The 72,089-nt window shown below is 34.8% G+C and overlaps 4 protein-coding genes across 6 annotated transcripts in view; 1 reads left to right on the forward strand and 3 right to left on the reverse strand.

The window, feature by feature from the left end:
• The first annotated feature begins 3,901 nt into the window (after positions 1 to 3,901).
• Positions 3,902 to 37,131, forward strand: LOC110094028 (dynamin-2A-like). Of its 2 annotated transcripts, XM_020819131.2 has the most exons (22): positions 3,904 to 4,357; positions 4,518 to 4,568; positions 4,645 to 4,765; positions 4,905 to 4,997; positions 6,940 to 7,001; positions 7,272 to 7,389; positions 7,475 to 7,817; positions 17,844 to 17,991; positions 24,277 to 24,378; positions 24,472 to 24,591; positions 24,829 to 24,912; positions 25,010 to 25,137; positions 28,883 to 28,967; positions 29,160 to 29,301; positions 31,015 to 31,091; positions 31,222 to 31,278; positions 34,046 to 34,190; positions 34,290 to 34,447; positions 34,917 to 35,030; positions 35,112 to 35,179; positions 35,873 to 36,045; positions 36,585 to 37,131. In XM_020819131.2, the coding sequence occupies exons 1-22, from the start codon at positions 4,217 to 4,219 to the stop codon at positions 36,830 to 36,832; spliced, it is 2,778 nt and encodes a 925-aa protein (XP_020674790.1). In that variant the 5' UTR covers positions 3,904 to 4,216; the 3' UTR covers positions 36,833 to 37,131. The 2 variants fall into 2 exon arrangements, 1 of the variants encoding a protein (XP_020674790.1); XR_003699525.1 differs by lacking the exons at positions 35,873 to 36,045; positions 36,585 to 37,131 and having other exon boundaries at positions 3,902 to 4,357; positions 34,290 to 34,391.
• Positions 37,132 to 41,157: 4,026 nt separating this feature from the next.
• Positions 41,158 to 42,095, reverse strand: LOC110094013 (ATP synthase subunit b', chloroplastic). The gene has a single exon (XM_020819106.2). The coding sequence runs from the start codon at positions 42,001 to 42,003 to the stop codon at positions 41,338 to 41,340; it is 666 nt and encodes a 221-aa protein (XP_020674765.1). The 5' UTR covers positions 42,004 to 42,095; the 3' UTR covers positions 41,158 to 41,337.
• A 4,346-nt stretch (positions 42,096 to 46,441) lies between these two features.
• LOC110094044 (EH domain-containing protein 1) lies at positions 46,442 to 57,540 on the reverse strand. The gene is made up of 16 exons (XM_020819177.2): positions 57,367 to 57,540; positions 57,186 to 57,265; positions 56,714 to 56,782; positions 56,549 to 56,606; positions 56,386 to 56,438; positions 56,264 to 56,306; positions 56,121 to 56,182; positions 50,493 to 50,606; positions 50,213 to 50,315; positions 50,052 to 50,101; positions 48,710 to 48,838; positions 48,382 to 48,633; positions 48,161 to 48,240; positions 47,751 to 47,877; positions 47,526 to 47,669; positions 46,442 to 46,853 (listed from the first exon to the last, which is right to left on the reverse strand). Exons 1-16 carry the CDS (start codon positions 57,449 to 57,451, stop codon positions 46,668 to 46,670), a joined length of 1,635 nt encoding a protein of 544 aa, XP_020674836.1. The 5' UTR covers positions 57,452 to 57,540; the 3' UTR covers positions 46,442 to 46,667.
• Positions 57,541 to 69,971: 12,431 nt separating this feature from the next.
• Positions 69,972 to 72,089, reverse strand: part of LOC110094045 (protein COFACTOR ASSEMBLY OF COMPLEX C SUBUNIT B CCB4, chloroplastic) — a 5,400-nt gene continuing 3,282 nt past the window's right edge. The window contains exons 6-7 of one of the 2 annotated variants that reach the window (XM_020819180.2): positions 71,798 to 71,881; positions 69,972 to 70,183 (exon numbers count right to left, since the gene is read on the reverse strand). In XM_020819180.2, the coding sequence (XP_020674839.1) occupies positions 70,130 to 70,183; positions 71,798 to 71,881 (138 nt within the window). In that variant the 3' untranslated portion in view covers positions 69,972 to 70,129. The remainder of the gene's footprint in view (positions 70,184 to 71,797; positions 71,882 to 72,089) is intronic. The other variant, XM_020819178.2, reaches the window with a different exon arrangement.

The following is a 72,089-nucleotide window of genomic DNA, read 5'->3' on the forward strand; positions in this document are numbered from 1 at the left end:
ATGCTTTATATGATGTATATTTGTTATATTGAGCCAACGTGTTCCTCTAAGAAGGGGCACTACAGGAAAAACGTCAATTTCCGACGCCTATTTTTTTCTAGAAAATGGTCGAAATCCGTCGGAAATTAGCATTTCCTGCGAAAATATTTAAGCCGGTAAAACACGCGTCGGAAATGTGCTATCGTCATAAAACTTTCGGCCGGAAAAATTTCCGGCGAATATAAATTACGACGGAAATAAAAAAAATGAAAAAAAAAACATTACCGCTGAAGGCTCTCGATCCGACTATTGTTGCCTGTTAACTACAGTCCTTTTAACTACCATTGTATGACTACGGTCCTTCCGATCACAGTCGTCCGAATACGATCCTTCTGACTAATGTTACCTGTCAACTACGATCCCTCCTACTACCGTTGCCCGATTATGATCCTTCTAACCTTCATCGCATGCTGACTACAGTTCGTCTAACCATTATCATCCAAGTATAGATCTGTCAACCAAACAAACATAACAACATTCTATTGAGAACAACTATTATGTCATTCTCCAACTATATAACATGCTTTATATGATGTATATTTGTTATATTGAGCCAACGTGTTCCTCTAAGAAGGGGCACTATAGGAAAAACGTCAATTTCCGGCGCCTATTTTTTGCCGGAAAATGGTCAAAATCCGCCGGAAATTAGCATTTCCGGCAAAAATATTTAAGCCAGTAAAACACGCATCAGAAATGTGCTATCAGCATAAAACTTTCCGCCGGAAAAATTTCCGGTGAATATAAATTACGATGGAAATAAAAAAAATGAAAAAAAAACATTACCGCTGAAGCCTCTTGATCCCCTAATCCCTCCCCCGCCCGGTCTAGCAAGCGGGGCTCACACACGAATCCCCCCAAGACAGGAACAATTATTACGTCCTCTGACCTGACGTAGAGGTACGTTCGGCCGTCAATAACATGTTGCCACTGTTGACCTCATTTTTAGCCTGATTTGCTCTTTAGCATATTTGATCGATTCGATCGGACCTCGTTGGGCTCGATTTAAGTCGAATCGGCATGGATTTGAGTTCGATTTATTTTTATCCTATTTTATTGAATTAATTTTTGGTCGAGTCGAGGCGAGCTCGAGTTGACCCGAATCGAACCGGACTTGACTCAATTTTGCACCTGATTTCAGTCCCTTGAGTCCAGCTAGGTCTTAATCAAAATTTGATTGAATTTTCAAACCGGTTTGAATCCCACCGTTGGATCAAGGAACTTGATCCGACGGCCCGATCTCCCTGCCCTCCTTCTAATGCCCTAACTAAGGCCGTTTGCTCAGGATTTGCTCGGTATTGCTAAGGATTTGCTCGGTATTGCTAGGTATTTGCTCGGTATTGCTAGGTACAACTCGGTACAACTCAGTATTTGCTTGGTATTGCTAAGGATTTGCTCGATATTGCTAGGTATTTGCTCGGTATTGCTAGAAAAAACTAGGAACAACTTAGTATTTTCTCAGGATTTGCTCGGTATTGCTAGAAAAAACTAGGTACAACTCGGTATTTGCTAGGTATTTGAAATATATCCAAAAGGTGATGGTATGTTGTTCAAATACCTAGCAAATTTGTCGGAATATTTCCGACGAATTTGATGGTATGCGTGCAAATTCGTTTTTTAAAACTTTCGTAAGAAATTCCGTCGGAAATAAATCCGCCAGAAAGCCAAACAAAAATTCCGTCGGAAATCCGCCGGAAAATTCGTCGGAATATTTCCGTCGGTAAACCGTCGGAAAAGCCGCCGGAATTTGTGACAAATTTATTTTCGCGTGAAATTCTGCCAGAAATGAGCTGTTTTCCTGTAGTGGGGTATCATTTGTAATCAATTACAAATACTAGTATATTTATTCAAATCAGGCCATACCCCTTGGTTTTTTCCTCCTTTTTAGGGGTGTCCATGTAAAATTTATGGTGTTTCTTCTAAACGATGCACCTCTCTCTTATATATGCTTGTGTGTTGGATCTTCATACAAAATTAGGGCGTTAAATTTATCTCTCTTCTGCCATAAATCTTTCAGGACACAACAATATCTAAAGTAAAATTAAGACATCTTGGAAGTTTCAAATGTAATAGATGGAGTTGTCATAATATCCTTATTAGTGAAACCTAAGCATGATTGTTTAAAGAAAAATAGGTCTTAAAGCCAGAGAATTATGTAATTTAACATTGGTGTAGCCTTCGTGGAGTGCGAGTGCATAATTAATTTACTTTGTAAGGCCAAATACCCATCACATTCATAACAATTTTTATTTTACTCTTTTGTTATTATGAGAATATTGTAAATGTTTATATCAATTGTAATTCTTGAAATAATATTAATGATTATTTGTGCAATGATGCACTACTTGATATGATGATGAGTTATAGTTATTAATTTATATTTTATTGTAGCTATAAGTTATTTTGTTATATATGTTGTGATTGTACTTTTCAATATTAACTTCGTAGTTTGCTCAACATATTGGAATGCACTATTTTGTATCAATCCTGACCGAATCATATTCGAAACCTTTAGTCAAACCTTGTTCTAACCTTATCCAACCCTTATTTAACCCTATCAAAATTTGTACGACAATATTCAAATAAACCCCGAAAGCTTCATATAAGGTTTAATTTTTTCTCGTAGGTAGTTTTAACTATGATCGAAACATGTCCAAAGGTCCTGATAGTTTTTAAATAAATACTCTATGATTAAAAGTATTCTGATTTCAAATAACTTTGGGGCATATTTTTCCAACAAATAAATGATTGACATATTTGTCAAATTTATACTATTATGTGACATATAAAGTCAAATTTCTCTATAATTTATAATACATAATCAATTCAATAACTCTAAAACTCATTTGAAAAATCTTTACCTATTTTTTTCGCTTTTCTCTCCTCACATTCTCCTCAAGAAGCTAATTTTGCAAAATATTAGAACAGCGCGTCAGACACTTTAACCAGCAACACCTTCTCATATAGTTTAGTTTAACAATAATAATATTAAATTACATAAATATCCTTAAAATTTTTTTTTTTTTCGTTCCAAATTACTATGATGATTCGTGCAAATGAGTTATTGCTTATTACTTTATTAGATCTACCTGCAATTTTTTTATAATAAAAATTTATAAAAGAAAGCAAAAAAATAGCAGTCAAATATAAATATATAATTGTAAATGCTGCATGCAAGGCTTTTAAAATCGGACCGGACCGGCCGGTTCAACCGGTTGAACCGCGAACCGGCTGGCCAGCCGGTTACGATTCGCCTCAGAACCGTTTTCGCATCGAACCGGTCTCGGACCTTTCGAACCGGCGGTTCGACCGTTGAACCGGAAAACCGGCTCCGATTTCTCAAAACCGTTTTCGCGTGGGCTTCTTGATCGACGGCGGCTGTGCAGCTTCTTGATCGCGTGACTTTATTAATAATGATCGCGTGACTTTATTAATAATTTTTAATTAAGTAAATTTATGAGTCATTAATTATCTATTAAATCAAAATAGTTTTATTGTATAATTATGTGAACAGTTCTGAGCTAAAATAACTTCATCAAAGTAATAGCCGTATGCTCACAATTACCGGCCAGCGCATACAACTCATTTATTAACACTGTCAAAATGTCTTATTATTATATAAAGCAAAAAATTTTAGACTTTCACGGTGTGGGACTAAAAAGATTTTTTTTTTCTTAAGAGCAGAAGACTTAGGCGGGAAGGGTTTAGTTAATTTTTTTTTTTAAGGCTTAGTCACTTCCAGTTCATTGACCGATCCCATTTTAAAAGCCTTGGCTGCATGTAAAACAAAAGTTGCCTGAACGGGCTTAAGCTTCTCGTTAAGAAAGTATCGATAGAACAAAAGAAAATAAAAACGGAAAAGTTAAAAAAAAAAATTAAAGAAAGAAATCTCCGCCTCTTCGAACTCTCACATTTTCGTTCAAACGTATTAATCGACGCAGGCCTTTCCCCTCTCGTCTTCCTTGGACTGGAAGAGCAGCGACCTCTAATTTCCCCTCTTCCTCTTGTCCTGCTTTGTCTCGAATTCAAATAGAATAGCCTTAGATCTGAGGGCTTGTGGGAGGTACGGCAGTCTTGGCGTCTTGTCCAGCGGGTTCGATCGGGCTCTATCGTCTTTTTTGGGGGCTGTAAGATCCAGATCTTTGCAGTAGGTTCTGCCGGCCGGTCGTCGGTGAGCGCTATGGAGGCCATGGATGAGTTGATCCAGCTGTCCGAGTCCATGATGCAGGCCTCTGCTCTCCTCGCGGACGAGGAAATCGACGAAAAGTCTCCTTCCCGCCGTACTTCCACCTTTCTTAATGTCGTCGCGCTTGGAAATGTCGTAAGTTCATCTTTCTGGATCACGGAAGATCGATCCACCTGCAAAAGAGCGTGTTTTTTAATCTTCGTTGGGTTTATTTTAATCCGGATCTGCATGATTGCCGTGTTTCATCTATTTGGGATTAGAGTTTTCATTGATTTTGGTATTATTCTCTAATTAGGGTGCTGGGAAGTCTGCAGTTTTGAATAGCTTGATCGGACATCCGATTCTGGTATGTTGCATCTGGTGTAGTTCTCTAAAATATGTTATTTACCTGGTTTTGTTCACTGGCCTCGTTAATTACGCAGCCAACTGGAGAGAACGGAGCCACTAGGGCGCCCATCAGCATAGACCTTCAGAGAGATAACTCGCTAAACAGTAAATCCATAATTCTGCAGATTGACAGCAAATCCCAGCAGGTTTCTGCAAGTGAGATATCATGCCCCTCTTCAGATATTTCCATTTATTTGCAGTATCAGTGTTTGCAATAACATCTTTAGTCGCATTGCCTGTATTAGCTTATCGTGTATTGCTCATTTGCTTTATATGTTTTTTCTGCGTTGAGTAGGTGCTCTTAGACATTCTCTTCAAGATAGACTCAGCAAGGGCTCTGGAAAAAGTCACGGAGACGAGATCTATCTGAAGCTACGAACTAGCACAGGTTACATTTTCCTTCTGTCGCTCCTTTACAAGTCAAATGTTATATTTATCCAATAAATTATGTTAGCTCTTAGCTAGGCATTGAGGGATCGTTTTGCAAACTTATTAAGAGTTTTATCCTGCTATTCCCGTAAGAATTATAGTTAATAATTGAAGCTAACTTCATTTGTTTTTGCTTTTTATCCGTATAAGTGCTTTATGTGCTTAGTTTAAGGCTTCGTTTGGGACGGCTTTCTTACTGCTTCATGAAGCAGCGTTTTGGTACAAAAATAAAAACTTTTTTACTAAAAACTGCTTTAAGAAGTAGTAAGAAAGCTGTCTCAAACGAAGCCTAAATGTGATGCACCATTAGTTGAGTTTTACGCCAAATCACTAGCCTAGTTGAGTTGTTGATGCATTGTTCTTTAAAGTATCAATAGTTGTTATTTGAGGTTCACAATTTCACTTTTTTATATATTATTACCTGTATTTTGTATGCCCACAACAGTGTGATTAAATGTTTAAGCCAGTCAATAAGATATTTTGGTTTTATAAAATTATTTTCTCTCTCCTCAAAACGAGCTGATTTGCTTATATCCTAAGCCTGATCGGCCCGGCCGATCGCCACATCGTCCTGGCCGATATGACCAATTTTTAATCGTCCAGGACGATTTTCCAGGACGATGCAGGACGATAATTAATTTGACAAAAACCCTTGCTCTCGGAATTTTGCCATCGTCCCAGGACGATCCAAAATCGGCCTGGACGATCCAGTCCAGAAATCATTTCCGAAAACACTCCAGAAATCAGCCGTTTTCAATGCACTGATCGGCCTGGACGATCTCAATATCGTCCCGGCCGATCCTGGGAGGAAAATCCAATTCAGAGAGGAACAGTAAGGAAACGAGATCTCACATTTAGTCACTTAGATGTATGCTCTTTAGGATAATTTCTGTCTGCAAGTGCATTAAAATGATAACATTCCTCGCAGGTCGATGGGAATAGGTATTGACTCCAATCTCACTGCATTGATTTTCTTCTTTAAAACATAGCATCCTACAAATGGGAGCCTTTGGGATCTAAGTTTTTTTTCAAATATAAGTGAATTTCATAACAGTTTATGCTGTAAAGAGAGGAGGATTTATAAGCAAAATAAATAAGTATCCAGCTTAAAGAGGAAATAAGAAAAAGTCCAACGTGCTACATATTTTTCTTATGCATATGAGATTGTTATATTAACCAGTTAAGTCGAGATGGGCATTCTTTTATAGCATCAACACACAACCTAGTTTAGGAGTTGCAACATCAAATGACATGGAAATTAATCATAACTAAATGGATTTAGAAGAAGTATGTTATGATAAAGAATTCAAATTCACTTGAAAATTAGAAATATTTTCCTTTTAGAATTGTCAAAATTCCCTTAACATATGTAAATATTGGTACAAAGTGAGATGGTTGAAATCCAAAATGGATTTCAGTGGATGCATTTTTTCTGGTTTCCTACTTAGGCGATATGGATCAGATAGCTGACCATGGAAAAGGAGAGGCGTTTTATGCTTTTGGGTTAAAAAAATTCTAATGCTTTGGAATGATTTTGGAAGGAGAAGCTCGACGCAATGAAACTTTCTGTTGCAATGAGTTTCAGAATCACATCATTGAAGAATTTAAAGGGTGTTCTTTGCAGAATTTAAAAGAAGTCTTTTAATTACTATTTTAGCTCATTGATATTTTCACTATATTTCCTTTATGGGTGACTTGCAAATGGATAATCTGGGAATATTAAGTTTTTTAAACTGTTCTCCATTTCCTTGCTGATTGCCCCTGCTAGTTTTCTCACGTGAGCCTGTGCTATTTTCTTAACATAATATTTTTTTAGAAAATATATTATTTTTCTTGCATTTTATTACTTTTCTGAATGCTGATTAACTTCTATTAAAAAAAGCAATTTTTTTTTTCTTCAGCTCCTCCATTAAAATTAATTGATCTTCCTGGATTAGATCAGCGAGCAATGGATGAGTCTGTGGTGGGTAGCTATCATCTTCCTTCTTCTATATTTTAATTTATTAGAATGATTATTTATCTTGGATTCTGTGACTCATACATGTAGTTGTCCAGAAACTTTAGGCTGTCTTATAAATTTGCCTCTTTCCAGAATATTTGATGCTATAGAGTGCTTTACGAGCAGTACCTTATTAAGTTTTGATATATTCAGTTATTATACTTGTTGATGGAATTAATCTGATTTTTGTTGTTTTCATTGCGTGTTTTGGTATTTGGTTGTATCTGGTACTAGACGACTGATTATGCCGCACGCAATGATGCAATTTTGCTAGTAGTAGTTCCTGCTGCCCAGGCCCCTGAAATTTCTTCCTTGCGAGCTCTCAGACTGGCTAAGGAATTTGATGCTGAAGGTTTTATATTTTTATTCGAGCCTTTACTCACGTGGAGTAATGACTTCATGTTCCTTGTTTGACCACTTTTACCTGCTTATGACAGCAACCAGAACAGTTGGGGTTATTAGTAAGATTGATCAAGCTGCTGGAGACCAAAAAGCTATTGCCGCTGTTCAGGCCCTTCTACTTAACCAGGGTCCTCCAAGAGCATCTGATATTCCATGGGTTGCTCTAATTGGCCAGTCTGTTTCTATCGCTTCAGCACAAGCTGGATCAGTTGGCTTGGAGAACTCTCTTGAAACAGCGTGGCGAGCTGAGGCTGAAAGTCTAAGATCTATACTGAATGGAGCTCCACAAAGCAAACTTGGTAGAGTAGCTTTGGTTGACACCCTTGCCAAACAGATACGTGGCCGGATGAAGCTGAGGCTTCCCAATCTGCTATCTGGGTATATTTTACTTCCTGTCTTGACAGCTCCTTTTTTCATTCTCTTAGTTTTTTATATGGAATTGCTGTATTAATTTTTATTTGATGAGAATTTTTCTTGAGATCTTTTTTGTTATTTCTGTATCTAATTGATATGTTCTCTAATAATTATTTAGGAATAACATGAACCCCAAGGGATGATGACCATTGAAATTCCAAGTTCCAACTGTCTGGCCATTTGTCTTCTAGTTCTCCTTAATATGAATCCTTTGAACTTTATATACCAAAATCATCATTGTGATTCCTAGATAATCAAAGCATAAAAAAACAGTCCATTTGAAATCGATAATGATTGGTACTGGAGATAAGACGATTGCATTATACCTTGACATCTGTTCTTATCAAGACATATAGCATGTGTGATGCAAGCAAAACTAGAGTAAAGAGACAAATTGGAGAACACCAAGACAAGACTTAAACCAAACTTGATTCATATGTAGCTTGCAAACATCCAAACAAACTTAGGAGAAACAAAAGCTAAATCGAACAAAACAAAATAAAAATATAAAAACACTATCCTTAATAAAACCGTCTAGCGGTCTCCTCACATGCAACGAAAGTAGGAAATTTAAGAAAATTGTGCTTAGGCTTGTACACCAAGGGTCCACCACTGCAAAAGAGTCCAACGTCCTTTCCAAACTCCTCCGGCAAATGTCTTCAAATTTCAGCCAACATACACTTCCAAAGCTCAAGAAGAAGGATACAAGTGGAGTGAAACTTGCGTAGAGAAGAAGTGATTAGAAGCCAAGACGAAATAGAGAGGAGGAAAGGGGGGATGGAATAAGCTCTCAAGCTTTTCCAAGAATAAACCCTTAGGTTTTTGTAGAGACTTTGCTCACAATTTTCAACAACCTTTTCCATGCCAAAACATCTTATTTTTATAGGCAAAAGAAGGTAGACAAATAGCCATAGCACCTCCAACCAAATCCAACAAGAATTGAGGAAATGAAAGGCCAAAATCACCAAGAAGAATGCCAAAAGACAGCAAAAATTGCAGCAGAAATTCTACATAGAAAAACAGAGAAAACTCACGGAATTCCCCCCCCCCCCCCCAAACCCCCCCCCCCCCCCAAATAGCCACTGGAAACCAGCCAGCAAGGGACCCGAAAAGCCAGCACAGGAGGCAAAGCATCAGGTCATGGGAAACCAGCCAGCAAGGTGCCCGAAAAAGCCAGCACAGGAGACAAAGGGGCAGATCATAGGAAACCAACCAGCAAGGGGAAACCGAGAAGACAAAGAAAGATGAAAATGCACAAGTCCACTCCATTGAGCTCCTCCATAATGAGCTTGAAACAAAAGCATACCTTTTTGATTTAATGAGCTAGGAAGTGCATTTAATCTCCAATCATTGAGCTAAACTTCAGCTCAACTCCCCCCCCCCTTGATTAGGAACCTTCATAAATAATTTCTATTAATTAAGAACTTTTATAAACAACTCCCTCTTGACTATGAACCTTCCTAAACAGCTCACCTTAATTAACAAAAACTTTTACTATATATTTTTATGTTGCATTCTTCTCTTTGGTAGAGGTTGAAGGACTTTTGCTACTATTTTGAATGTTTGTATTAGTAATCTGATAAGCAATTAAATTGGCTGCTTTAATCTAATTCTTCAATATTGTGATACTCCTTGGAAGTAAAAATAGCAAATAAAAGAGAAGAATAGCATAGGAACAAAGATATGGCTGATTTTCTTATTTCTTCTTCAATAATAAAGCAAGATACAATTGATTTACTATTTGAGAGATAGATCAGCTCTCCCACAAACCCTAGATGCTGTTAGGAACTCACAATAAATACTAGGAAAATAAACTCAGCAATATCCTCCCTAAACCACTGAAAAAATCCCCCTTAAATATTGTTGACCCATGCAACTACAAAAAATTCATGAATTTGATAAGGATGATTCAGCTCAAATGTGAAGGGCATTGTGATCTTTGTTTGCTATGCAGTAATTGAGAAAGTGACAAATGAAGAGCATCAAATTCTTGATAATGGAACGGATTTGTGCAGAAAATATTTCTCTTCTATCTGTGGTGGAGGACGGCAGCATGGCAAAGAACTCTCTCGCAACATATTTATGTAGATAAAATGACGAAGGAATTTAACCTTGAAATGTGAGTTGGTGTTGCCAACAACTATGAAAAAAAAAAAAATCATCGCAGATATTTTGGAATCTCTTAAGAAGGAGAGGCTTCATATGGAGACATTTGAGGCATTTCAAGATAGTTTTCGGATTGAGATAATGTCCAAAAAGGTTCTTACTTGTGCTGGATGACATTTGGTAGAATGATAAAAATAGGATAAAAGTAAACGGGAGAAGGTACTCGTCCCTTTGGCTTATGGAAGTTTGGGAAGGAAAATTTTGGTAACAACCCGAAGGGACTCAGTTGCACAAATATTTGCAAAGGTAATTAAAAGGGAGGAGAAAATAATTAAATTAGCGGGCCTAGAAGAGGATGAGTATTTGCTACTTCTCAACTCTCATGCATTTGCTGGTGTAAAGAACAACTCTCCGATGAAAAAAAAAAAAAAATTATTTAATTAAGATCCATTATTGGAAAAATAGTTCAAAAAATATTTTAGGATCTCCATTGGAAACTAAAGGCATTGGTGGTGTTATGGAGACTATTGGACGGAGGTATTTTGATGTCTTAGTCAAGAAACCTTTTTCTGACAAGATTCGATTTCAACACAACATGTTATAAAATGCATGATTTACCGCACAAGGTGGTATGGTTTGTTTTGCACAAGAATGCTTTGGAGTCTTTGGTAGTGAAGAGTTTATTTTTTTTTATTCTTGAAACGATTCGACACTTGTCCGTTGATGTTAGCAATTTAAGGTGCTCAAAGGATTGGGAAATTTATAAAAAAATTTGGTACAGGCACTTGCTCAAATTTTCGAAGTCTCAGAAAGTATTCGTTTGCTATAAACCTTTGTTCCCTACCTTAAAATGATGCCCGAGACAATTGGATATATGTCGCATCTTTGATACTTGAAGATTCTTCAAACTTTACAGTCAAAATCTCTAAGCAATCTATATCATTTGCAACTCATAATCCATGAATATGGGCAGTTTATTCATCCAAATTTCTTATCGAGAGACATGAATAACTCTACAAAAAAAATGTATGCATTACATGCAATTGCTATGGGATGATCTCTCTGGAATGCATGGAATTGGAAAGCTAAATTCTCTTCAAAAACTATATGGATTTTATGTTAAAAGTGAGAATGGCTAGAGCATATGAATGAGCTTCACCATTTAAGAATCAGATTTTCTTTAAAATGTGAAGGATGCCGAGGAGGCTTGCAATGCCAAATTATGTGCCGAGAGACGAAGCTTATTAATTCAGGGAAAATTTTGATTTCGTCAAGAATGTGCTCGACGAACTTCAACTACCAAAATGTCAAGGGAACTTAAGTAAAAAGAAATACATGGGTGCAAGCTCTAAGATATGGATGAACAATTTGATGGGTTGTCCACACATTAAAATCTCTTCCTTCGGCTGATGAAATAAACAAGACTTGCAGCACTAAGATATCAGACAACGGTTCTTGGTAGATATTGAGAAGTAGAAATTACTAATAATTCCCATTTTTATGCTCAGCATGCTAACCTATTAATCATGGCAATGCATTAGCCTAACTTTCAATTTTTTTTTTTTAAAAAAAAAATTTAATAAAAGAATGAAATTTAAGGTCAAATGAAAAATCCAATCATACTAAATGCACACCTCGGCTTCGTCAAAATCCTGCGCAAAATCTCTGATTAAATCCCTTAAATCCCGCTGCTGGCTCTGGTTCCACGTCTTCTCGCAAAGCCTCGATCGAACAAATGGCTCGTCGTTAAATGGAAGCAGAACAAGGCATGTGGTTTGCTTGCTCGACTTCAAAAATCTTTCACGCTACAGTTCCTCAAGTCCACATCCGACCTCCCTCCCTCTCTGCGTGCTTCTTCAACTCCAGGCGAACGTCTGGACCTCACAGTTCTTACCAGAAACTCCAAAAAAAAAAAAAAAGAAAGCCTCCGAAACTTCCGTCGCTTCTAATACCTGTGTCCTGTGTCGAGTCTCACTGCCATCCAAATTTCACTTACTCACCGAGAACAGATCCTTCTTTCACTCTCAGCCTCTCCACCTCCTCCCGTTTTAAAGCCAGAGCTTGGTTCTCTGCTTGCATCTAATAATAAGACAAGCCTCACCTCCTCACGTGAATACTTCTCCTTTGTCCTTATTTTACTTTTTTTTTTACTTTTACTTTTTTTTACTTTATCATTATTCATGCTGGCAAAATGTGAGTGGTAAGTTATATCATGCTAGTGATAAAGTAAACAGTATGAGTACTATTGGTTACTATGCTGAGTTATTTGATATGACCTTTTTTTTTTTTTTTGAGTTTTTTTTTTAATTGTAACTTCTGCATTCACTCGTTTGATTAAGTAAGCCATTGTTGTTACAGTTAACTAATACTAATTAGTATGGCTAACTATATTTTATTGTTATGTATATAAGTATTTTTCTGTTAAAATTTATGTATAGATATAAATATTTTCTGTTAGCATTTATGTATATATCACTTTCTGTTAAAATTTGTGCATACAATGTCTTCCATTATTGCTATAGTTGCTTAAGCTAATATCTCTAATCATTAGTATTGTGGTTATTTAAGTTTTTTTTTTTAAAGAAAACTATTGCTGTAATTATTAAGTTATTTTCTTTGAAGTTATTCTTTTCTTAAATATTTGTTGCTGTAGTTGTTGAGTTATTTTCCTTCAACTATTTAATTAGTTATGTTAATGGTTTTAGCTATGTAATTAGTAAGTTAATGTCATGCGCCATTTATGTTGTCTCTGTTATTAGAATCGTTCATATGTAGGTTTATCTGTATGTCTTTATTTTGATATAGATATGTATATATTTTGTAAAAAAAAAAAAAGAAAATATAGAAGCAACAACTTTTTTTTTATGCGTTCATTAGTTTTATGAGTAATAAATTAATTTAGTTAACTAATTTATATTATAGTTAATTAAAATAATTTTTACTAGCTGTTAATGTTATAGTTAGTAAATTAATTTATTCAACTATTTTATATTATAGTTGATTAAAATAATTTTACTAACTGTTAATATTATAATTAGTAAATTAATTTATTTAACTATCTTATATTTTAGTTGATTAAAATAATGTCATTAACTGTTAGTATAATAATTAATTAAATTACTTTCACTAACTATAAATGTTATAGTTAGTTAAATTAATTGCATTAATTGTTCATACTATAGCTAACTAAATTACTTTCATTAACTATTAGTATTGTAATTAGTTAAGTTATTTCCTTTTATTTGTTTCGTCGCCGTCATCCCCACCGCCGGTCCATGCAAAGGTATAATTTTTTTTTTCCCCCCCCCCCAAGCGTATCAATACTCCCTCCCAAAAAATGCACCTTGCACCTTGTCCTCAAGGTGGAACAAAGGTATTGTCCATTTAAAAGTCCTCCTGGATCATCAAGCATTCTGGAATTTAAAAGTGCTCCTGTTAATTTCTACTAGAGTTTTACCATAGGACTTCTTAGCATACTATGCTTGCATAAATCTTTGATATTCTTATCGGCCGTTCTCTATTTCAATTTTTTTCTTTTTTTTTCTTCCACGAGCTTAAGTATCATCCAGGATTATATTGATATTTTTCTTTGGGCTCTTGCTTATTGATACATTGATTTCAACAACTAAAAATGCTGAATCATTGCCAACACTAGCATCCTTGTCTGAAGTATGAGATTCAAACTGTTTAAGTTCAAAAAAAAAAAGATGAGAACCATTTTGAATGGCAAGTTCATCAAATCTCTCCCAGGTACACTCATCATAAGGAAGGCCACACCATTTAACCAAAGCTTTTCCTCCACCATTTTCAGGTTCACTCAAAGAATAAATAAATTAAGGTTGGAACCATTATTCTTTGCATATATATTTATGATAGACACTCCATACTTCAATTTATAATTCTCGAGTTTTCTCTTTGGTATAACTTTTAACTGGTCTTTTGAAACCCATTTGTTATGAATGTTTGATTTACCTACCCATTTTACAAAAAATTCGTAAGGAGCACAAGTGTACTTAGGCCTCAATTCCAGCTCTGATTCCTTTGGTACTACAGTATCTTGAAAACTATGATAAGATTCAGGTCCCATGGTACAAGCAAGAGCATCTTGTGACACACAATTGTCTATCATTTAAGAATACCTAGGTGTGTGAACCTCATTGTGGTTTTTTGCACGAAGAAATTCCACATGTATCCTCTCTTCCAAACACTTCTTAACAGTCAATTCTCCAAAATTTCTATCAGCACTAAGTTCAAACCCTTTGCCAGCCATGCAAGATCTAGTGAGGGCTGACAATTTAATGACAACTTGTCCTCTACCTTGCTCATGAATTCCCTAGCTCCATATGTTTTCCCATTAACAACTTTACCAAACTCAATGGAATTCACAGCAATTTTCAGAGCAATCAAATTTGCATCACATTGGAACGCCTTATCCATGGCATTCTCTAACTTCCCATCTACAACTTTACTTCCTTTAAAACAATCTACTTGATCATGGTTTTGCCAATCGGTTGAATCACAACATGGAAATCAGTCATTGCAATATCTGCTTTCATTTCTGCTTGAGAAGTGTCCATGCCAATTGCTTGACTGATACATGACTCCATTTGAACTTGACACACTAGAATGCGGGAAACATGAGGTATGTTATGAAAAAAATTCTCATGATAAGTCATTGTCATCTCAGAATTTTCACTTCGTCCACTTAACTCATGAGACATGAAGTGTGCTCGACACTCCAGTAGGCAAAATCTAAATTTCATCCCTTAATCTTCTGGCTTAATCAATTCGATGTCATATTTGTCCTTTGAGAACTCTGTATTAGTTGTATCTTGTGTCTGAGCCTCAATATTTCCATCTTCAGAAATACCCATTCTAGTAGAATTCAAAGGTATTTTCACTGGTTTTCTTTTATTCTCAGATGTTGGCTTGGTTTCAGTGTCTTTCAAATAATCATTTTTGGATTATGATAATACAAGTTCTTGGGATGTGGAAGTGTTGGCAAGATCACATTGCACAAAACTTAGTTTTTGATCATCACCATCAACTTGGCTTTGCAAGTTTATGTCTTTGCCCTTTTTATTCACATCTATGCTGATCAATTTATCCTCAGAAGGAGCTTGCGTATCACTTATTGAACTCTCACTCTTATTATCCTCAATCATTGGCATCTTCAACTTTCTTACTCTAAAATCGCCACCGCCCCATTAGTTTCTCCCTCCCCTAATGTAGCGGTGGTCGTGATCCCTCCATGTTTCCCCCGTGTATCGAGGGTGGGAATCCCACATTTCTTCCACCCGCCTCACATGACTCGATCCCAATGGCTTGGCTTGTCTCTCTCCTTCTCCAGTCGTCCACTCCCCTTGCCCAAAAGACCACCCATATTGGTCGGTCACCCCACCACCTCCATCACGAAACTCCCTTCTTGCAGTTCGCCATCCGGAAATACTATTCCGCCTCTTATCGGAACCCTAGGAAATGGCTCTTGATGAAAGGAGAGCTCTTTTCCTTCAAATTCGACCAAGGGAACTGTTAGACCGGTCCAGCCGGCCCAGCCCCTTGGGCCGGCTTTGTTCGTCTATGCCAGGAGGGCCGGCGGACACAAGAAGAAGGGAGAGGGGTGGGGTCCACTTGGAGTTTGAATTGTTTCTTGGAGCCAAAAGGAGGGGAAGCAAGGGTAATTAGGTCCTTTTGTTTTAGATTTGAATTGTATGCATTAAGTAGGGGAGAAAAGGGGGGATTAGGGTTAGGAGATATTTTTGTGAAAGTTTTTCTTGTTCTTCTTTGGTGGCTAGGTCTCTAGATTGAATTCTAGAGATTGGGAGAGTGCGATCCTCCTCTCGAATAGAGGATCCTTGTATCTTTGCTATTTTCCTTTCATCTTCTAGTAAAATACAAGTTCTTACTTCGTGTTTCTATCGTTTTTCTCGCGTTTTCCCACTGTTTTGGCTGATTTCCTGCTGTGGACAGCAGTTTGCTGTGAGATCTTTGGCTAAAGTGATTAGGAAATACTTGGAATCAAGTATTTCCTATCAGGAACCCTGATCAAACCTTGATTAGGGTTAACAATTGGAATCGTTAATGGTGATTTGGATCGCATCTTCATGAGCTTTCTCATCATCTCCTCTAGAATATCCTTTCTCTTTAGTTTAGCCCTAGGAATCGCCAGTGAAGCTTTCGACTGCATCTCGATCATCTTTTTCGTCATATCCTCCAATTTCTTAAAGCGGTTTGCAATGGATGAGAGCATTCCTTCCATAATTAAGAACCTCCTTCCATGAATGAAAGCCTCTTCTCCACGTCGGATTTGATTTGCTCTATCTTACTTTCCAACGCCTCCACCTTCTTTGCTGTCATAGGTCCCACAAAAGTGCTTTGATATCATTTTGATACGCTTTGGAAGTAAAAACAACAAATAAAATAGAAGAATAGCGTAGGAACACAAACATTGGGCTGATTTTCTTATTTCTCCTTCAATAATAAAGCAATATACAATTGATCTACTTTTCGAGAGGTAGATCAGCTCTCCCACAAAACTTAGACGCCGCTCACAATAAATACTAGGAAAATAAACTCATCAATATCCTCCCTAAATCATAGACAAACTCTTTAAATTGTCTTAGAACATCATAATACAATTAGAACCTTCCTAATCAACATAAGCATAATTTAGGAAAACTTTTTAGATAAATAGAACCTTTCTAATCAACATAAACATAATTTAGGAATCATTCCTAAATAATTAAATATGATTTATGAAACATTCTTAAATAATTAAACACGTTTTAGGAAATCTTCCTAAACAATTAAACACTTCTTAAATAGCATAAACATAATTAGAAAACTTTTCTAAATAACTCCCCCCTTGATTAGGAACCTTCCTAAATAATTTCTCTTATTTAGTTTCTAAACAACTCCATCTTGATCATGAACATTCCTAAAGAACTCCCCCTTCCTGATTGTGCACCCCCCACACCCACAAGTGTATCACATTGTCTCGCTCCATACAATACTAAAGATGCACTGCTATTATCTTATGTGGTGAACAGTTCCTTTTTAAGAAATAAAAGTCAGTCTTCTTTCAGTTGTGGGGGGGTATGTACTCCGATTTTGCAGGCCTACATTGTATTATTTGTTCATATTCCTTTTGAAATTAGAAGAAATCACAGAAGCTTTGACTCATTTTGAAGAATGAGAACTCCTAAATGGATGTCATAAAGAAACCAAAAAAAAAAGTATTTTTTGTACATTTAAGCTTGGCAGGCCTACATTGTCATAAAGAAACAAAAAAATATATATCTAGGAACGAGATGATATAGTATAATAATGAGCAATGCATGCAGATTTGTTTGTTTACCTGCATAAAGAAGATAAAGGCTTCTTTGGTAACTTCATGTTGCGCTATGGCGTTCATGTACTAAATAAAATCATTGCTACTCATAGAGATGCATGTATTTCTCCAAAAGTACACTCTTATTTTGAAACTGCAGAAGAGGTGCATGCCTAGAGTTGGGGATTTGTTTCACCCGCATATATTGGCAGTCCAAGAGTGAACAATTTATATAGATTTGGTTGCTCACTTACATAAAGGAGATAATGGGTTGATTGGTATTGTTGTGTTCTGCCATGGTGTGTTTGTACAAATAAAATCAGTGCTGCTCTCATTTAGGGATGGAGGAAATTCTCCTCCAGATAGTTTGTACTTAGACCTTTCATTTATTCTTTCACCTAAATATGCTTTTTCAGTAAGCAGCGATACACAGAACCTTTAAAACTATTCTTGAATATTAATATGTTTCTAATATTTAATTGTAATCTACTTCTTTTACGTAATTCATCTTGTTTTGAACAAGTCTAAATTACTTTTCTCCATTAACTTTGCAGGCTTCAGGGTAAGTCACAAATTGTGCATAATGAGTTGTTTAGACTTGGTGAGCAAATGGTAAATAGCACTGAAGGAACCAGGGCCATTGCTTTGGAGCTTTGTCGAGAGTTTGAGGACAAGTTCCTCGAGCATATTACCTCTGGTGAGGTTAGTATATCCAATCAATGCATTATATTCCTTTTTATGATACATTTTATATAATTGTTAGTTTTGATGCAAAATTTGATATACAAAAAAACATGAAGTGATGTTGTGTATAGCTCGATGTTAATACTTTGTAGGAATTCCCACAAATTTAGAGGTGTTGCTATCATTTACATCTTTCTTTCACAAAGCATTGTTGTTGATCTATGAATATATATGTTGTTGGCATATGTACAAACATTATTATATTTGTTTGCAACTGTCCTATCATAACATATGTGTAATGTTGACGGTGAGATTGCTCAGTTCATTTTTTTATTAGTTTTGTATATGGGAATATTTTTTGTTGTGCCATTTTAGTTTTTTTTTTTATTATTATTTTGTTTAAATTATTTTGAACTTTAGGTTTTAGGGGTTTTTATATGATTATTTCTGTGTCTTTTTCTTTTGGTAAATAACAACATAGGGCTTGTTATGATTTAATCAAGGGTTATTAGATTATTTTCTCTTTGCAGCCCTCTCAATATTATCTCTCAAAAGTTTCCATCCTCCAATCCTTTGATCTCTCTCTTTTCCTCTCTTCAGAGCATCTCTCTCACTGAATGCCTATTTTTACGCTCTATCTTTCTTTTGATCTCTTCCTTGTGCACTGCTCTATTGCTCTCTTGCCACAAAGATCTTCTTCCTTGCATAGATTTTCCCACTACCTTCTCTCCTCTATGGTATATTTTCTCTCTTCTAAACCTTTCTAACCCTCTATTCTCTTTTCTACGTATCTGTTTTCTCCACAAGGCTTCTCTTTCAATTGTCCACTCCTTGTGCTCTGATTGAAAGTGATACTCTTTTTATTTGTAGCTCTTTGGTATGAAAGCTAAAGCTTCAGTCTCATGAATAAAGGTACGGAACTTCCTACAACTTATCATAAATTTGTTTATTATATGATTCATGATTGGATGGACAGCGGACTTTTGGGAATTATTGGAATATTTTTTGGGAGTAGGGTTAAGCTTCACTAGAGATTAGTTGAAGGAATTAGGTTTTCCCCTTGACTTTGACGGCAAATGCAACCACCAAAAAGAAATATAGAAAACTTATATAGTAAAAATCACATGCTGCTATCATACTTCCTCATAAAACTTGATTGTTGCTTGCGAAATATTGCATTTAAAGCCTGCCAAATTAAAATTTATTGCTACAATTGCTAGTGCTAAATCATGTCTAAAAGGTGGGAAAGGCTTTGCTGATTTAGGCATACGACATACCCGCAAACAATGGACCATTATAGGGGCCTTTAATAGATTAATTTCCATACTCCCTTTAGTGGAAATCATATAAATTTTTTTTAGAGAGGCTGCAGTAAAAGCGAATCAAATGGCATGATACCACGACGTCTCCATGATCACTAGAGATAACCGCTCATTCAATTCGTATAAAAGAAACTGAGAAGTTATGCTCACTTGAATTGGACTATCGGTTTTTCTTCTCTGGTGATCCGTCTGAATCCAACAAAACAAATCTCGCTCCAGCTCTTGCAATCTGGTTCAAATCCCACTCCGACGTCCTTGCTTCCTATCCGTTTTCGACCCAGATACCTACAACCAACCTCCCTACGAGCCCACTGCCAAAGCCAGGCGCTTGATTGGAGCAACTCCTGACACAGACTCCTGCAAGCCTCACATGCAACTGGCCTAAACTCCCACAACGCCTCACCAACGACCAACCGAAAGTCCTGCAAAGCCTTTGAGCCCACTTGGGCTTCTGCCGCCTGGCCCCAGTCCGCAGAGCTGTGCCTCTGACCTCAATCCGCACTTGCCCGCTTCTCATATGTCTGTGATCCCACACCCAGATCGAACAAAACCAAGGGCCAGACTCTCCTCCCTCCACGCGAACGAACCCACATTCTCCTTAGGCCTCACGTGTGGCTCTGTCTATCTGCTTCGATTTGATCTCTCTGTTTGTTTGAATTCGTAAGTGTGAGGAGAGGATTATGAGGAAATTATGCATATAATGTTGTTACAATAATAATATTAATATTAACCTTAATAATGAAAAGAAAGCATATGCTCGCAATCTCAATAAAACAGATGCTGAAAGACTATTTTTGGGACCAAACAACGTCCCGAAGCCCTCAACTGTTGAATCCTATTCTGATAGGCGGACTAGAAAAAGCAAGTGCCCTCCCCTACCTCCCCACAAGGGGAGAGGACGCTGAGAAGTTGCCGAAATTGCCCCCAAAAAGTTGTCCAATTTTGCCTTGAGAGATTATCATATTTTTCAAGGATTATTGGAGAATGACTCATTTTAAATTGAATTAATTTAAAGTCAAGAATCTCATTTAACTTATTAATTAATTTTAAAGGTCAATTAAATAATTTGAATTAATAATAAAATTGGAATTCATTTAATTAATCAATTTTAACTAAAATCTAAGATATGATGGAGCATAAAATTAAAACTTATTTTAATTTACTAATAATTAAAAATAATAATATAATAATAAAATCAGAGCTCTAATTAATTAAACTAATGAATTTAAAATTAAAATTATTTAATTAACAAACCCAATTAATTGAACTTAAATTTCCAACTTAATTAAATTAAACAAGAGAAATTTAATAATTAATTTTAAAATAAATTTAAAGTTTATATAATTAATCGAATAATGTATGATTTAATAAAATAAATAAAAGCTAATTAAAATTTTAATTTAAGATTAAGATCTCTTAAATAACTAGTTAATTGAGAAACTAATTTAATTAATAATTAAATAATTTTAAAATACAATTTTAACTTAAATTTAATTAAAATCAACTAATTTTTTTAATTTAATAAAAATTAATACTTTAATTAAAATTAAAGCTTTAATCAAATTAATTGAGCAAATTAAATTAAAAAAAATTGAATAATTTCAAATACACTTAATTTTTAATATAGAGATGGGAAATTAAATTAAAAAGTTCATTCAATTGATTAACCTAATTAATTAATTAATGTAATTATTTTAAATTTAATAAAATGCAAGAAAACACAGAACAATGTTCACACTAATTAAACATTGTACAACTCACACAAAAACTCAAACTCCTAAAAAGGTAACCAAAATAGAAAACAAAAAGGAAGGGCTCTAAAATCCTAAACTGAACCCCTCCAACTCCTGATAAACCTTGCCACTGCAAGCTCCAGCTTCTGCAACTACAAGCTACGAACACCTTCAAACAAATGATGGAAAGAACAAAACTAGTGCTAACAGAACAAAACAAACAAGTAAAGTGTTACGCCCATGCTCACGCCAGCCCAGGAGGGGCCAGCTGGACCGGTCCAGGTTTATGCACGGCGGAAGAAACACAGGGAGGGGGGCAGAACTCCTGTGGGCCCCATGCTGGGCTTAATGCAAATTATGGGGGGGGGTGATTTTGAATGTAAGGGCTAATTAGGTATTTTGTAATTCTCCCTTGATGTTAATTAGGGGAATATGAGGGAATTAGGGGATATCTTGAATTTGAATTTGATTTGAGATCTAGGGTTCTTGTGCTTTGGGCTCTTGGTGTTGCCGGAGATTTGGAGAGTTGTTCTTCCACTCAAATTGAAGAACAACTGTATCGTTGCTATTTTATTTCATCTTCTAGTGGAATACAAGTCTATTGTTGAGTTTTCTCTCAGATTTCCCTTGAAATTGCTGTTTTTTCTTCTGTAAACAGCAGACCTGGGCTGTTTTCCTGCTGTGGACAGCAGTATTTTTGCTGTTTGATTATCGATTTGGGTTAGGATTGCTTGCGAACTCAAGTATTACCTTAGGGTTACTTGCGAACTCAAGTATTTCCTATCATAAAGCTACTGCTAAAGCACGAAGGCTACGAGCAAAACCACAGTACACTGCTAAGAGCTTAAGGTAGAAGACAGCCTAACAAGCAACTACTAGCTAAAATAGGATAAATTCTAGTTAAATTAATGCACACGACATCTCAAGGGGAATCATATACCCTCCCAAGAAGAGTAACAAATATTCCCCAAGGGTAGTAATCAAACTCAGTGGCTACTTCCAAACGAAAGAAGCAAATCCTACAAATTAAACGTTATACGGGTTATCTTTAATAGAGGTTGTAAAACTTGTTACACGGGCTACTTATAATAGAAGCCATAATACCTATTCGTACCCAAAACATATTGGCTACTTCCAAGTAAAGCAATAAGATCCGCTTTTAACCACACTTGGGCAACCTCTAATAGTGGTCGTAAGACTTGCAATACGGGCTACTTTCAAGTAAAGCCATAAACCTGCTGCACTGGCCACTTTCAATGAAAGTCGTAAGTTCCGACCCAAATTTAAACTACGGTAAACTACTAAACGAGGCTGTAAGACTTAACTTAAATCTAAACTACATACAACTCCTAAATGGGCTCGTAATACCTAACCTAAGCTAAACTACAGACAACTCCTAAACGGGGTCATAGGAGGCAGCCTAATTCTAAACTCCGGGCAACTCTTAAGCATAGCCGCAAGTCCCAACCCAAACTATAATAAAATTAAAACCCACACCTATCCACTTCAGTTTACTCAGGATCCCTGTGTGAAGGCAACTCATGGTTGCTAATCAGATTCCCTATATGCTACAATTAATGATTGTTAGTGTTGGTAGGCTAAAACCTACAGTATACCCGGGATGACAGAATCATGGGATCTTGATCGGGTGTACCTTCATCCCCCATAATTAAAACTAAAATTATTTGTACACTTCTACACCTTGCACAACTAAATATACTTTCATCCTTAATCGAGAGTGCTCTTCTACGCGTTAGAAGGGTTAACTAATTATGAGGGCTTACGCTCATAGGAAGTGGAGCCTCAGAACTAAATAAAACCCTGATGCCGATCATTAGAGAAAATCTGGTTAAATTAAAAATATGATTTACATCGGGAAAAATGGGGCATAGGCTTGCAAAAGCGGTGTTCATGCCATAGCCCAAACATTTTCACCTTTTCCTGAGGGCAAGCATCCCCGTACAAGTTTTTTGCTGTATTATCCTAGAATTGCTTGAAAGAGAATTTCTAGAATGTTATGTTCATATGTCTGTTGGTAGAATAACAAGTGGACGGCTTGTTGGTGTTGTAGGTTGAAATTTTGGTGGTTGTAAGTATTATCAGAGTATAGAGGAAGGGTCATTGGCACTGAAAAAGCCACTACGATTAGCTGCTGCAGTGTTGCAGTCAACAAAGTTTTGGAACCTAGTAGGGCTTGTAGCAATAGTACAGATGAGAGAGAGAGGGAAACAATTATGAGAATTTTGGAATGCTTTTCATTCATGGAATCATGCCTATTTATAGGAAAACAATAACAAACAATTTAAATCTTCTTTAAATAACTGCATAATAAAAGGAAATAAACTCCTATTGGAATTTAAAATATAAATTACAAATTTATCCATTTTAAATTCAAAATCCATCTTAATCTTGCTATCCTTTGGATCATCATATTTTGCTTCCAATCTTGATCACCATGCCTCAAATTAGATTTGTAGATGATTTAAGTGGAGCTGAATATTATCTTGTTAATACTTGTTTATTTATTTTCTTATCAAATTTGAGCCAAGTTTGAACATGACCTTTGTTTTAAATCTTCTCCAAGTTTGTATATTAGTTTTTTTTTATTGAGTTTGAGCTATAATTGGGCTTAACTAATTGTATGTTTGATGTAATTAATTTGAACATATATGCTTATTACTAGACATAAATGGATTTAAGAGTTTTAATTAAAATTGACATAGTTTAATGATTACAACGTGATATTATTTTGGATCATTTTGTATTGTCAATGGATTAAATTAGGGCAATGTGATACTCTGGGATTAAATTGGCCATACACCAATAGTATGGGGACTATTTTGAGATTTTTTTGTATATTTAATTAATTCTAAAAGTGACTTCGGGTCATATAATCCCAAATTCGAAACTCTTAAGAATTAGTCTAGTTACTTCTTTGGGAGAAAGGCACTTCCCTTGCCAACCAAATAGTTAAACTGATCACTTTCCTCTACGTACCACTTGTCACTTCTTGCATATAATCAAGCATGCCCTTAGTGTAAGCATCCTTGCACTTGCACGCCTGGGTGTTATCTCTGTTTTTGCAAACCAGAAAACAATTTGCTGTCTAGTTCATGACATTTTTTTTATCAGATGTGATTATCTTCTTTCAAATCATTTTTTGCCTTCTAATTTATTGTTACTTAATATTTTCATTTTTTTCTCCTATTTTTTATAACTTTGAATTGTTCTATTTAATACAACTGCAGGGTGGGGGTTGGAAAGTTGTTGCTAGTTTTGAGGGCAACTTCCCTACCAGGATCAAGCAGCTTCCACTGGACAAGCACTTCGATATTAATAACATTAAGAGGGTATTAATAATCAATTCAAATTTCATTGACTTTTGTTACCCTAACCTTTTTGTTATACCTAAAATGTTTCCTGATGTTGATGCTGCATTTTAGATTGTGCTGGAAGCTGATGGTTATCAACCATATCTTATTTCTCCAGAGAAAGGTCTAAGATCTTTAATTAAAGGAGTTCTGGAACTTGCTAAAGAACCTTCTCGCCTTTGTGTTGATGAGGTAAGATTTAACCATACTTCATACATAACTACTAGTATTGATTCTTGTTTATGCGCTGCTTTAGATTTACCCGTAATCTAATCTACTAATATCAACTTGCTTCAACCTTGATATGCCATTACTTTCACAATTTAGATGTGTGAGTTCTTTATACAGTTGTCTCTGTTGGATTTTTACCTTGTATTTTTTTTTTTCTTTTGGTTCAACCATTCATCGCTCACTAATCACTTTGAGCAGGTGCATCGTGTTTTGGTAGATATAGTATCTGCAGCTGCAAATGCTACACCAGGACTGGGACGATATACTCCATTTAAGCGTGAGGTTGCTATGGTGTTATGATCAAGTATTTTAATTAAGTCAATTTGCAAACAATTCTTCTTAAGTTTTTATAGTGTAATTTATACTTTTCTTTTTCAAGGTTATTGCAATTGCTTCAAATGCTTTAGAAAATTTTAGAAATGAGGCGAAAAAGATGGTGGTTGCATTAGTTGATATGGAGCGTGCTTATGTTCCTCCTCAACACTTTATCCGCTTGGTGCAAAGAAGGTTTGTTCAATCGCCTAGTTTTATTTTCCTCAGAAGTGCACATTTTCCATGGTTCTGTTTTTTGAGTGTTTTAATTCTTTTAACAGGTTGAATTATTATCTTAACAGATAAAGGTTTTTTTCCATTGCAAATTATATCTGTTTTGCTATTCACGGTGCTTTTGGTTCACAAGGTTTTTCTGCACTATTGATAAGTAGAAAACTGAATAGTGCATTCCAAGGAAATGGTTCAAGTTACTGAAGAAGATTGTGCTTCTTATATTTTCCTTTTCTGTGAATCTACCTTTCATTTGCATTGATCATTTTCTTGGTTACGCTTAAATGTATATGTTTGAAGGGCTTATCTGAGTTCCCCCACCACTGACATAGGGATTAGAGCCTTATACTAATATGTATATTTTAATTCGAAGAGATATTTTAGGATGTAGGGATCAAGATGAAATGTGAGGAACAAAGAGGGTGTAAAGACTACTGGAAATAATTGGTCCCTATCTATTGAAAGAAAAGGAAGTTGGTCGCTATCCCCCCTTGTTGGGTCAGTTTTTAGCTTAATGTTACTCCACATTTGCCACATCCACTTCCTCATGCAAGATTAGCTAGAAATCCTTGGGATTTAGTGCTCCTATGTTCTAGGTATATATATATATATATATCATGGTTTAAAATTGCGCAATATGAGGCTCGCCTTTGCGCAATTCCAGTAAAAAACGCCTCGATGCTTACGCCTCGAGTTTTTTTTTATGAGGCTTGCGCCTCAACTTGGTTGAGGCCCGCCTCGCCTCACTGGCATGAGGCTTACGCCTCACGCTATATATATTAAAACTTACATAAATCTTGAAATGCCCGACATTGGACTCTATAGGAGAGGAGGAAGGGGAGAGAGCAGTTCACCATAATAATGATTCAAATGAAGGACCCCTTAGTGATGACAGTGCCGATGACTTACACACACACACACAATACAATACAATAAATTTTCACACTACAGTACATGACTATATATCAAAATGGGCAAAACAATAACTAGCCATGATTGTACAAAAATTATAAAAAAAAAAAAAACCTATACAGACTTGGATTGATCAGAACCTGCAACCTCAGCTATTCTACTGGCTCTTTCCTCTTTTCTTGATCTAAAATAGAATGTAAAATGTGTTAACCTATACAGCTCAGCAGATCACACCAACGAATCCTAATTTTTAATAATTAACCCATTTTAAATGCAACTGAATTTAAAAGTAGTTATCTACAACAATTAAAAGTTTACATACTATGCATTGAATGTAAATGAACAAATACGTCATAAATTAGCATATAAAGTAACAAATTTATGTCAAGACTTTATACCTCCCATTATAAATAGATATCAGAATTCAGACCCTTATGACTCTGTGTTGGCATATCAAAAAACATATACTTTTGATTTCCAATCACTTAGCACATCAAATATTCAGAAATTTAGACTCGTACGACTCCCAGTGCATTCAACATAACAAAACTTCTTATAACATCAGAGCTCCTTAAAATCACACATTTCAAGTATATTAGCGCATATATATTTGTATTTCAATAAAAGAAATATAAATAATGAATTTAAAAAATTCACATAATACTTTATCAGTAGTCATAAGATTCAACAATTGAGTAAAATTTTATCATTTTAGAATTTCACCAGATTACTAGGGATTGTTCAGAAGAGTATTTTAAAGCTTTAATAGTTTTCTACAACATTATTTTCCGAGATCAGAATTATTTTTTAATTTGCTAAAAATAGTTCATTTTTTTTATAATCGAGTGGAAATTTTTCAAAAATATATATAAATATTAAAAATAATCGTATCTAAAACATATATAAAGTTACATGGTAAAAGTTTAACTGAGATTAAATTATTCTTGTTGCTACGCTATGAAATTATAAATTTAGTCAGAAAAATCTCAACTTGTTTTTAAAACTAAGATAGACATAATATAACCTATATTGACTCGATCAACTTTTCAAACTGGGCCGACAATAAAAAGCAGATCGAAGTCTCCTGAAATAGACTCTCTCTCTCTCTCTAAAACTCCCTCCCTTTCTCTCAGGCTAGCAGCACTTGGGGAAAGATTTTTTTTAAATGGATTTTTAAGTGAAAAATAATATTTATAATAAAATGAACTAAACCTGAAAGCTCAATGCCGCAGTGCTCCCAAGGAAAAAAAAAATCAAATTTCCTATTCATGCATGCAGTCCCTTGTGACCCGCTTCAGAACAGTTTTAAACATTCACATGCATACAGAATATTCACAGAAACATGCAAGAAGTAGAGAATGCTGAAATTTTAGTACATTACTCTTACTAGATCAGATCATAATAGGTGGAACTATACACTTCTCACTGGGTATTACATTTAGGATGATTGATTTGCGTTTCCTCTTAGTTGTTGGAAACTTTCTCAACTTTGGCGTTTTGAGGACCTCTTTTGGGAGCCTTCTTCTCAGTGTTGGCCTTCTGGTGCTTTGAGTGCCCTCTTCTCAGTAGGGGAGCATGCGCGCGCGCACGCACACACACACACACATATATATATATACACACGTGTGGCGAAGCATAAGCCTCAAGGACTTATGATGTATAAACCTCAAAATTCAAAAATTACTTAAAGCAAAAATAAAGGTTAAAACTGTTAAAAGTAATTTTTGTATAATACCCCAATAATATGTTAAAAGATGATATCTTAACTTTTTATTGAGCTATAAGTAATAAATTGGCATACATATTAAATAAAAAATTGCACAAGTGGCACGTGATAAATAGTGTGAAATAGAATTAAAATCTAAATATTACAAGAGTAAAATAATATACAATATAGGAATGCATAAATGTATCATATAACATCAAGTTTAATTCCAAATTTCTTCTTTTCGCATTCTCTACTCATCCACATTTATTCCTAAAGAAAGCTGAAATAGTTGGCAACAATTTAAAAATCATCTGCAATATCACATTGAGCAGTGTTTTTATTTGAGTCATCATCATAACAAATTGATCTCTCTTCTGCCTTATCATATGGAGTCTAATGCCTCGCAATCTGCTAATTATTTCATTTATTTTAATCTTCTTCTTTCATAAATATCTATCATAAACATAAGGATGAGAGTAATATTCCAAAATTTTTAGAGGTGGTGGTGGTGGTGTGTTGCTTCCAAGTGCTTCCCAGCGGTGACTACGACGACGGTGGTTGTGGAGGCGGTGCCGGACAAGAGGTCGAGACAGTCAAGAAGAAGCTACTACTTCTAGGGGATGCATGAAAATGTGATTTGTTTTATATATATATATATATATATATATATATATAGGACAAACAGTTTATGAATTGAGCCTTCATGTAGAGTTGTACAATTGCAATAATGTGAGCTATAAGATTACCATCTTTTGGATCGGCTAAAATGATTTAGTCGTCTTTTCTTTATCTTGCCTCCTGCCGGAAAAGTTAACCTTCTCTGACCTGTCAATTCAAAGCATTGCCAACTTTTGCTTTATGTTGTACTTCACATTTGTGTCTATGCTAGCAATTATATCATCCTTAAAGTACTGTTCACCCGTCAGTCATATTGGTATGCTAATATAGAATTCAGTTCGTGCAATACTATAAATGTTTCATGTGCATAGAATGGTTTAATATTTTTATTCAATCGGCATTCAAGCTGATTAATATTTGAGATGGTGTCTCAACATGAATTAGCTTTTGATCTTTATATAATTTGACCAGGATGGATAGGCAACGCCGTGAAGAAGAACAGAAGACTCGTTCCTCTAAGAAGGCTCAGGATGCTGAACAAGCTTTACTAAACAGAGTGGGTATTCCCCCTCTTGGATGCATTCGCATCTATCTTATGTTGATTCATGTCCTTGGATATGCATGCACCATCTGAAGCATTGAATCTGCAATTGAATGCTTAGTTTCTCACTGAATAATTACTTTGTCCTTATATAAATTAATATAGTTTCTGTTTTCAGTGGTTAGTTATATCTTTGATCTTGTGCAGGCAACAAGTCCTCTGCCGGATTCCCAACAATCAGGTGCTAACTTGAAGTCAATGAAAGAGAAGTCCGGTTCTGACAAAAATAAAGACGCAAAAGAGGGGTCAAGTTTGCAAGTTGTTGGGCCTGAAGGAGAGATAACGGCAGGCATGCTTATCTTTCAATTTGAATCTGTGGCTTTGCTGAATAGATTGCATATATATTGTTCTAAGCATGTCATTGTGATATATCTACACTACTTGCAAATTTTTTGTGTTAACTATGATGAAAACCTTAAGAATGGCTTCAGAAATATTTTTAAAATTTGTGATTAAGTCTGCTAAACCTGTTAATTTTTAGATTCTTGTACCAATATTTGACCTAACCCAAACCTTGGCACTAATCTCACATCTGCAAGTATTTTGGTCTTGGTTTTTGTATTTATTTAATAACACCCACTTTCAAAGATAAGCATTAAAACAATGGTATGGCATGGAGCAAGGAGTTGCCAACTCTAGCTTCATCTGGTCCATCGGCATCACTATTTGTGGGCATGATGGTTCTATCTTGTGCCAGATGTTTGACAGCCACGAGGTGCTTACTGCATTTTGGTGGCAAATGCAGTCCTTCTCAGGCATGGATTGTTGAGATGATTGAAATATCTTGCAATATTTTTGGATAATCTGTGGCATAGGGACCTTATGTAACCGATGAATTTTTAAAAGATATGTGGTTTGTTAAATAAATACCATTACACTTCAGAATTGGGACACTTTGAACCTTTGAGGATTGAAAGTACATTTTAATTGTGAAAATGGTATAGTAATGTGCTACTTCTATAATTGAAATGTATTTATGAAAAGATGTAACAATGAACCATCCGTGAAGTATTGGCTGAATGCCTTCTATCACTATCCTTTTGGACCAATCTATGTTGCATCGATACGGATACGGCGACACGGATATGACACGATATGGATACGGGACACGACAATTCTTAAAAATACAGGATACGGATACGGTGCAGATACGACATTATAATATATAAATCATACATAAAAAATTAAGAAAGTAATCAAAGCGTAATATTTCAAATGACAAAAAAAAAAAGAAAGCAACATTATTTGTATCATTGTATCTTATAATGTCAAAATAAAAGTAAGCATTAAATATTTAGTACCGAGTGTACCGAGCATTGATACTGAGCATGTTACCGAGTGTTGCGGAGAGGTAATGAGCAGTATCGAGCGGTATTGAGTTCCAGTACCGAGCGGTACCCAGTACCGAGTCGCTCCGTCGACGGAGAATGAAGAAAACGAAGAGCGAAGAAAATGAACATTCACTTCTCACGTTTCCTTCACTGTTCACATCGTCGAGTCGCCCTGTAGACGAAGGATGATCCTGTCGGCTTTAATGCTCGCGTCGTCGAGCCTCTTCGTCGACGAAGGATGATCCTATCCGCTTCTATGCTTGCGTCATATAGCCGCTCCTTCGACTATAACGAAGAAGACGAACACCTGTGCGGAAACGAAAAACCTAGCTCGCTGAAATGTTTAAGCCGCATAAATGAATAGGGATATTGAGCCGAAATGAATAGGGCAAATTGCGGTTCCGTTTTTTTTTTCGTTTTTTTAATAGAACACGCGTATCCGATACACGTGTCCGGTCAAATTTAAATAATATTTTAATTGTATCCATGTCGTATCAGAGGCGTATCCGTATCCAACACGTGTCCGATACTGCATGCCTCGTAAATAAGAGTATCCGTGTTACATAGGGAGCCGTAGGCAGCACTTGTGTTTTTTGTAAGGACGTGTACTTTTGTTCAATCGGTATAGCTTGTGTTTCTTTTTAACCAATCATCCTTTTTTTCACTTCCAGGATTCCTGTTGAAAAAAAGTGCAAAGACAAATAGCTGGAGCAGGCGTTGGTTTGTTTTAAATGAAAAGAGTGGCAAGGTTAGCGGCCCTGTACACTTGCTGGGAAATTTATTACATAAATGTTGTTGCCTTTTATATTTTATGTAATTTGTCAAATATTGTTGTTTTACTGAATAAAATAATTTTGTTATTCTTGGTTATTGATTAGCTTGGATACACTAAGACGCAAGAGGAAAAACATTTTCGTGGTGTCATCACTTTAGAGGTATGATCTATATGCTTTGTATGGCCTATGTCTAATTTCAATTTAAATTAGGTTATTTTTTTGCTTTCTGGAAAAAAAAAGGGTTATGCTATGAGGCAATGGTTTGAGTTGTTTTGTCTAATTAATGGTAAATAACATATTTATATTTCAAGAAAATGTAAAAAAGTATTACTATCAGTTATTGATGATGGTTTTAGCTGAAATATTGCTCTATATATCTATTCTTTTCCCCAAAATGCAATCAAGCTTCTGCTTGAGCTTGCAGTGGTTCATTTCAATTATGCCAGTCTATTTTCATCCAAATTTAGAGTCCGTTTGGGGCGGCTACATCTATATATAAAAATAGTTGTAGAACTGTTGTGGGAAAACTAAATTTATAAGCTACTGTGGGTGTTATAGACTTTTTGAAGAAGTTCGATAATAATTTTCTAACAGCTACTAAATTCTAGCATATCTGATTATAATATTTCTTCTCATCATAGAAATTTTTTAAATGCAGCAAAAAAAGCTCTTGCAAAATAAAATTATGACAACTTTATGAAAAGCAAAACTATGAAAAAGCTACTTCACAAATGGAACCTTAAGCTTCTTCTATTTCTGAAAGCTATCAAGGAGTGCATTAAGATACATATTGGTATAGTCATCCTTGTTTTTTTTTTTTTTTTTTTTTTTTTTTTTTTTTTTTATATAGTCATCCTTGTTAAACCCAAGATGAATGAGCTTCTACCAGTGAACATGCAAATTGAAGACTTAGTTGTTAAAAACATTTTTTTGTTTAATTACATGTAGGGATGTATTGAGTTGAGTATGAGTGAACTGGCATAAACAAAGATTTTTATTTTAGTTGGAGCGAAATTTGAGTCTGGTCAATCAAATTTATGCCAAGCTCATTAATTTTAAAAATTATTGTTTAGTTACTAACCAAGATTATTACCTATATATATATATATATATATATATATACACTCAGGTATACTAAGTATTTTATAATTATATCTATGTATGCATATGTGTTGACACATGTGTGCATATATCATGCAGCAAATTGATTGTGTGAATTGAACGCATTTCTAGTGAGCCATTTTCGAGTCAAACTGTCAAAGCTAATCAATTTCAATTTAGATGTGAATAAACTTAAAGCAACTATCGTGTGAGTTTAAAGTTTCATACCTAATTACTAGTCTAACCATACGCTGCATGTTTTTGTGAAGAAACATTATCTTCTTTAGTAGTTTGTATTTGGTTTATATATTTACGTGGAAGAATTTTTCCTAAGCAATGTTTCTAATACATTAGCTATTTGTATATTTTGTTTGCATGATTGATTGAGTTTTGAAGTTTTGATTGATATTAGAATCTTCTACGGATATGGACCATGTCTATATATCTGAATTACATATTATAGACATTGTGTATTAGCGTGGGATATTACCTAATTTATATAATATATTCCCAACACTTTTTCTTTTGTATCATATAACACATGCATTATAATATGAAGAATATTCTCTCTCTCTCTCTCTCTCTCTCTCTCTCTCTCTCTCTCTCTCTCTTCTTCCCACATACACATGCGTGACTAGCACAGAGAGAGAGAGGGAGAACTTTATTTTAGTAAAAAAAATTAAAGTACTATGAAGGTTATTAACACAATAATATTGCAATTTTCTTCACTCTTATTGTAACTTATAAAATAGATGCTCTTTTATTAAAATAGGTGAACGTTAGGAATATGGAAAAAAATTTACGATGAGCTTAGGATTATTAGGACGAAGTCTCTTGAGTATTTGATATGCATTTTTAATGTGTAAAATTGTCTGGCATGCACTGCACACACACACACAGAAACATCTTCGTTTTAGTAAAAAAAATCAAAGTATTGTCAAGGCTATTAACACAATAATGCTGTCAAGGCTATTAACACAATAATGCTGCATTTTGCTTCACTCTCATCGTAACTTATAAAATACATACTATTTTATTGAAATAGGTGAAAGCTAGGAATATGGAAAAAATTTTATAATGAGCTTAGGATTAGTAGGACAAAGACATTCGAGTATTTGGTATGCAATTTTATTTAGTCTAAAATTGATAATTATTTGTCAACATTATTAGAAGGTCAACTGGAGTGTGATCATTTTAATATCTTGAATCTATTATATAAAAGAATTAGCTAAAATGAAAAAGTCCCTCAAATTTATTATGCAATTAAGCAATATCATGGAGACTTTGAGATAAATTCTAATTGCATAAGCTATATTTATTGCTTTTTTAGTCAATAATAGTATTTATTTATTGGTTTAGTTTTGAGTCAATAAAGAAGTACCTAGCCAAGTCATCAAGTGCAGCTTGACATGGCAGTAAATTTATGATGAATTCATTCAGAAATATTTATATTATATAAGGTGAGAGTGCCACTTATTGAAGATATGATTATGAAAAATAGAATTATTTGGGCATGAACAATGGAGGGTAGAAAATCTATCAATAAAGCTTAGAGGTAAAATTAATGCATAATGAGGAAGGAAAATTGTATACTTAACAAAAAAAACCTGCAAAAAGTAGATTTCATGCCTCATGCAGCCGTCAATTATAATGAATTGAGAATGAGGATTAATAAAGCCAACAACAAATAGTTGGGATAAGTTTTACTTGAGGAGGATTATAGACAGACACAATCACCTATCTTCCTTTCCATCGACTGGCATACACCTAATTATTGCTCTTGCATCATTAGAATGATAATACATTGGTTCTCTTGAATCTGAAGGAATGCAACATTGAAGATGCATTGGACGAGGTAGAACCTCCTAAAAGTTCAAAGGAGTCAAAAAAGGCAAATGGACCAGATCCTAAAGGTTCAACGCTTGCTTTTAAGATAACCAACAAAGTTGAATATAAAACTGTTATGAAAGGTGACTTCCATTCTTTGATATTTGTTGCTTTTTCATGCATGCTTTTTCTCTCTTCTGATTTCTCCTTTTATGGTGTGACGCTATCTGTTAATTTTGCAGCCCATAGTGCTGTTATTTTGAAGGCTGAGAGCTTAAGTGACAAAATTGAGTGGGTAAATAAGATGCGAAGTATTGCTCAACCCAAGGGAGTTCCTCCCAAAGGTACGCTAGGCTCTCATGTTGGACCTATGAGGCAAAACCATTCAGATGGGTCACTGGTAAATATTGTACATAACTCCTGAAAGCATTAATTACATTGCATAGATATCTCTGTAGCTTTTCCTATTTTCTAGAATTTGATTGTAGCCTATTAAAGGTGAAAGTGCTACTTTTTTATTTATTTTCTTAGAACTTGAAAACTTTTGTAGCTTCCTTAAACTGATAAGTGCTTGCATTTCAAATAGAGATGCACAAAGGCATACTTTTGAATTGTAATATTATATTATTGTATGGTTTTGTTTCTTTTTAGTTAAATTTGGATATGTTTTGGGGGTTTTGTTCAATTTAGTTAACTTTCATTTGGTCTTCTGTGTTTTCTTCAGTTAATTACAAAATTAAGTTATCCCATTAGTGAAAATATGAGCACCGAAATACCATTTATACATTCTGCTCTTGTTAGTATGGTGTTACAGCATACGTTTCTAAGGCTAAATCTGAATTAATCGCCTCTCTGACATTTTGCCTTAGGACGCAATGGTCAGGAAACCTGCTGATCCAGAAGAGGAGCTTCGATGGATGTCTCAAGAGGTCCGTGGTTATGTTGAAGCTGTTTTGAACAGTGTTGCTGCAAATGTCCCTAAGGCAAGTATTCTTCAGTCAGCCACCATATGAATATGCTTATGCTTGGAAACAATCTTATTATTCTCATGGCTGATGGTGCAGGCTATTGTGCTTTGTCAAGTGGAGAAGGCAAAGGAAGACATGTTAAACCAATTATATAGTTCTGTGAGGTTAGTTTTTCCTTTGAAAGCATGTATTTTTCCGTATACAACGTTGAAGTTATTCTAGTGAATCATGGTTCTTTTGGAATCTATATGTGAAGAATAGTTTATTTCTATTCTTTTTCAAGTATGAATGTTTACCATTAACCGTTAGCTGCGTTACAGAGGTTTATCAAATATCAGCTTGAGTGTTTTGAAGAGGGATAAGCAAATCAATCCGAATAGATATTTGATCTCAAAGTGGTGATATTATATTATGTTTTGTTTTGGTAGACATTATTTTTAATATAAGGTTAGTTCCTGGAACCCATTGACTCAATAACAAATTTCAGTGGAGCTGTTCTCCAAGTGGTTGAACAGATTATGAAGGTTTGGATTTGATGCCATTTTTTATGGTTGGTTGTCAGAATTACAAAAAATTTCTGGTTGAAATGTTCTTCCTGGCCAAAATCAGTAACCTCTACTTGATATTTTCTGTGATTCTATTTACATTTCTTTCCACTGGCTTCCTTGAACTTCAACTTCAGCAAATTATTTTGGAAAAATTGGAACCTCTCTATTACTTATGAAAATTGTTTATAATTGTAATTTAACCATTTAATTGAAATTTGTCTCCCTACTGTATGATTGCCACACAAATCAAGCTCGATTTTCTGGACATCTTAATGACTTCTAATCAGTTTTTTCATATTTATTGATTAGTGCCCAGAGCACATCTAAGATTGAAGAACTGATCCAAGAAGACAAAAATGTCAAGCAGAAGAGAGAAAAATTTGAAAGACAGTCATCCATTCTTTCAAAGCTTACTCGTGCACTTAGCATCCATGACAATCGAGTGGCTGCTGCTTCATGGTCTGATAGTAACTCAGGGGCAGGTATGTTCTAGTTCTTCCGTATCATACCTCATGTACAGTCGAATACTCTAAGCAATTCTTTAATGGTATAATTGCATCTATTTCATGTTTTTTATTGAAATAACTCTAAGCAATACTAAGTTAAGTGTTGCAGAGATGAGGATGCTTAGGTGGATGAGTGGCTTTACCCTTAGCGATAGGATAAGAAATGAGCATATACATGAAAAGGTTGGAGTAGCTCTAGTGGAAGATAAGATTAGAGAGAGCCATCTTAGATGGTTTGGTCATATTAAACGAAGGCCTTCCGATGATCCGGTTAGGAAAGTTGAGGTTTTAGATTTGTCTTATGTTAAGAAAGGTAGAGGTAGACCTAAAACTACTTGGTTAAAAATTTTTAGAAATGATCTTTCTTTATTAGATTTAAATGAGAATTTGACTTTTAACATGACACAGTGACGAAAAAAGATTCATGCAGCCGACCCCACGTAGTGGGACAAAGGCTTGATGTTATTGTTGTTTTTTATACATCTATTTCATGTTTTTATTGAATCCTTTTACAGAGAGCAGCCCAAGTGCCACAGCTACCGCTGGTGATGACTGGAGATCTGCATTTGATGCAGCAGCAAATGGGCCATCATCTCTTGAGTCATCAAGATCCAACAGCAGAAATGGCCATGGCCGGCGATATAGTGACCCAGCAGAAAATGGCGATGTAAACTCCGGTTCCAACTCCGGCCGCCGTCGCACTCCAAACCGGATGGCTCCTCCCCCACCACCACCTCAGTCCAATTCAATGTATAAATACTAGGCAGCGCTTGATGATCTGATCTGATTGGGTATATTCATGTTGGGTGCACCACTCCTCTTTTGCTTGTGATGTCTTTCCTTCTAGCTTTCACAGTGGACATCATCAATCCTTCAGGATCATACATACAGAGATCATTATAGTTTTGTCCATCAGAAGGCTTTAATGTGTGCCCTAAATTTAGTCTTAGCGTTTTTGTTAGGTTGTGATTTTTAGCACTATTACTGTTTTTTTTTTTTTCTGCTCATTGAAATTCTGTATGAGATTTATTGTTATATATAATTCATTCTTTTTTTTACTGATATTTTCTTTTTGGGGAAAGGTATTTATTTGTTATAAATAATCGAAGTATTGTATTAAATTATCCACTGCTATGTGTTCGGACTTCGTGAGTTTTTGGCCACTTATGCTGAAACATAATATTATTTGTTTAGACTTTGTTTGAGATATTTTTAGATCGTTATTTTTTTTTAAATAAATTTTTGTATTAAAAAGCTGTTTTAAAAACAATAAGAAAATCATCTCATATAAAGTTTTAGGTTTCGTTTGGGATGATTTTCTTATTGCTTCTTAAAGCAGATTTTTAGTTTTGTACTAAAAAGTTCTTTTAAGTAGTAAAAAAGTCATCCCAAACGAAATTTTAATGAGAAATTAAGAAGTGGGATAAACAAACTTGATATTGTTGTCGTCATCATTATTGTAATAAGGAATTAAGGGCTCGTTTCGGAGATCAATTGATTGGCCAATGAATCATTTTCATTAACTTTGTTAATTAGGTTCATTTTTAATTTTTCTTTTTATATTCTTATTTTATTTTTGTTTTCACATGAAATCAAGAAATAATTGATATGCTTTTGTATTGTTTCTATTATTAGGTGAGATTCACCCTTCCAACTGTATTTAGAGGAGATATTATCACGCACGGAATTTGGATGTAGAGAACTGTTTGATTTTGTGATGATGAACAATAAAAATACAGTGTTGAACAATAATTTATGAATCACTAAGATCTCGTTTGGGATGGCTGAAAATAATTTTTTTAGTATAAATATTTTTTGAAAGTAATAAAAAAATGATGATCAAATAGAAATTATGATTACAATTTGAAAAATAAATTAATAAAAAAATTGTTCTACATAAAGCCTAACTCAACTTTGTGTTATAATTACCAAACATTTTTTTAAATATTTCGGTCCACTTAATGTTTCACATAATCATTCATTTTTTATTTATTTTTTTATTTACATACATATCATTTTATACTATCCTATTTACATATATAATACAAAAATCTTTAATATTACATACGTGCCATCTTATATTATTTTAATATCAAATATGCCACTCATATTGGATATGAAAGTGAATTATGGATGATATGTATGTAATATTAAAATTTCAGATGTTAGATATGTAAATAAAATAACATAGTGTGATATATATGTTCACAATTCTGATTCTTAAATTGATCACATATCGTTCATCTCCTACATATTTTATTGTATGAAAGTATGTCTATAACTGTAAATAATTATGGCCTCTTTATAAGATGATCATGGATGAGGCATATTATTGAGCTACTTATACCTCGAGTCCATTGTGCTAATAAGAGGCTGGTTTGGAAGATTAAAAGCATCATGGACACAATCATGATATGAGTGTTTTGTATGTTGGATATGATTGCAGAAGGTCAAAAGAGGTTCTTTTGAAAGGTGGCAACTAGTTTAGTTGATAAAAAACTTAAAAGTTATTGTATATGTCTTGCAATCGAATAAATATTACAATAAATTTATGTAATAACTCAAAAATGTGAAATAATTTTTTTTTAAATATAAAAATTTTGAGGTGAAGCATTTTGGCGCGAATTTGATGAGCGTTGCGGCACTATGCCATGTATATATATATCATTGTCTCACGCCACCGACTTCATTATTTGATTGCTTGGCTAGGGAGATTGAAAGAGGGGAAGAAGAGAGAGTAGAGAGAAAAGTCTTTGGATTATATTTGTCAGTCATTTCTCTTATAGATTTTGTTCTATTCATTGTACGTGAATAATCTTTTATTTTGTTTTAAATGATTTTGAATTCTATAAATTTTCTCTCTTAAATCTGTCAAAAAAAACGCTATCTCTTGATTTCATAAGCTTTCATTATGTAAATTTGAATATGTTATAGATTTGATCATTCTAAACGATTTGATATGATTTATTACATTTTAAATGAAATAGTGAATGATATTAGATACATGATATAATACCCACATGATACTGTACTGACCAATGTGATTCACTGATTGTGAGTCATAAGGAGTTGGAGATTGATTGGGAGTTTTAAGGAGTTGAGACGACTGATTCACATGATTCAAGGGGTGTTATAAGGAGTACATTAATTGGGAGTTATAAAAGGCGACTGATTGGGAGTCATAAGTGCATCAGCAAGATACTCTTAAGATACACTCATTAAATATCTAAATGCTAATACCGACACTGCTACGAACACTATACTAATATTGTGACTGACACTAATTTTGTTTTTTGTCATTTACTGTGATTGACACCATTGAAGTTGAACTAAGGCAGACTACAAACAAGGAATTGAGAATTCACCTGCATCAAGCAAGATCAAACATTTTCATAATTGGCCTATGGGGGTGATTCAAACTTCTCAGAAAAATACTCTACAATTATTTTTCTTTATATCAAAAATTCAAAAAGTCAAAATGAAAGCATTCCAAATATAATACACTCTTAATACCATGGAGTAAGAACATCTTTATAAGAGCAAGGCAAGTGGGTAAGACAGAAAACATAATATAGTTGGTTGCCTACATATTCTTTATATCTGGGCATGGGAGCACTTACATGTTGGAAGACTGATATAGTTATGAAGGTTTGACTTTATTAATTTAATTATGATAATTAACCATAGATACAATTAAAATATCAACTAAACCAAAATTGGTAATTATTTAATAATCAGTAATGTTAATTTAGAATTTAGATAAAATTTATTTATGCTACTTAGTAATTGATTAGCCTAATTAAGATAATGAAACCTTAATAAGTAACTAAACATGTTAATAAACCGAAGTATTAATTAACCTAAGAATTTGATAAATAATTAATGATTAGGATATTACGCTAGATAAATTAAAGTTTAAATGGAGCTTACTATGTTAATTGGTACTTAAATGAGATGATTAAAGATAAATTTATAAATAAATAAAATATTAAACATTTAATAAGAAAAAAATAATTTAAAGAATAAAAGGAAGGATTTACATATGCATCATATGTATTTACGCCTCTAATATCTACATTTTATATTTAATTAAATAATACTCAAATCTCTAAATCAAATAAAAAACCCATAATATTAACTTCTTCTTTTTTTACCATAATATTAACTTTAAATACATATTTACATGTATATACTTTTATGTACTTTAAACATAAAAATGATAGATAAGTAAATATAAGGATTTAGTTGTTGATATATAAACACATAAGAATTTAGTATATATATAAACCCTCTAATAATATTTAAACTAATTTATCGTTAACTATCCTAACAAGGTGCTAAATGGGCTTACCTAAGATGTATATTAAGGCTTCAGTTGGGACGGTTTTCGTACTGCTTCTTAAAGCAGCTTTTCAGTACAAAAATTATACTGAAAAGCTGTTTTAAGAAGCAGTAAGAAAGTCATCCCGAACGAAACCTAAATGACTAGTTATAATAGAGAGCAAATTCCTTGAACCCTCATAAGCCTTAATATTGATAATGAATGACTTGACCAAATCCAAATTTAAACAAACCTAAGATATCAAACATATCCTAATTAGTATATTTGATGAGTTTTGCAACCAAGTCTAAACCTAACTAAGGCTTTGTTTGGGGCTGCTTTCACACTGCTTTTTAAAACAATTTTTTAGTACAAAAATTAAATTTTTTGTATTGGAAAGCTGCTTTAAGAAGCAGTAAAAAAGCCGTCCCAAACGAAGCCTAAATCTTACCAGCTTTCAAAAAGCCGATAAGTGTCATGCACCAGACAAACACCTTGTGTGCTACTCTAATGCCCATCTAAATTGACTGTGTGCGAGCCAAAAAAAAGTAAAACTTAAATGATGAAATTCTAACTCAACGACTCTTCCAGTACATGGATGGAGCATTGGGTATTTGATTTTTAGTAACCTTCAAACCAGTTAATCTAATCATAACCTTGAGGAACTCCAATAATCTTGCTTTTTTTTTATAAACTATAATATGTACACAATCTGCAACTATCACAATTCAATTTCAAGAAACTGACAAAGTAAAACAGAAAACTGATGAGCAGGAATCAAATTAAAATTATAGAAGATGGCACAAAGAAATTGTCATAGATTGCTTCTTGCAAGAAGTCAGAAAGTTAATTACATCGTCTTGTAATTCGAAATGCAATAAACTACAGGGAAGTTTATATGTGGTGTGAGAGAGAGTGCAAGAGAGAGGAGGGAAGGAAGGAGGACATTATGCAGAGGGGAGAACCTTGCTGACGATATCATCGCTGAGGAGCTTGATTTGGGAATCAAGGGCCTTGAGGGCCTCTTCCCGCTCATTCTTGAGAGCAGCTAGCGCCACAGCGAGCTCCTCTTCCACCTTCTTCTTTCCTTCGGCGAGCTTCTGCTCGAGCTCAGCAGTAGTCTCCTTCTTCATCTTGTTGAGCGCAGCGGAGATTTCGGCGCGCGCAGCCTTCATGACCGCCGCCGCCTGCTCCTCAAGCTGCTTCACCTCCCCGGAAGTGTCCTTCACATCCCCCAGCTGAGCCCTAATCGCCGCATCCCGCTCGTACATAAAATTCCCCAGAGGCGTAAAGTAAATCTTGTCGAGGGCGACCATTAGAAGTAAAAACTCCAAAGCGATCGCCGGCAGGGTTAGGTTGAAGTCGAACAGCGCCGCCTTCTCCATCTGCTCAGCCAACGCCGGCATCGGCGTCGCAGCAATCGCTGCTGCCACCGCTGCCACCGCCGCCGATGGCTTTAGTAAGGTGGTCAAACGACGGATGAGAAGGGGCTTTTCGTCCCTAGCGATTTTGGCGCGGATCGATTTGGTTATCGCTCGGGATGGGTTCTGGGAGCTTCGGCGAAGGAAGTGAGTGGTGGTGGCGGAGGACGAAGCCATGACCGTGCTCGCCATTGCTTCTCGCCGGAAGGAGACGGAATTTCTCAGCTGGTCGGTTTTCTTTGTGGCTTATTTTGTTTGATTTTGGAGATTTCTGTTTACAGAATTAGTGATCCAGAACTTTCCCAGAACTGAGGCCGCATGTGAGACCAACGCTATCCGAATCCCTTTGTTCTTTGCCACATACTCTCACGCATTGGACATCCGGACATCAATAACATATTGCCGCGTGCTCTTACTCTTTATCGTGCGGCCCGACGACCCGGATCCAGTATTGCTATGTATTGACTGATTTGTGCAGACCGGGGTATTGCAAGGTATTGTTAGGTATTGCTCAGAATTTCTCGGTATTGCTTGGCAAGAACTAGAAATATCAATCTGTCAAGACCTAAAATAATTAAATTTATTAAAAGAAAACAAATCTGTCATGAGCAATACCTAGCAATATCCCGATTTTGCTAGATATTGCTAGGTATTGGTCTTGATAGAGCGGTATTTCTCGTTATTGTCAAGCAATACATAGCAATACCGAACAATACCTAGCAATATCGAGCAATACCTAGCAATACCCGAACACAGCAATACCGGGTCGTCGAGCCGCGCGGTAAAGAGTAACAGCACGTGACGACATGTTATTGGCGTCCGGATGTAGAGCTACGTCAGGTGTCCGGACCTAATAATTATTCCACACACTGGCCTTTGTACTCTTACGTTTTCTACTCGAATTCCTTCGGTGATAAATTATTTGTGATGTGAGTGTCACAATATTTATATATATTGTGTATATAGAAAATAAATTATATATAAAATTATACTTAACGTACATATTGTGTACACTCACATTCGAACGGTTCTTTACCGTCCGGATTTCGCACCGAATAATTTCTCTCCTCCAGTTAAATAAGTTTCTTTTGTTTTTAAAGTAGCATATACTAACATAAAATGGTTGAGAATTTCCATCAATATAAAATAAAATTGCTTTTTAAAGTACCATAAACCATCTTATGGAGCCCACTATCTTCATCGCCCCCTCTCCTCTCTTTCTTATAAGATTCCCCATCAAATCATATAATGTGTAATAATTCGAAATTTTTGTATATAAAAAATCTAAATTTAGTGTCTTACCTTATCAAAGAAGAGAGTGGAAGAGAGAGAATGTTATTCGGTACTTTTTCATCTGTCAATTTTATTAAGAAACTTCTTCCATTTGTTGTAAATAACTCAAATCTCATTTTAATTTTCAATAATTTTGATTGTTATATAGATTTTTTTGTGATGAATAGCATTGATTATTCTTACTGCATATTTATTGTGGCATTTGCATAAACAAAAAAGGCTGACTATTAATGCTATAAAATGGGTTGGTTGTTAAAACATAATACATTGGGTAGGAGGGTGGGCTGATAAGCTTTCTTTTAAAGATGGTTTATGGTGATATCCCAGTTGTAGCCTGTAATAGATGACTGATTACACCAACGGGCAGAGAGTGATGACTTTTTGTTGATTTAATGAAGTCACATGTAATGATAATTGATTAATTAGATAAGTGATAATTGATATGACTGATGACTAACTAGAATAAGTATGAGTAAAAGATGTTGAAAACACCACGTTAAAGCTGGATGATTTGTATTGTTAAATCATATATTGATGCACGCATATATTGATAACACTAATGATATTGACATATACATTACTATCATTGATAATATTGGATGCATTGATAATACATAAACAAATGATGCATATGAATATATAAGATAGGTTCTTTTAGTTATTTATGAATGATTTATGCATCATTATTTTATCGATTTATTGAATTTTATATCAATTATTAATATTTAGATTTATTGTAATGATTATCTACTTTTATTATTGATCATTTTGAATTTTAATGATAATATATGGTTATTAACTATATTAACTGCTATTAATTATATTAGATTGAGCATATTATATTGATTTATTTAATAATTGCATTGAAAGCTTTAGTTAACTTTGGATTACTGCTGGACTTTTGAGCTCATTATGTAGATTTTTAATAATTTTAAGTCAGGGAAGATGTTAGAACCAGTTGGAGTAAGATTCAAAGAGATCCTTAGGTTTTCATTAAATTTTTTTATGTATTTTCAATTATTCTTTCGTAGTCAGGAGTTTGTAATAGATTAGTGATAGAGTGATCTTCTGGCTAGTGTAAATGATATTTTGGATGAATAAATAATAAAATATTTTGATGTGTATGATTTTAGTTACTTTCACTAATTATTTTTTATATTGATGATTTATAGAATATCTGGTATATTCTTTAAAAGGATATTTGATTTTGGGGCGTTACATAATGCCTATAAATGACTAACATATAATGTCTACTAGTCAATGATGTTAATCACATATATTTTTGATCATGCAAACTCTCCTATCAAAAGAACAACCAAATCAAATGCCTACCATCACTTGACTTCTAACATGCCCCATTAATCATTGATTAGGTTCCAATGTACCCTATTAACCATCACTCAATGCATGCCAACAACTAACATATGACGCTCATTAATCACCAACTTTCAACACCCATTTTTTTGTTGCATGGTCGATCTCTCATCCTATCAAGAGAATGAAGAAATAAATCATGCATCATTGTATGAATTTCAGCATTTCTCATCAATTTACATATAATGCATACTACTAACTAACATCTAATGTCCATAAATCATTGATATATGACATTCACCTTTCCAATGGCTTGATCGAACATGTTATAAAGACAATAATCAAGTTAACATCAACTAACAACTATCGTACAATATCTGATGCATATCTTCCTTATTGCACGATTAGGGCTGCAAGCGAACCAAACGTTCGATGAACTACTCGTTGTTCGGTTTGATTAAAGCTCGTTCGTGATCGTTTAATTAACAAACAAACAAACTTGAACAATATTTTAAATACTCGATTCTTAAATAAACAAGCTTGAACGCTAATGCGTTCAGCTCGTTTATGTTCGAGAACAACATCAGTTGATGTTCATGAACAAGCTCGATAAAAAGCTCGATTAGGGTTCGTTTAAAACCGTTCGATAAAAACTTAAATAATATGTTATTATAAAATTGATAAATATACATAATATAAAAACTTTAATTATAACATAATAATATAATTATTTTTTATTAATAACAAGAAACATTTCATATTTGTCCATGTTTGTTAGATTGTTTGTTTAGGATGTTCATGAACAAATTTAAGGTTTGCTTGTTCAATAGATTGTTTGCGAAATATGTTCACGAACATAGCTTGTTTAAAGCTCGATAAGCACTAAACAATCGAACATGAATCAAACATGAACACCCTTAAATTAAACGAACCAAACATGAACACAAATAATAAAGCTCGAATCAAACACGAACCAAACATGAACAAGCTAATGTTAAACAAACACAAACATGAACACTCACATACTCGACTCGGCTCGGTTCGTTTGCAGCCCTATGCACGATCTCCCCTCAATTACGAAAGCAACCATGATTATCACCCACCTTCCAATAACTTCTAAGATGCTTCCATCAACAATTATTTAATACTTGTTGATGAGAATTATTCAATGTCCTTCAATTAGTGGCATCCAATCTCTGTATTATCGATCGACTTACTCTTCTATTAGGAGAAGGGCAAAGTATATAGCCTACCAACACTTGATTTCTAACATATCTCATTGATTGTCGCTTGGTGCATATTAACAATCAATATTCGTTAAATTTTGATGTCGAACAAATTTTTTTTTTTTTGTTATCAATCTACCCTCCATTTGTGATAACAACAAAACTCACTTTTCACAACTACTAAACTCTTAACATTCCAATGACCAACATTCGATATTCTAGTAATCCTCCTATTATAAGAACAACCAAGTCAACCAATTTTTTTCATTGGGCTTTTAATCTCCTCACCGACCGTCATCAAACTCTTACCAATGACTGAAGCCACACAACTACATTCATGGTTGTCTGGTCTCTATTATAAAGAGAACCAAGATGATCTCCCACCATCTAACAATGTCTTACATTCTCTATCAACTAACATTGAAGCATATCAACCATCAGCTGACATCGAAGAATACAATTGTCATTATTCGGTGTCCATCAACCACCAACATCTAATATTTGCCTTCTTAGTTGCCTATCATCCTATTATCAAAAGAAGTGCCATGTTGACCATCAATTACCACCCAACTTTCAATCTTTCTTAGCAATTATTTTTTCTTGTTTATCAATAATCGACATCCAATGCTCATCTTATCAATCACACCATTGTACCTTTTATCAAGAGAACAACTAAGTTGATTATGTATTGTCATTAACAATCGTAAAAATCCATCATTTCCTAGGAATATAAATGCAGATATATTCTATCAAGCAAGCACAAAATAAGAAATGCTTTATTGAAATATTAGAGAAAATAATAAAGAAACTGCTTGATGAATTAATACCAATATTGAGTATATATATATATAACAGAACTCTCAATCCCCCCATTACTCCCCTTCTACCCATTCTCTCTCTACAAACCTCCTGAATGCATAGAGCCGATCCATAGGAGGACGAAGTTGTACAGACCAAATCCAAGAGAAGTGGATACAGCCATGTCTTAATCCAAGTAGTAGAACATAGAGAACAAAACTGATATTACTCATAGGGGTTTCTGAAATTCCTCAGTAGTTCTGGGATGTCGTATCCTAGCATATCATCTACAACTTGAATCATCTTAGGCTTTAGCTTTTCAAACTTGTCAATGTTGTAACCACTGAGCATTTCTCTGTAATGATCTACGCTTGGGAAATCTCCAGCTGGAAGATGGTGCTCCCTTTGAACCTGCAACAACAACGTTTTAGATCCTAAAGAATTGAAAGTAGGTGTACATAGGGGTGTAAACGAGTCGATTCAAGTCGAGTTTAGGCCTTTATCGAGCTCGGCTCGTTAGATGGAAAGCCTCGAGCTCGCCTCACTGTAAACGAGCTCGAGCCAGCTCGCGAGCCATGGGCAGAAATTTTTAAATTTAGGCTGGATTCTTAAAAACTAAGCGCGAATTTTAAAACTTAGTCAAAATTAACAAAAAAAAACAAATATGAAATGTTTAATATTTAAATAAAACTTAGGTGATTTTTATTAATTTTTTAATATTTAAATTTAATAAATAAAATAAAATTATTTTAAAAATATTAATATTTATTCGAGTCGGCTCGCGAGCTCACGAGCCAAGCCGGCTCAAGCTCGAACTCGAGCTCGTTTAGTAAACGAGCTCATTTAGTAAACGAGCTCGAACTCGATTCGTGAGCTCGATAAGCTCGGCTCGCGAGCCCATAAACGAGTCGAGCTCGAGCCAGCTCGGCTCACTTACACCCCTGGGTGTACATGGTATATTCTAATACTTCAGAGGCGCACAGGGTTGATATTGTAGTAGAAGTTACACAAGGGAAAACTAGCTGTAAATGGCAATGCATTGGAACTCTTGAATAAAAACTATCAGTGGAAAAAAAAAAGTACCTTTATAAACTCATCCTCCAGGTTGTCACTAAGCCGTTGTTGAGCTTTAGCCTTACCCATCATTGAAGGCATCTCCTTTTTGAGATGGCTGATTATATAAGCATGAATCTTGGCTGCCCTTGCACGCTTAACAAATTCATTGATCTGAAGAGAAAATTATGTAAAATTGAAATGCGTAAAAGGAGATGTAAGAACGAGAATAAAAGAAGAGTCCTGCCAAAATACCTTGCGGTCACAAGCTTTCTTGGGAACATCTTTTAAATCAGAAAGAAGATCCTCCTGTTCTCTCTCAAATAGATCCTTTCCAATAGGGCCAACCGCTGCTTCATTCACTGGTTTATCATTGAATGACCTGAAAAAGTTAATTGATAAGGATTTTGTAGTAAAAGAGCTTAAATAAAGTATAAAAAGATTAAACTTAGCTGAAACTAAGTATGGCTTTAAAATGCTATAATAACATAACAAAAAGACACTTAATAAAACACAATGGAGAAAAATTATTCATGTAGCTGATCCTATGTAGTGGGATAAAAGCTTGATGTTGTTGTTTAAAAAAGTCACTTTAGTGGATAGAAATCTCATTTAGCATCATAAATGCTATCGCTATCTGTACCATACAAAAATGATAAGCATACCCTATATAAACGCGCATGACTTCAGGGGTGTTCAAGACTTTGCCGAGTGACCACATTAATGCCCCATAAACTCTCATAAGCTGCAGGCAGTTATAAAATATTTGTTTGAGTGAAAACAGAGATTACAGATAGAAAAAGAAAAAAGGTAAAACAAACTTGACATAGCAAATTTTATGTATGTTTCAAGAGATTTAAGAGGAAAAACAAGAAAAAATTTGAACCTGTTGGGTATCAATTTGATCTGCCTTGTTAAGAACCACTCGTATTTTATCATCGTGTCCACGCAAAGAGCTTATAACACGCTTGAACTCATCGCTAATATCAAGTTTATGAGGATCAAATAGAAGAAGAATAAGATCACACTTTGCTGCAAACCAGGAGGTAACACCTGTGAAATCATAGCTCCGTTGGGTTCGCTGTTTCTCTCCAGAAAGAACACCAGGAGTATCCACAAAGGTGATTTGCTCCAGGAGCTTCAACAGTTATGAAAAGCCATGATGAGTAATAACAACAATGCTTGAACTTATTTGAAAAAAAGCTAAACCTTACTGGATGTGGCATTTGTGAGCACTGAAATTTTGATAAAAATGCAGTTCCGAATGCTGTGAGACCACTGAAAGGCATGTCTGCTTGAACAGCTATGGTATTTCCAGGAATACTTCTCTCATCAGGCCCAGACTAAAGAAACAAAGAGAATTGTTAAGATGAAGCTAAATCTGCTACCGTAGAAAATATGAAAGATTTTAATGGTTTATAATACAAAGAAATCAGTGAAAGAAGGTGAATCTATACTGAGCGGATGAATATATTACTAATAGTTGAAGCTATTAAATCTGCACAATTAACACTGTCAAAGTCTCAAAGATTTTCAGTCAAGTATATAGATCAAGAACTAAAGTCAAAAATCAAACTAAAATTTCATTTTTCCTTTTCAAACATCAAACTAAATTTGAGTTAACGCAAAAGGTGATAAACATTCGAATTATACACAGATCAATACAATTTTTTTTTTCTTTAAGAGGTTATATCTAACTCCAGAAAAGAACTTTAGTCTTTAAGAAAGAAATTGACAATTTAAAACAATTCAATCTTTCATGTCTACTTTTTCACGAAAATCTAATGAGAAACGAGCATAGCTACAAGCTTTCCATCATCAAGTACAAGCAAATACCATGCCATCCTTTAAATAATTGGCTTCGCAATTTTGGTCCACTTGTATCTTGTCTTTTTTCCAATTGAAGATCTACTTGTATCTTGTCTTTTCTTTCATAAAACTTTCAATAAAAAAGTGTTCTTGTGTGCTCTATTCGTAATTTTCTTGTTGTTGGTTTTCAGAAATTATTGAAATTAGATTTCAGCTAAGACTCTCCTAAATTTCTACAAGCACTTCCTATCAGTTTCCTTTACAAGCTAAGCATAAATGCTTTTAAAACTTTAGAAGTTATTATCTTGAATTTCCTTTGGGAATCATCAGAAAAAAGCGAAATAGTAAAAAGAATGAAAACCATATCAATGCAAGATCTGATCATCTAGATTACAACGTTTGAATGTTAAGTAAACCAAATAATACAAAGTTCCACCGTATTGGACATAATTAAAAATCAGCCATTCAGTTAAAAAGCTTGACAAAAAAAAACAAAGTTTTGCTTTGACAAAAGAGAACTAACAAACAACAGTATATGGTTATCTTCATCGTATTAAACTTGACCGTTTTGCTAGGGTGCAAAAAGACAATCAAGTTTTCAAAAGTACAATTTACCAGCAGGCCATAGAGCCTTAAGATTTTTGAAATAAGTTGCGCACAATTTGAGGTTATCATGTCGGTTCTAGCCTATGGAGTGAATTACACAATAAAAAAAAGCTATTTGAATTTAGGGATTCTTGATTTTACCATAACGACAACAAATCTATCAGTTGTAGGCTCAGGTCCAATGTGAGCACCTGCACCAAATGATAGACAAAGAAGTTGGAAAAAAGGAGGGCAGAAGTGCAGGACCAGTACAGAAAATCATACTGAAAATGAAGGAAATGTGACACTGTATTTGAACAAACCCGGGTAACTAGTTCTCAGTAGATGCTTAATAAATGTGGTCTTTCCAGTTGAATATTGACCTAAGAGCATAACCATGGGCTTCGCATCAAAGTCACTGTTTGTCTACAGATTAATAAAGGAGCAAGAAATCACTATATCAATTTTGCAAAAGCAAGAAAAAAGAAAAACTAAAGTTAAAAAAATATATCATTTAAACATCAATTCAATTTATCATTTATCCCACATTAGCTATAGTTGGCAAGTGTCTAGTCAAGATATTGAGATATAGTCACAACATACCAGTGAAGGAGAAACAAATTCATTGAAGTGATAGGTAGCCTCCAATGGCTTTAATTTGTCCATATACAATCTCTTCAAACCATCAATAATAGAAGTGACGGAACTTAACGGAATCTGCAAACAAATAGCGTAAATGATCTCAGAAGAAATGAACAACTAAAACCAATCATAATTAAAAGAAAGCTCTAATATATTCAACAAATAATGCTGACACGCATGTTATTGTAGCAATCCCAAGAAGAAAAAAGTATGCTGGTTATACTAGAAATTTTGAGTAAATTGCATTTTGGTTCAATCTTGGACAATATTGCACTTTAGTCCATAAAATCTTAAAAACCTTAAAGAAGGTTCTAATTTTTTCCAAATGAAACTAATTAGTTGAAATCATTAATGTCAATGTTCATTCTTGCAAATGACTCAAGTAGACCAAGAATTAAAGAAAATCAACGTAACACCATTCTATAAACTGCTCATATTCCCTCTCGTCATACTAAATTCTCATTATCATATCCCATCACCTCCTCCAAAAGTGCGCTCAACCAGCATTCTCTGTGCATTGGCTAAAAAACTCTTCCCCGCCACTGAAATTAAAAGAGAAGGCACAACATTTGAACTGGACACGAGCATCTTCTATGGATCTGACAGCAGTAAGTTGATAATAGTAAAACCAAAGTGCTGTCAGGTACGACTTTGAACATAAACATTAATTGATTCTTTTTTCTTGAAATTTTCTACTAATGTTACTATACATGTTATATTATCTTCAACTTATTATTTTAAGTTGTAACTAGGTTTTAAGTGCAGCCGTAAATACACATTTAGGGTTTCCTTTTGAATAATGTAGGGTTTTACATCTTGTAATATTGGGTTACCTGTTTGATTAGAGGATTTGAGGATCACAGCAAAATTGATTTGTTAGTGCAAATGGTTATTCTTTTATACTACGACCTTTTTGTGTTTTTCTAATGTCTTTTTTGCATGCATATGATGTTGAAGGGAATTTTAAAAAATTGAATGCATCTATGTTTATGTCAAGGCATAAGAATATCCTCGTTGCAATCATGTGTCTATAGGTTCACTATAAGGGTCAGATTACTTATTATTCAGTTACATATGCATGGTTTAACTCAGCTTACCTAAAGCTTATTATTTCAATGAAAGCAGCTGACAAGGAGAAAAGATGGCAAATTGGAGAATCAATTGACATACTGTTAGCGTTTTGATGAAAGGGTAATCAATTGTGATAAGGATGAGTCTAACATGTTTGCAAACAGAACTACACCAAATATTCTTATTTTGATACATTGTGATGAGAACCTTGATGAAAACCCTAAAAAAGTGATGGATGGGGGTTACAAAGATAAGGCAGATCCTAGCACCGATGAAAGTGATGCTAATGTAGAACTAATTGCATAGGTAATTATGCAATTTGAAATTAAGTGTCTTTTAAAGTAGAGCAACAATAATTAAGTTTACTTAAAGCGATTTAAACATATCTTGAAAACAAGAGAGGTGATTTAAGCTTTAGGCCAAATTACACGATAAGAGTTATAATCATGAATAATCAGTTCCAATCAAGCTTCACATAGCATGCGTAGTTCAAAGAAAATCCCTTAATTAACATTTAAATTAGGCACTAATTGGATCCACTCACTCACGCTCTTGATGTTTGGCTAAACGGAGATAAATTGCACAACCTTTATGATGCCACAATTTAAAGAGAAAACTTAGAAAGTCAAAGACTTGGAGGAGAGTTCACCTTGATCAAGCGTCAGAAACAAGTTGCCACTGAGCAGGAGGGCATTGTTCGTCGATAGCGGCGGCGAGGGAGAAGATGATCCTTTCGATGTAGTCTTCAACGGATCGGTCGATCTCCAAGTTGATGTCGAAGAATGAAGACTTGAGAATGTCAATTTGCCCTTGATCATTGTAGACAAAACCATGATCAAGTTCTGGATCCACAATTCATTAGTAGAGAGGGTTTTCAAAGTGTTGGAGAGGGAGAGGTGTTGCTTCTTCTCTTCCTTCTACTTTAGGTGACGTATCAAGCAACGAACAAGAGGTGGAAGGAGGAGTTGGGTGGTCGGCCAAAACTAGGGAAGGGAATTAACTTCTAAAATCTGAAGTTTAATTTCAAATTTGATTAGTGGTGGATAGGAAATTTCGAATTTTGAATTTCAAATATCAAGAGGGAAGATAAGGGCGCTCCTTTGATGAGGGAGTTTATTAGGGTTCCAAAAGGGAAAGAGATTTAATGTAGGAGAGAGAGAGGGAAGGAGGGACCGGCGGCATGTTTGGGGAAGTGGGGGCTTTAGGTAGTAAGTTAAGGCTTGCTCTATATAGAATCTTAAATTAGGAAAAGGTATTTTAAATCAAATACCTTTTAAAATTCAAATATGCATGATTTAGGGAACTTTCCTAAAATAGGATTCCCCGTTAAGGAAATAAAATTCAAAATCAAATCCAATTGATTAGGAATTTAAAGGGTTTCCAAAAATAAAACGGAGTAATTTTGGAAAGGATTTGAATAATAGGTTTTGAAATTTAAAGCCAAGGGGGGTTGGGGGGCCGGTGGCTAGAAGGGCAAGGAGGCCCTAGGTTCGATGGCTAGAAGAGGTATTGGGGGAGGGTTCGGCCGGTGACTTTGGAGGGGGAGGAGGCCTTAGGGCCCAGCGGCTAGGGGAGAGGTTGTGGGGGTTTCGGCCGGCGGTTAGGGAGGGGGAGGAGGCCTTAGGGTTTAGGGAAAAGGGAGGAACCATGAACCCGGACGTTTCTTGTGATTGATGGGAGATTTGTTGCCCTCACCTAGGGACTACAAGCACGCTCAAACGCTCTCAACTCTCCAAGACAATGCAGGAAATTTTTGTAGTAATCTTATTCATCCCTCAAAAGATGAAGAGGCTTTAAATAGCCAACATACAATGAGTGAAACAAAAAAAGACAAACATGCCCCTAGGCTTACATAGGACTACTCCCTCAAGTGAGGGTATAAATGGAAAATATACAATAATAAACTCAATACAAACATAATAATAAATCTAATTCAACTGACGACTCAAAAGTAAAGCGGTGCAATCGTGGTCATAGATCGTCAGTCCCATCTCTGATAAACTCTCCATGGTCGGATGTCCTCATCAGATGCGCTATAGATGGTGTTGTAAACTATAGTACAAATGAGATAATTTTCATAGTTGAACTTGCTTGAATTCTTGTAGGTGTAATAGTAATGACAAATCACATTTTTTGCAAGGTAAATAGAGAGGGAAGGTAAAGGTGATCAGCAAAGCGGGGAAGGAAAAAAGAGGAGGTTTACGTGGCCCATCAAGATTCAAGTTACAAACACTATAGGGGAAATAGCAAGGGCAATACCACTCTTATGTTTTCTACAAAACAATCTGCAAAATAATATAGCCAAGTAACTATACAGTTAGAGAAATTATATGAGTTATTTCACTTTAATATATTTATGGATTTTATTTAAGTTTTTATATTGATCCTTTGTAACCTTGATCTCTTTCATACATTCAATAGTGAAGCCATCATGCAGGCAGTGACTGATGAACAATGTGAAAGAAGGGTGGCAAGGAAGATAAAACTTGTTGGATAAGGTTGCCAGAAAGAATGAGCAATTGACAAAATAAATGGAAGAGGTGTTCATAAAAGAGGCGATCAAAGGATGCCACTCTAGTTCTTATCTTTGTACAAGAAAGCTTTGCTAAATAGAGTTAACACCACTTACAAAATAGAGTTAACACCACTAACAAAAAGGTCACCTTATATTTAAAAAATAAAAATAAAAATAAAAAATAGAGTTCACACCAATGTAACACTCAACAGGAATGAGTGGAGAAGGATAATTCATAATAAACCTCAAATACTAGGGTCAGGCTAGAATGAATGCGTGGAAATATTTTGGATTTGATTTATGTGCACATAAGCTATTCAATACAAATTAGTTTGCATGAGGTGCATCAATGAATTTTATAGTTGATAGCATGTTGCAGAGAACAAAAAATTTTACATTTTGGTTCTTTATTGTAGCAAAAATTGATAGCATGGTTCTTAAATCTATTGTAGCTAATACAAAAGCCATGAAGAGTTTGATCCATAAGTAGAAACCCTGCTTGAATTTTTTAGAAGCACCATTTCTTCCACATCAAATGCTGACATTACAAGCCTTAAGGGCACCTTAAAAAAAAAAAGAGGGAGGGACCTAGTGAGGGGCTTGGGACTTTTGGCGATTAAGTCATTAATAATAGCACACGTTTTAGATATCTTGGGTTTATTACCAGAGTAATAGTGAAATAGATTAGGATATTATTAGTATAATTCAAGTTGGATGGTTGAAGTGGAGGAATGCATTGGGCTTGTTATGTGATAGAAATGTATCCCTCAAACTTAAGGGAAAATTCTATAAGATGGTAGTGAGGCCTGCAATGCTTTATGGTGCTGAATGTTGGCCTTTAAAAGAGAAGCATAATACTAAGTTAAGTGTGGCAGAGATGAGGATGCTTAGGTGGATGAGTGGCTTTACCCTTAGAGATAGGATACGAAATGAGCATATACGTGAAAAGGTTGGAGTAGCTCCAGTAGAAGATAAGATTAGAGAAAGTCGCCTTAAATGGTTTGGTCACATAAAACGGCTGCCTTGCGATGACCCGGTTAGGAGAGTAGAGGTATTAGATTTGACTTATGTTAAGAAAGGTAGGGGTAGACCTAAAAAGACTTGGTTAGAAAATATTAGGAATGACCTTTCTTTATTAGATTTAAACGAGAATTTGACTTTTAATAGGACACAATGGAGAAAAAGGATTCATGTAGCCGACCCCACGTAGTGGGATAAAGGCTTGATGTTGTTGTTGTTGTTGTTGTTGAATAATAATTAGTTCAGCTTATCGAAAAAGTCTTGAATATATGTGCGATGTTCTAATAATATTTGAAGATTAAACATAGAGAATTATTTTAAATAGCTACAAAGTTTGCAAGAATGCAAAGATAAAATACAAGTAATTTAAAACCACTAGTACATTCGAAAATCAGATAGCTTTATTGCTTTTAATAAATATTCCTCACAGTTCAAGTTCAGATCTCAAACAAAGTAGATCATTAACGTACCATAATCATTCATAAGTCTAAAACATCCATATATAATAGAACACCATAATTAGAAGCAACTTCGCAAATGAGAGAAAGAACTCCCACCAACAATATAGTCTAAGCCAAATTCCATCAAGATCCTAGCTCAGTGAATCAAAACCTTGCAACTAAAACATCACCTACTTCTACTAAAATCATAAAGATTGCTTGTGAAAAACATTTACTTTAAGATGGTTTTGCACATATTCAGATAACATGCTACTCTCTACATGTATTTGGTTACCCGAAGGACCGAGTCTTAACCTCCATCTAAAGGGATGCATAAAAAACCATACAACTAGCTAAATCAATCTTTAACCAAAAAAAAAAACTCTCATTTCCCAACGAATGTGCATGCAAACAAACCAAGGGAAGAAAAGTGCAATTCAAAGGATAAGTAGCATAACTATGTACTAGAATAAATAAAATAATATAGATGCTAAACTAAAAATCAATCATATGAATCAAGGAGGTGATGGTTGCATGGAATACCTTCTTTGTTGATTTTGAGTTGAACCACTGAACTGATGACAATACTTGGGCTGGAGGTGCAACTGCATTACCCAGAGATAAATAAAAAGAAAATGCAGGTCCAATTTAGTTGACTTTGCAGCTATGGATTCTCCGTTACATACCATCTAAATCAAGGGCATTTTTCTTAGGTGATGGCCTGTTTTTCTAGGAGCAAGCAATTCAATAGTGATATCAGAACCCTATAAGAAAATATAATACACGAAAAATTTATGTTCAAACTTACAGCAAGTAATACGTCCAAACCATCCATTTGTGGAGGTTTTAAACTTTGTATATCTATCATAAAAAGCATAAAATGAGTTAAGAAGATGAAGCACAATTGTCGTGCTTAGAAACATGAGTAACGGTATTCTTTAAGAAAATTAAAGAGGAACTTCATAGTTCACCTATGTTGTTAAGGATATCAGCTGTAATCTCATTTCCAGCCTGTCCCAAGGTAATGAGCTAAAAAAATATGACAGCGAAAAAAAGAAATAATGAGAAATACAAATTAATAAATGGATAAAAAAAAAGCAAAATTGTATAGTTCCAAAACAAGAACGATTAAATACCTGCATTGCAATAATAAACTCATTGAAACCCAGAAAGCCCTGCCGCTTAGAGTCCGATATTGCCCAAACCTTCAAGCAAAACTTGAAAGTTGTCTTAGTGAAGGCACATAGGAAAGATGCCAGAAGAAAAAAAAAAGTGCCATAAATGTTGATGCATAATCGTTGAAATGAAAGATGATAGCATTTTCACACACTCCAACAATCATTTCAAACACTTGTTTATGATACAGATTATCCCTATCCTGACAACTTTTTATCCAAATTAGCATAAGAAAAAAAATCATTTCAGATCTAGAAATGCCCAGATCGAGATAACTAAATAATGCGCGGATTACTTCCATTAGAAATTCAGCTAAAGCCAAAGAGGTAAGAAAATCAAGACACAGGTGAAGAACTAGCCACCAGGCACCGGAAAAACATAACTATCTCTAAACAATCACATCAAACAATATGAAATGAAGAGAAGGCAAACCTGTTTGAGCTCCGGGCGTGTAAGCTTGGACATTCCAAAGAACCTGATAGCATCATTCCCCGTGATGCGTCCGTCTCCGTCTAATATTCGACGAAACGAGGGAAATTAATGGATAGCCTAAGTTTTTTTCATTAGTAAAATAAAATCGAATAACCGAGAAGACGATGCAGAAGCGACTGACCTGAATCCGCCAAGGCGAACCATTCCTGGTAGATCTTCTGGTGCTCTCGAGAGCAGGAACTCGTCACGGGCAAGCCAATATCCATTGTCGCAGTAAACGTGGAGATCGAAGATTTAGAATAGATTTGTGCGAGAGAGAGAGAGAGAGAGAGAGAGAGAGAGCACTGCTCGCTGTCCAAAACCTAATTTGAAGGAGGGAAGAACGATGCGCCTAGCTGTTTTTTGACTTTGAACTGTGCGGTGGGGGTCACAATTAAAGAGAAGTTTAAAAAAAAAAAACTTATTATTTTCCTTCACAGCGCAAATATGCTAACTCCAAAGAGGCGACGTAACGCTAGCGCCTAGCGGGCTAACGTAAGTTCAATTTGTTTTATTTTATTATATATATATATTAAGACATAACTCAAGCAGGATAATAAATCCTATAAATCATATTGAAATTAGGTAAAACTTTGATGCCCAATTTGAATATTTATTTTAAGATTTAAAATTTACTAGTTATAATTAAATTTTAATAATTATTGATAATAATAAATAAAGACAAATTACATAATTATAATTCATATCTAATTATATGTATTATATATTAATACCTCAAATAATTTTCAATTAATAACTATTAAACTACTTAAATGCAAATTCTATTTTAAATTTTTTTATAATCCTAAATAGTTTAATTAAATTATACTTATTATATATTTATTAATTATTTCTTTTATGTCAGTATGTGCCTATTTTTACAATTATTTTTTTCTTTGTCTTTTTCTTCTAATCAAAATTTTTAATCAATCTTAATTAAAGTCATGTAATTATTTTTTATATATTAATATTATAAATAATTATTGATGTTTGTTAACTACTATTATTTGATGTCCATCTTCCTTTCACCTCACTTAGGTAATAAATGAATAAGTTTATAACCACCATAATTAGACTTATGAGTTATGACGACCTTCATTTAGTGCTCACTAATGACTTAAGTTTAACCTTCAACATCATAAGCACATCTTCCCTATCACCCGCTTTATCCGTCATATCAAAAAAATGATCAAACTAGTCATTCAAAATCGCTCGACTATCATGTTCTCTTGTGACTGCCATCTAATGCTTACCAATGATCACTATTCGACATTCAATAGTCATTGATGTTCGATGGTTGTCTTCTTATCGTCAGGTCCCTCCTTCCTATTAAAAGATTGACATAATCGGCCATACATCATCGCCAGGGTATTATGTCAATATCTCAAAACTCGTACTACCATCATAAAAGACATCATCCACAAGTTTTGTCTGTTAAATTTATTAACTCATCTAGCGATGGGTAAACTTGATTCATACTATTAAAATTATTTTGACTGAATTAGGCCTCATAATTTGTTCCCGTTAATTAGATTTATCATGTTAAAATTAATGTAGCTCTAATTTGTTGCTCGTAATTTATTTTTTACCGTAGAATTTTTGTAAAATATTGAGATATGACTCTTTATATATATATATATATATAAACCATTTTTTTATAAGAAATAAATATATGTAACATTTGATGATGGTTCATACATAAGCACCTCACAACTAGACAATTATGATAAATCGAGCTTCCTCTACTTCTCTTTAAGAATGATATATCTACCTAGTAATATCATAAAAGTAAGCTATGACACCTTCATAAGGAGCAAGTTAAGAAAGAAGGACAGCCCTAGTTATAACCTCAAAAAAATATTCATATTAGATTCTCATACAAGATTATAGTCGAACAATTTCTTTCATTTACCATCCACTACCATATTTGGGATGCCCCCATTATATTAAGATGGTTGTTCTTGATTTTGATAACTACGCGCCATAAAATTGGCTTTAGATACCATCTAGATTGGAGTTATGAGGAGTTAACTTTTTTTTTAATATCAAATTATAGTTATGAGGAGCTACTTAGGCTTTATTTGGGACAGGTTTCTTCCTACTTTTTAAGACAGCTTTTTAGTACAAAAATTTATTGAACATGAAATTTTTGTACTAAAAAGCTGCTTTATAAAGCAATAAGGAAGCTATCTCAAACAAAGCATTATATAAATGTCCAAGAAGTGATTATAATTAAAGGGGATTTTGAACAAATTACCATTTCAACAAATCTTCCAACATATAGGAGAAAAATCTTTGAGAAGCTTTTAATAGAATCTTATTCCTATATATTTGCAAGACGGCTCCAAAATCTATGAAATCCTATAATGAATGTTGATTTGGAATCCATAGAAGGTACTTAATGCGAGATAAGGTTCTTACTAAAAAATCTTTAAGAGGGCTCCATAATGCATAATTCTTAGGAGAGTAAGTTAAAACTAAGGTATCTCCTTAGCTAAAAGACCCTAAAGGGTGGGCTAATTCGAACGATCTGATAGGCACAAAAAATTTTATTAGATTTTCACTAAAAAACTCAAAGGAATTCTTTATAACATATGTTTTAGGAGGGTAAGTGGTATATAAGGCTACCTAAAAAAAGTACACCGATTCTAAAGCCATGGAAGACACTTCTAACTAATTTGTCAGCCTTCAACATCATAAAAACATCTTCCCTATCACCCACTTTGTCCCTCCTATCAAAAAAATGACCAAACTATCCACTCACAATCGCTCAACAATCATGTTCCCTAGTGACAACCATCTAATGCTTACAATGATCATCATTCGACATTGAATAGCCATTGAGGTTCAATGGTTGTCTTCTTATTGATGGGTCTCCCATTCCAATTAAAAGATTAACATAATTGAGCATACATCATCGCTAGATGATAATGCTAATGTCTCAAAACTCACACTACCATCATAAAACATATCATCCACAAGTCTTGTCTATTACATTTATTAACTCATCTAGATATGGGTAATACTTAACTCATGCAATTAAAATTATTTCTACTAAATAAGGCCCCATAATTTTTCCCCTTTATCTGATATTTCATGCTAAAATTCATGTGTCCCTAATTTATTGCTCATGATTTATTTTTTTGCATAGAATTTCAGCGAAATATTGAGGTATGTAACTCTTTATCCATTACAGTGAATATTCAAAATAATAAATTTGTACTATATATAGGAAACATTCTTGCTATAAAAAAATGTAACATTTGATGGTGATTCACACATAAGGACCTCATAACTAGGCAATCATGATAAATCAAGCTTCATGTACTTAACCTTTTCTTCAACAATGACATATCTACTTAGTAACATCATAAAAGTAAACCATGACACCTTCATAAGAAGCATGTTAAGAAAGAAGGGCAACCCTAGTTATAACCACTAAAAAATATTCATATTAACTTCTCATACTAGATTAGTCGAACAGCTTCTTTCATTTGCCATCCATTGTCATATTAGGGCTGTCCTATTATATTAAGACAGTTGTTCTTAATATTGATGACTACACACCATTAAATTGGCTTTAGATGTTATTTGGTTTTGAGTTATGCTGAGATACTTACTTTAATGTCCAAGAAGTGATTATAATTAAAGGGAATCTTTATCAAATTACCATTTCAACAAAGCTACCTATAGAAAAATCTTTGAGAAACTTTCAATAAAATCTTATCTCCATATATTTGCAAGAATGCTCCAAAATCTATGAATCCTACAATGAATGTTGAATTGGGATCCTTAGAAGGTACTTAATGGCGAGATAATGTTCTTACTAAGAAAATCTTTATGAGGACTCCATAATGCATGGTCCTTAAGCGAGTAAGTTATAAATAAGGTATCTTCTCGCTAAAATATCCTCATGAGTCAATATTCCAATGAAGAAAAATATTGACACATAAATTATGATGATCTTCTCATAAGTATTTCATATATCTAGGCCAATAAACTTTCCTACTAAATTAGATTTCTCTCATGAATTGGAGTTTTTTAATCATTAAGGATCAAATTTTAACGACAAATGAAGTTTGATAATGCCAACTTCTTTACGTATACTTGAACTCCAAAAAGCTCGACCCAATTCAATGAACCACTCTCTCACATATTATCAAAGTAGTCCAACCAATCAACAATGAAACCTTGAGAGAAATAGTTTTCTCAAAATCCAAATGATATTATTCATCAATTGAACTTTCTTAGAGCATGAGAGTACATTCATTAGCTCGATGAACTTTTTTAGAGCATGTTAGTAAGATCAAAGCTAAGTTTAGTTAGATCAAAGCTAAATTTACACATAATTTGATCATATAAATCCATTAAATAAAGGGATGTCAAAATTTTAACATTAGAAACCCAAATATAAAATTTTTAAAAGAAATTAAGGTTCTATTTGGGCTGCTTTTTTAATGCATCTTAAAGCAGCTTTTTAGTACAAAATTTTATTTTATTTTTTACTAAAAAAACAGCTTTAAGAAAGCCGGCCCAAACAAAGCCTAAGACAACATAATTTCAGGTTAAGAAAATCTTAATGGAGAGGTATATATGAAGAAGAATCAATATTAAAAAGTTCCACCAAAATGACGAACAAGTTTTTTTTTTATTATATTTTATTAAAAATATTTAATTATTATTATTTTTTAATTTGTCATATTTACTTATTAATTAGTGGAGTAATAAAATGAATCTATTATGTTCAACTCATTATTTTTCATGTTTATTTGTTCATATTTGGCTCATATCCAATTCGAAATCTCACGAGTCAAACAGAAGTGCACCAAAATCAAAGAACCTAAGCTTCTGTTTGAGACAGCTTTTTTACTGTCTTCTAACAGTTTTTTAATACAAAATTTTTTAGAAAATTTTGTACTTAAAATTTACTTTTAATAAAACCACTCCAAAATAAACTTAAATATGAACAAACAATCAGCTCACTCAAACTTGAACAGTAATGTTGCAGCACGTGAGGATGTTGTCGAGGACTCTGAGGACTACAGAATATTAGAAAAACCAATGCGTTTAATTTCTAATTTCATCTTTCGAGAAATAAAAAGCTAGAGTAGAATGCCAATTGACACGCCGCTTGACTAAGATATTTGGTTGATTTAGATTTTCTTTGAGATAATTTTTTTATTATTTTTTAAAATAATATTTTAGCACAAAAATTTTTAAACGGAAAGTTTTTATACTATATAATAGTTTTAAAAAATAATTAAATTTTTTTTCTAAACAAATGAAACATTAGGTGGAATATATATATATTATTCACATACAGAGCCTATGTAGCGCTGCAAACGAACCGAGCCGAGTCGAGTATGAGTGTGTTCATATTTGAGTTCATTTATTATCAACTTGTTCAAGTTCAGTTCGAGTTTGATTCGAGCTTTTTTGTTTGTGTTCAAGCTTGGTTCGTTTAAATTAGTATGCATACATATTTGATTCATGTTCGGTTTATTTCATGCTTATTGAGCTTTTAACAAAAGTCCTGTCGAGTTATAAACGAGCTCTACTTCTAAATGTACATTAATTTAACAAATGAGCCTTATCGAAACCTCTAACAAACAATTACATCGAGCTTGTTCATGAATATATCTAGTAAAGTCAAACAAGCTCATTCATGAACATATCCAATGAGTGTTTTCAAGCTAGAAAATGAGCTAATTCACGAACAAACGATCTATGATGCATCTTATATTTATTTGAAGAGCAAGTTATTTGCGATTTTAGGCAGAAGTGAAAAGTAAAAATAAACTATAAAACGATTTTAGATGGGAGTACTAAAAATTATTTAACAATATTTATTTTATAAAACTCTAATATAGTTCTAATCGAGCTTCTTAGTCAAGCTCTAATCGAGCTTCTTAATGAACTTGTTCATGAGCGTGAAACAATATTGTTCGTGAATATAAATGAACCGAACGCCAAGATGTTCTAGTTCGTTTATTCATCTATCGAATATTTACCAAAAGTATTTAAGCTCATTCATTTATCTTATCAAACGAACATGAACAAGCTCTATAGAGCTGAGCCAGAAATAACTCGTCAAATGCTCAGTTCATTTTTAGCCCTACCTATGTTTTAATCAGCTTTATTTCGTACAATAGAAGCCAATAGAGATAGGGCTGCAAGCTAACCAAAAGTTTGATGAGCTACTCGTTGGTCGGTTCTATTAAAGCTCATTTGTGATCATTTAACTAACTAAACAAACAAACTTGAACAACATTTTTAATACTCAATTCTTAAATAAACAAGCTTGAACGTTGGTGTCTTTGATTCATTTATGTTCACGAACAACATCATTTGAAGTTAATGAACATGCTCGACATCAAGCTGATAAGAAGCTCGATTCGTGTTCGATTCAAAACTCGTGAATAAGCTCGATAAAAACTTGATTAATATTTAATTATAAAATTGATAAATATATACAATATAAATATTTTAATTTATTATAACATAATGATATAATTATTTTTAATTGATATTATAACATAATGATATAATTATTTTTAATTGATAAAATTTAAAGTAATTAAATATTATAATATATGTTATTGCTTTAATTTACTTACAATTGCCAATTTATCATATTATATCATTAGATGTTGCTCATTTAATAGCTAAAAAATACACTTAGATTTGTTCATAAACATGCTTGTTTGATAGTTTAAAAAAATTTGCTAAATATGTTCATGAATAGAGCTTGTTAAGGCTTGTTTGTTTAAAGCTCGATAAACACTAAACGAATTGAACATGAATTGAACATGAATCAAACATGAACACCATTAATTTAAATGAATCAAACATGAACACCATTAAATTAAACGAATCATGTAGGAATACAGAGTGGGCTCACGTGAACTCTAGAGAAACATAGAATAGGAAAATAGAAAAGTGATTTATTGATTTGTCTAAAGGTTACAAGGGTATATAAAGACAAACTAAGTAAAGAAAAGGACATAACAAACTTAAAGAAAGTACATGGTGCAGTTAACGTTGCAAAGGTGACCAATCTCACTTTGCCACATGTAAGGTGGCTACCAGCCCCCCTCAAACTTATGGGTGTATAGCAGCGGTAAGTTTGGTTGAAAGCAGTTTGAACCGGTTGTTGGGCATGGCTTTGGTAAACAGATCGGCGAGCTGATCTTCGGTACATATGTGATGGACCGAGATATTATTTTTCTTGATTCAGTCTCGGATGAAATGGTAGTCCACCTTGATGTGCTTCGTTCTGGCGTAGAATACCGGGTTGTTGGCGAGAGCGATGGCGGAGATGTTGTCGCAGTAGACTGTAGTAGGTTCGATCTGTGGTGTATGGAAATCTTGTAGTAGTTGACGGAGCCATATAACCTCGGCGGCTTCGGTGGCGAGAGCTCGGTATTCGGCTTCTGTGGAGGACCTCGCGATTGTATTTTGTTTCTTCGCTTGCCATGATATGAGCGAGGTGCCGAGAAAGTTACAGTATCCGGAGATCGATTTACGATCTTGATTGTTGCTAGCCCAATCTGCGTATGCGTAGCCTTTTAGAGTTATTAGACCGGTTTAGTGGGATACCTGTATCGGGTGAGCCATGTATGTAGCGGAGAAGACGTTTCAAGGAATCAAAATGAATGTTAAGAGGCGCTTGCATATGTTGGCAAAGTTGTTGTACTGCGAATTGTATGTCCGGTCGGGTAATTGTTAGGAATTGAAGTGCGCCTATGATTTGACTGTAGAGCTGCGGGTTGGCATAGGGTTCGTTGGATGTGGCCGAAACTGTTGTTCTGCAAGAAATTGGAGTAGAGACAGGTTTTGATTGTTCCATGCCTGCTTTTTGTATGATTGTTTTGGCATATTTTTGTTGATGGAGAATCACGCCGGCTTTGGTTTTGGTTGTTTGAATGCCAAGAAAATGAGATAGTGACCCGAGATTTCTCATCTAAAATTTAGCATTTAGATTGGCAAGTAGTTTATTGATTTCGGATGTAGAGTTACCTGTGAGTAGAATGTCGTCGACGTATATAAGCATGTAGATGCGAATTTGCCCGGAGGTGTATGTGAGGAGCGAATGGTCTGAGGTGCTGATAGTGAACCCGAAGTTGATTAGGTTATTGGATAGAGTAGCATACCATTCCCTTGGGGATTGTTTGAGTCCGTAAAGAGCTTTCTTGAGCTTACAGACGTGGTGCGGGTGTTGCGTATCTTGAAAGCCCGATGGTTGAGACATGTAGACGGTGTCGGTCAGTGTTCCGTGGAGGAATGCGTTGGAGACGTCTAGTTGATGAATGATCCAATTGTGGTGAAGTGCTACGAGGATGAAGACACGTATTGTCGGCATTTTGGCGACGGGGCTGAACGTTTCGTTGTAGTCGATGCCATGTTCTTGGTTGAATCCTTTAGCTACTAACCGTGCTTTGTGTAGGGCTATGGACCCATCGGAGTTGTATTTGATTCTGAATGTCCACCTGGATCCGAGGATGTTCATGGATGTGTTCGGAGGAACCAATTCCCAAGTTACTTGGGCTTGTAGAGCTTGAAATTCTTGTGACATGGCCGTGCGTCACTGTTCGGATTTTGCAGCCTGGTTGTAAGTGATAGGTTCGGTTGGCTGTAGAAGGTGAGCCAAGTCGAAGATCTGCTTCGGTTTTGAGAGGCCGCTTTTTAGATGAGTGACCATAGGATGATAAGGTGGGTTCGGATTTTTAGAAGTGGTCTTAATGTCTTGTTTTGCGAGTTAAGTTGACTGTCAACAGTCAGGTTTGGGTTCGGTGTTAAGGTGTTTGGGTTATGGCGTTGGCTGGGATCTGTAGCAGGTCTGGTAGGCTGAGGGTGTTCTGTTTGGTGATGTGTGTGTGGTATGTCTTGAGGTTGGTGTTTAATGGTATGAGGTAGGCTTATGTTGGGAACCAGAAGAAGGGGAGGAAGGTAAAGCGGGAGGTGGAGTGGGATACCGTCTGAGTCAGTTTGGTGGAATAGGGAAAAATTGTTTCATTAAAAAGAACGTGCCGTGATATGTAAATTTTGTTAGAGTTTGGTTTCAGGCATTTGTAACCCTTTTGAGATTGAACATAGCATATGAAACGCAGGGATGAGAAGTGGGTGAGAGCTTGTTGGAGGTGTATGGTTTGAGCCATGGGTAGCAAAGGCATCCATGGACTTTGAGGTGATTGTAGTCGGGTTGCTGTCTGTGTAGAATTTCATAGGGGGATTTATTCTGTGTGTTGGGAGAGGGCATGCAGTTGATGAGGTAATTTGCGGTGAGAAGGGTGTCGACCCAAAGATGCAGAGGTAAGGAAGCTTGTATGAGCAGTGTCCGAGTGGTTTCTATAAGGTGCCGATGTTTGTGTTCGGCGACACCATTTAGAGACGGCGTGTGCAGGAAGGAGGATTGATGACGTATGCCAAGTGTTTTGCAGTACAATTTGAATTTGTTGTTAATGAATTCGCCACCGTTATCGGTGCGAAGAATCCAAATTTTGCAATTAAATTGTCTTTCAACGAATTTTTGAAATTAGAAAAATTTGTAAAACACTTCTGATTTATTTATCATGGGATATATCCATGTAAATTTGGAGAAGTCATCTATGAAAGAAACGTAGTATCGGAAGCCTTGGGAGGATGCCGTAGAGAACGGTCCCCAGACGTTCGAATGAACCAGATCAAATGAGTTTGTGGTTACAGTTTGAGATAGAGTAGTAGGGAGGCGATGGCTCTTGGCCATTCTACCAGAATTACAAGAAAAGGTAGTAGCGGTAGTGTAAACAGAGCCCGAGCGTTTTGCAAAGCTTGCAAGAATTTGAGTTGAGGGATGACCGAGACGGCTATGTCACAGATCCGGTACTTGTTGAATGGAAAGAAGAGCAAGCTGTTCGGTATTGGCGACCGATTGTTGTTTACGGCGGAGCGGATAGAGGCCGTTAATAGAAGGACTCGTGAGAAGACGGCGGTGGGTCTTCCGATCCTTTATTTCGTAGCCGTGAGGGGAGAAGGTGATGAAGCAGTCGTTGTCGGACGTTAGTTGGTGAACAGATAAGATGTTAAAGGATAAATCAGGGACAAAATTGAGATGCGATAGATTGAGACTACTTGTAGGGGTTGGAAGAATCCCTTTACCTGTATTATGGATTGGAACATGTTGTCCGTTGCCGAGAATTACCTGGCAGTTGCCGTTGTACGATTGTGGTTGTTGAACTTGAGACGGGTCGGAGGTGAGGTGTGATGTTGCTCCGCTATCAAGAAACCAATCTGAAGAGTTGGTAGTAGGGGGTGATGTGAAGAGAGCGACCGTTGGTTCGGTGTTGTATTGTTCGTCGTGACGATGCCAGCATTTGATGCCGGAGTGGCCGGGCTTTCCGCAAATCTGGCAGGAAATTGAAGATCTATTGTTCTTGGGTCCGCAATTGTTTGGTACGTTGGAAGAGGTTCGGCCGTTGTTACGACCTCAGTTTGCGGACGTTCTGCCACGCCCACGCCCACGGCTGGTTGTGAGTGCCGTTTGTTGTCCAACAATGCTGAGAGAGTGAAGTTCTTTGGCTGTCTCGTGCAGAAGATTAAGCTCTTCGCTGCAAAGAAGAGTGTATAGTTCGTCTAAACTTACTGAGCGAAGATTGGTACGAATGGTGGTTTTGAAAGCTTGATAGATGTTGGGTAGTCCGTTGAGAGTATAATGAATGACGTCTTCGACGTTGACCGGAGCGCCGGCAGCTGCTAGAGGATCGACTTTGGATTTTACCTCTAAAAGATATTGAGTCATGGACTTATCTTTCATTGATAGATACTGCAGTTCGTTTATTAGTTATGAGATTCTTGATCTTGTGGAGGATTGTAGGCGGCTATCAAGAATTCGCCAAATGTCGCTGCAGTGGTCGGCGGAGAGGACATAGGGTAGAATTGTGGGAGAAATAACAGAGTATAGAGCTGCGGCGAGATTTTGATCGATCAACAGCCACGTTGAGTGTGCAGTGTTGACGATGTTTTGTCCGTCGCTGTTGGAGATGAAGGGAGGCGGGCTGGTGATTGAGCCTGTCAAGAAGCCTTCGAAACTGTTGGCCCGAAAGAGCTTTAGGACTTGAGATCTCCATAGCGAATGGTTATCCGCTGTTAGCTGCTGAGCTATGACGTTCTTGACGTTGCTCGTCAAGAATTTGAGGGAAGATGGAATTTGGGGAGAGGAGAAGGGTTCTTCGGCGGCGGTGGAGGAATCCGCCTGAGTGGGCGACGATGTAGTAGTAGTAGATGTCATTGTCAGGAAGAAACGGAGTAAGAGGATGAACTAGACTTCTGATATCATGTAGGAAAACAGAGTGGGCTCACGTGAACTCCAGAGAAACATAGAATAGGAAAATAGAAAAGTGATTCATTGATTTGTCTAAAGGTTACAAGGGTATAAAAGACAAACTAAGTAAAGAAAAGGACATAACAAACTTAAAGAAAGTACATTGCGCAGTTAACGTTTCAAAGGTGACCAATCTCACTTTGCCACGTGTAAGGTGGCTAAAAAATCAAACATGAACACAAACATTAAAGCTCGAATCAAACACGAACTGAAATTGAACAAATTAATAATAAACGAACTCAAATATAAACACTCACATACTCAGCTCAGTTCGATTCGTTTGCAGCCGTAAGTAGAAATGATAAACTATTGGAAGCCTAACTCGCAAGGAAGCTCCACCACTTTTGCATGCCCAATATATGATTTGATAGATGCGATCGGAAACATAAAAAATCTATAGTTTATTGAACGCAAATCTCAATACATAGTGTGCATCTCAAACCAATCGAGTCAATGAAAGAGATCACGGAAGGCTGAATTGCACAATGACCTTACAAATTTTCCAAATGAAAATTTTGGAGGGACCTGAACAGACTGGTTCAGGGTAGAATATGGGTTCTCAATATGGAGAAATTATTTTGTGCAAATATTGAACGGTTTAGAGAAGAATCAGAACGCACCATATAATTATTTTGTACAAATATTTTTTTTATTCTGTACAAATAATTTTTTTAGAATCTCTCAATAATTTTTTACCTCTGCCAAATGTTGACAAAGATGAAAAATTTTGTCATATATCCTATTTATATTGATTGAATTAAATAATATGACTTCTACTTGTTTTTACTTCAACAACTAAATATGCATTTTAAGTATTAAAAATTATCAAGACATGATCGTGACAATGGGGGTCAAAACGAGTCAAAGGGTCGGGTTCGAATAAAAATCCACTCTCATACTTCAAATCTACTCTTCCAAGCCAATGAACTACTCTTCCAAAGTACACTTTCACCCTTCCATGCCATAGATCTACTATTTCATGCTCGAATATGCTCTTCCAACAAGTCAAAGAAATAATTATCCAAGGAACAAATCCATTATTCTAAGTCATAAATCTAGTCTTCCGAGATACAAATTTACTCTTCCAATTCATAGATCTATCCTTCTGTCTCAAATCTTTTCTTCCATAATTTTCTGCTCAAATTTACTCAGATCAAATCATCATAGGTCTTTGAAGGCAACTAACACTACAACTAGGCCACAGAGGTCAATATTACTTATGTAAATATTAACTACAATGACTTTGATCCTCTTAAAAGATATGTGTAGGAAATCCTGTCTCTTATTATGCCTTTATAATATAAAGAGAGAGAGAGAGAGAGAGAGAGAGAGAGAGAGAGAGAGAGAGAGAGAGAGCATCATATATACCAACATATTCAGAATTCATATGAAAAAAAGAACAAATTCTTTCAAGTCAAATAACCATGAACCATCGGAATAGACTCAGCATTTCATAGGATATGTATGAGATGAACAATTTAAACATTATTTATGTTTAAACAAATTAAAGAATCTTACAAGCAGAAGATGTAGTTCGAATTTTACGTCAAGACTTTGATAATGTAGCATCCAACTTTTCCGCAATTGATGAAATCCACGCCTTCAAAAAAACAAAAACGATGCTCAGCAATAGACTATTCTGGAACATGATGATGTCAATTAGTACTAAATATAATTAATAATAAAAGAGAATGTTTTATTCATCAAATTTTAAGAAAAGGTAAAGAGAAAGATTTAGGCTTCATTTGGGACAGCACAACAAGAAAACTGTTTTAAAAAGCAATAAAAAAGTTGTCCCAAACGAAACATTAGGATCTATTTGGGACAACTTTCTCAATGCTTTGTTTTTAAGACCACAATCACAGATCCATTAGCTACTGCTTACTCATTGTTTTCAGGACATTTAGTGGAAAGCAGTTTTTTTATAACTAGAGTCGCTAATAGGTGGTAGCTTTAAGAAAGAAATTGTTCGACTTTTTAAGAAAGAATATATTGATAATACCCACAATCACTATACAACAACATCAACAACATCAAGCCTTTATCCCACTACGTGGGGTCAGCTACATGAATCCTTTTTCTCCATTGTATCCTATTAAAAGTCAAATTCTCGTTTAAATCTAATAGAGAAAGATAATTTCTAATATTTTCTAACCAAGTCTTTAATAATTTTTTGTCCGCATTTGGAGAGGACAGTGGTCGTGTTGTTCATGCTCTTAATACCAACAATCACTATAAAAAAAATTCAATAACTTTACATTCACCTTTAAAAATGCTGTAGCAATCCCATACAAACCCTTAGTAGCCCAATCAAATGAGCCCTAAGGCACCATTATATTAATTTGAAGTTTAAAAACATAGTTTGACAAATAATAAAAATTGCTATTTCCATCATTTGATTGGAAAATAGCATTGGCTTTAAGCTGCAGCAACCTTGTAAACTCCCTCAAACATAATAAATTCATTTAAATAAAATAAGAAAAATGAAGTCATCAATTTTTAGAAAATGTTTTCACCGAAGTTGCAAAAGTTTTCTTAAATTTTTCTTAAGGCTTGAGACACTTCCGTTTTCCTGATCATTTTACTTATCTGCTTTGCTGCGTTCCATTTTTCTACGGTTCATATAACCGACATGGCTAGGTTGTCTACTTTCCAAGCTTATAAGCTTAAGTAAAATTGTCATCACAAAGCATGAGATGGAATCGGCATAAACCATCCAAGGTGCTTTCGAAGCTTAATTTAATGAAGGGTAAATTCCAGCTATGTCTTACAAGTAACTCAAGTTTAAGTTTAGTGACAATTAGATCCTAGGTCCCTCCATTAGCTGTTTAAAGATGTGAATCTAGTACCAAACAAAAAAAGGTTTCGTGATGACCGCTTTTATTTTTATCATGCTCTAAGAAAGCATGTCTTGATACCAAGTTGATCTCAACTCAACCTCTCAATATTTTTTTGTAAGCCCACACAATGAGGATTAATTATTATGTACGTAAATTAAACGCTGTCTGGAGACCAACCAGAATGCACCACATCACCCCTTCGTTGGGTACCGCGGCTCGGTACCACTGATGTAGCTGCACCTGATTCGCCTCCGAACGTAGAGCTGCGTCTGGCCTTCGCAAAAAATAATTTCTCCACAATGAGAGGGTAAAATGGTGAAGAAGGATTCTAGGAATTCTTGGACAAGAATGAGAAGCAAATACAAAAAACACACCTGATCAAGATTAGTGAATCCCCGGATAGTATCACCTCCAATTACAATTATTCCTTTATCTCCAACTGGTTGCAGGATCACTGCCTGTGAAATCAATATCCAAATTAATACCAAAGTTTGACAATAAGTTTCAGGAATTTCATGAATAAACTTGTCCAAGTATTCATGGTATGGATTTGGAATAATAAAAGCATACAACGCAAGAGGTATAATATTTTTCGATGGCATGTCCATAATTTTTAAGTTTATATTAAGATTCTCCAACTCCCTAAAAAGTTAACACCAAGAAAAG

Source organism: Dendrobium catenatum, unplaced genomic scaffold (assembly GCF_001605985.2).
Source record: "Dendrobium catenatum unplaced genomic scaffold, ASM160598v2 fragScaff_scaffold_156, whole genome shotgun sequence".
NCBI lineage: Eukaryota > Viridiplantae > Streptophyta > Magnoliopsida > Asparagales > Orchidaceae > Dendrobium > Dendrobium catenatum.

Excerpts from the sequence above, each read along its gene's own strand:
- LOC110094044 (XM_020819177.2), bottom strand. The coding sequence starts at position 57,451 with ATGGATATTGGCTTGCCCGTGACGAGTTCCTGCTCTCGAGAGCACCAG. Across the intron at positions 57,266-57,366 it reads GTTCGCCTTGGCGGATTCAG|ACGGAGACGGACGCATCACG; the intron begins GTCAGTCGCTTC and ends GTCGAATATTAG. Across the intron at positions 50,102-50,212 it reads ACTGAGAACTAGTTACCCGG|GTGCTCACATTGGACCTGAG; the intron begins GTTTGTTCAAAT and ends CATTTGGTGCAG.
- LOC110094013 (XM_020819106.2), bottom strand. The coding sequence starts at position 42,003 with ATGGCGAGCACGGTCATGGCTTCGTCCTCCGCCACCACCACTCACTTC.
- LOC110094028 (XM_020819131.2), top strand. The coding sequence starts at position 4,217 with ATGGAGGCCATGGATGAGTTGATCCAGCTGTCCGAGTCCATGATGCAG. Across the intron at positions 4,766-4,904 it reads ATCCCAGCAGGTTTCTGCAA|GTGCTCTTAGACATTCTCTT; the intron begins GTGAGATATCAT and ends TGCGTTGAGTAG. Across the intron at positions 34,448-34,916 it reads ACCATTCAGATGGGTCACTG|GACGCAATGGTCAGGAAACC; the intron begins GTAAATATTGTA and ends ATTTTGCCTTAG.